The sequence below is a fragment of the Talpa occidentalis genome, unplaced genomic scaffold (assembly GCF_014898055.3).
Source record: "Talpa occidentalis isolate TD23 unplaced genomic scaffold, MPIMG_talOcc4v2.1 talOcc4.9, whole genome shotgun sequence".
NCBI classification, from domain to species: domain Eukaryota; kingdom Metazoa; phylum Chordata; class Mammalia; order Eulipotyphla; family Talpidae; genus Talpa; species Talpa occidentalis.
The window spans coordinates 77,293,835-77,349,710 of NW_023605305.1; the positions used below are offsets into that span (position 1 = coordinate 77,293,835).

The 55,876-nt window shown below is 50.5% G+C and overlaps 5 protein-coding genes across 14 annotated transcripts in view; 3 read left to right on the forward strand and 2 right to left on the reverse strand.

Annotated features, from left to right (window-relative positions):
- Window positions 1–1,540, reverse strand: part of FLAD1 (flavin adenine dinucleotide synthetase 1) — a 5,751-nt gene extending 4,211 nt beyond the window's left edge. The window contains exons 1-2 of one of the 5 annotated variants that reach the window (XM_037499943.2): window positions 1,480–1,540; window positions 805–1,029 (exon numbers count right to left, since the gene is read on the reverse strand). In XM_037499943.2, the coding sequence (XP_037355840.1) occupies window positions 805–885 (81 nt within the window). In that variant the 5' untranslated portion in view covers window positions 886–1,029; window positions 1,480–1,540. The other 4 variants (XM_037499941.2, XM_037499939.2, XM_037499940.2 and 1 more) reach the window with 4 other exon arrangements.
- A 3,555-nt stretch (window positions 1,541–5,095) lies between these two features.
- Window positions 5,096–9,627, reverse strand: CKS1B (CDC28 protein kinase regulatory subunit 1B). The gene is made up of 3 exons (XM_037498891.2): window positions 9,280–9,627; window positions 6,598–6,725; window positions 5,096–5,977 (listed from the first exon to the last, which is right to left on the reverse strand). Exons 1-3 carry the CDS (start codon window positions 9,336–9,338, stop codon window positions 5,925–5,927), a joined length of 240 nt encoding a protein of 79 aa, XP_037354788.1. The 5' UTR covers window positions 9,339–9,627; the 3' UTR covers window positions 5,096–5,924.
- SHC1 (SHC adaptor protein 1) lies at window positions 9,616–21,445 on the forward strand. 4 transcript variants are annotated; one of them, XM_037498889.2, is made up of 13 exons: window positions 9,616–9,836; window positions 14,334–14,501; window positions 15,186–15,256; window positions 15,758–15,821; window positions 15,980–16,099; window positions 16,366–16,419; window positions 16,592–16,643; window positions 16,814–16,940; window positions 18,036–18,234; window positions 18,322–18,391; window positions 18,469–18,597; window positions 18,756–18,994; window positions 19,766–21,444. In XM_037498889.2, exons 2-13 carry the CDS (start codon window positions 14,337–14,339, stop codon window positions 19,892–19,894), a joined length of 1,419 nt encoding a protein of 472 aa, XP_037354786.1. In that variant the 5' UTR covers window positions 9,616–9,836; window positions 14,334–14,336; the 3' UTR covers window positions 19,895–21,444. The 4 variants fall into 4 exon arrangements, with proteins under 4 accessions (XP_037354786.1, XP_037354787.1, XP_037354785.1 ...); XM_037498890.2 differs by lacking the exon at window positions 9,616–9,836 and adding an exon at window positions 10,629–10,976; XM_037498888.2 differs by lacking the exon at window positions 9,616–9,836 and having other exon boundaries at window positions 13,382–14,501; window positions 18,472–18,597; window positions 19,766–21,445.
- A 617-nt stretch (window positions 21,446–22,062) lies between these two features.
- Window positions 22,063–26,806, forward strand: PYGO2 (pygopus family PHD finger 2). Its single transcript, XM_037500183.2, has 3 exons — window positions 22,063–22,264; window positions 22,741–22,790; window positions 23,994–26,806. Exons 1-3 carry the CDS (start codon window positions 22,162–22,164, stop codon window positions 25,059–25,061), a joined length of 1,221 nt encoding a protein of 406 aa, XP_037356080.1. The 5' UTR covers window positions 22,063–22,161; the 3' UTR covers window positions 25,062–26,806.
- A 744-nt stretch (window positions 26,807–27,550) lies between these two features.
- On the forward strand, window positions 27,551–38,619 carry PBXIP1 (PBX homeobox interacting protein 1). Of its 3 annotated transcripts, none has more exons than XM_037499570.2 (11): window positions 27,551–27,613; window positions 29,898–29,984; window positions 32,062–32,182; window positions 32,416–32,480; window positions 32,575–32,734; window positions 34,010–34,261; window positions 34,359–34,382; window positions 34,656–34,738; window positions 34,833–34,964; window positions 35,919–37,141; window positions 37,618–38,619. In XM_037499570.2, the coding sequence occupies exons 2-11, from the start codon at window positions 29,934–29,936 to the stop codon at window positions 37,697–37,699; spliced, it is 2,193 nt and encodes a 730-aa protein (XP_037355467.1). In that variant the 5' UTR covers window positions 27,551–27,613; window positions 29,898–29,933; the 3' UTR covers window positions 37,700–38,619. The 3 variants fall into 3 exon arrangements, with proteins under 3 accessions (XP_037355467.1, XP_037355469.1, XP_054546931.1); XM_037499572.2 differs by having other exon boundaries at window positions 34,028–34,261; window positions 37,618–38,618; XM_054690956.1 differs by lacking the exon at window positions 34,359–34,382 and having other exon boundaries at window positions 37,618–38,618.
- The last annotated feature ends 17,257 nt before the right edge of the window (window positions 38,620–55,876 follow it).

Genomic DNA, 55,876 nt, shown 5'->3' on the forward strand with positions numbered 1-55,876 from the left:
GAGATTTATTACATAAGTACCAACCTCTTGGGGTTGTTGTGAGAACTAGTAAAGTCACACATGTGATAAAAAAGCACACTGCCAGGCCCTAATAAGCACTCAAAAAGAGAGGTCAATATTACTATGATAGGGCTTCCCCTCGTGGCACGGCGGTTAGTCAGTGCTATCAAGCCATCGCCAGCCACTGTAGCAACAGTTAGATCCCTGGTCAGGTAGCTGACCCACATGGTGCAGCAGACCTTTTCTGTCTGCTCTCCCGCTTCTCCCCTCAGCAGTGTATATCAGTAGATCCACCTGTTCTGCTCCCCACTCTGTCTCCAGTGAATCCTCTCACCCTCCACACATCTGGCCTACACCCCCCAGTTCTTGTATACATAAATAAAATAAATCTAAAAAAAATTTACTATGATGAACCCAATGCCTACCACGTCCTCTGGTAAGTCCTTCCTGGTCATGAAGAAGGATTTCTCTCTACTAGCACTTTCTTTCTATCTCACTTATCCATTCTGTTGAGTGCCTTGAGTCATTTTCCAAATAGATTGGAATGAACTCTTAAAGCAATATTCTCATCTATATCTCCTTTACAGCTAGACACTTTGTCATTTCTGTAAAGCCCCTCCTCCCCCTACCATACTGCTACGAGTTTTTCAACATAGTTGAAAAAATGAGAGTCATTCTCCTCTATTATATTGGACTCACTCCAGGACTATTTCTGGAAGGTGGCTCCCACCCTGGTCACCCTCCCTGAACAGAACTAGGACAAGAGAATGCCACACCCTCCTCCCTCCTCTGTCCCAGACACACCTTTAGGATCTCATCTCCAACAATGATGATGCCCGCCGTCACGCTGCGCCTTGGGAGAGGCTCAGAGGCCCTAGATGCCATGGTCCTGCTTTCTCTGCCCCTCTGCAAGGCCCTCCAGTAGCCACCTAGACCCCCAAATAGGGGGCGAAACCATTGAGATCCCGCCAGGTCTACAGGACGCTGGGGACCATAGCCTGGGAACAGGGGGTTCGGAATCCAAGGAACCTGAATTCAGAAAGGACAATGGGGAAGAGCAGGGGTGGATGTTTTTCCTAACCAAGCCCTTGACAAGCAACTCCTTTATCCCTGCCTCTTTAATAAATGTGTTCTCAAACACCAGCCCACGCCTTTTACAACGTCTTCATAGTTTGGCTCTAATCTCCTTAAAATCTCCAGCTCCCCCGTGCACCTACCACTTGAGTTATATTCTGTCGGCCAACCTCGGTTCCTCTAATGTCTACTCTACCTTGGGCATCTGCTCCTTTAAACGTCTCTTTGGGGCACCTGTCCCTTTAAATATCTCTTATCCAAGGTCTTGGCCCTTTTAAAGACGTTCCTTCCCTCCACCCCCGACCAGAATTCAGCGTCTTTATTTGCAGACTTCCTCACCCTTTCTATCCTGGAATCCTATCTTCCCACCACGCTTCAGGATACTGAGCTCTTCAAGATTCTCACCTGCCTCTTTCGCCCCTTCACCGAGTCTTTCCCTCTCCTTTCCTCATGTCCCGGGGCAGCTTCCGTACTTAGAGTCCCGCCTTAGAATTACACTTACCTCATATTAATTGGTCATCTTGGCTGTCGCTCAAACTCCCTCTAAGGCTCTATTGGAGTTGTCCACTGTCGCTCGAAAGCGTCAGCCAGAGGGCGGGAGCAGCGCTGGGTTGTTATTGGAGACAACCACGTGGCCACCCTTCACCCGGAAACGTGGGGGCCGGCCCTTAGCTCGCAGGGGCGGGGCTGCTCGCCCCTGGGTTGGATCGCGTGGGTCGGGGGCGCGGAAGGAGCGGTGTTTGAAGGTGTGCGTCTCCGCCGTCTTCAGCCTCTGCCGCTGGAAGTGACACTTGATTCTAATTTCCGTTCTGTATTAAATGCTTGTATGCGTTTGCTATCTGTTCTAGTTAAACATGACTCATACTTGGCTAAGGCTCGGGGCAGGGACTGGTGTCAGAAGGGATTTTAGATGGTAGCTATAAATTGAGGGAAAAACCGAGAATAACTGCAGCATCGCCTGTTAGGTAGGAAGATCTTTTAGGTGAGCATTGCGTGTTTGATTTTTCTCTACTATAAAAGATAGAGCTAATTACTTTGACAAAGTGTCTTGTCCCCTATGGTGCCTATTTTTGTATTATTTTTGTATTTTTAAAAAATATTTATTTATGCATACAACAACTGGGGTATAGGCCAGAGGCAGCGCGAGGCGGGGGGGGGGGGCGATTCACCGGAGACAGAATGGGGAGCAGAGCAGGCAGATCTACTGAAATACACTGCTGAGGGGAGCAGCGGGGGAGACAGGAGGGGTCTGCTGCGCCATGTGGGCAGCTCCCTAGCCAGGGATGGAACTCATACTGCAGTGGCTGCGGATAGCTTATTAGATTGCCTCTTAACCCATTGGGCCACCAGGAAGGCCCTATGGTGCTTATTTTATTTATTTTAAAAAATATTATTTGTTTATTTATGTATCTATCTATTTATTTATTTATACAAGCACTGGGTACAGTCAGAAGCGCGGGGTGAGAGAATTCATCAGAGCCAGAGCGGGGAGCAGAACAGGCAGAAGGACCGAGGTACACTGCTGAGGGGAGCAGCGGGCGGCAGGAGAGGTCTGTGCGCCATGTGGGACCCTCCTCCGGTGGCCGGGGAGCAGCCGGGGATCCAACCGGCACTGCAGAGGCTGTGGGCAGCTTCGCAACCCAGCGCTCAACCGCTGCGCCACCGGGGAGGCCCTGGTGCTTATTTTAAACATCACTTTCCTGATTAGTTTTGCACAAGTTAAGGGATAGACTAGAGAGCACTATGTATGCACTTTGGATTCTCACATCATCCTCGCTTACAAGGTTCCCTTTCAGTTGCCTTTGGTTCATACTAATCACCTGGGACCTTCTTCATATCCTCATTAAATCTAACCTATTCAGGACGTTTGTGTGGGTACTAAGATTTGCCTTTAATAAGCTCATGTCATGCTGATGTGATTTGTCTACTGTTTTCTGTAGTAAAGGTCCAACATTCTTCATTTGGAAGACTGCTGAACCACAGTGGGCTTCATTTTACTCCTAAAACGCCTTTAAGATGATAGATACAATGTCCGTCTTTTTTTTTTTTTTTTTTAAAAGATTTATTTTTATTTATTTATACAAGCACTGGGTACAGTCAGAAGCGCGGGAGGGTGAGAGAATTCACCAGAGCCAGAGCGGGGAGCAGAGCAGGCAGAAGGACCGAAGTACACTGCTGAGGGGAGCAGTGTGCGGCAGGAGAGGTCTGCGCGCCATGCGGGACCCTCCTCCGGTGGCCGAGGAGCAGCCGGGGTTTGAACTGGCGCTGCAGAGGCCGCGGGCAGCTTCGCAACCCAACGCTCAACCGCTGCGCCACCGGGGAGGCCCATGTCCGTCTTAAAGATAGGCAACAGGGGCCTCCCTGGTGGTGCAAGGTGTTAAGCACCACACTATGAAGCAATCCGAAGCCTCTGCAGCAGCAGTTCCATCCCTGGCCAGCCAGGGAGCAACCCACGTGACGCAGCAGACCTCTCCTGTCTCACCTGCTGCTCCCCTCAGCAGGGTATTTCAGTCAGTCTGCCTGTTCTGTTCCCCACTCTTTCTCTGGTGAATCGTCTCCCGCTCTGCATCTCTGGCCTGTACCCCAGCTCTTGCAAGTATACATAAATCTAAAAAAAAAAAAAAAAGATAGGCAACAGGCCCAGAAAGGTTGAAGGGATACCAAGCAACCACAAAACAAAGTGAATGGTAGAGCTAGGCTTCTAGATAATTTTTTTCCAGTGATAAGTCCTGTGTTTGTTGAAAGAACCTCAGCTCATAAAAAAAAAGGGGGGGGCAAAACAAAAGTTCCCTTTGCCTAATGAAATAAGCCATATGCTCTATTATTTTTTATTAGTAATGATATTTGACCCCCCCACCTGCACCCCAAATAAACCCAAAACATGTGCTATGGCAGTTTCAAAGTGGATTCTTAAGCTTGAGTGTGCACCAGGACCACCTGGATAACATTAAAATGTAGACAGAGGGCCTCCCCGGTGGCGCAGCGGTTGAGCGCTGGGTTGCGAAGCTGCCCACGGCCTCTGCGGCGCCAGTTCGATCCCCAGTTGCTCCCCGGCCACCGGAGGAGGGTCCCACATGGCGCGCAGACCTCTCCTGCCGCCTGCTGCTCCCCTCAGCAGTGTACTTCGGTCCTTCTGCCTGCTCTGCTCCCCGCTCTGGCTCTGGTGAATTCTCTCACCCTCCCGCGCTTCTGACTACCCAGTGCATGTATAAACACACACACACACAAAAAAAACAAACAAACAAGCAAATAAATATATGCCACTTTAAAAAAAAAAAAAAATGTAGACAGACCCACCCCTCAGCTTCAGACTCCATAGGGATAGGTGGAGCCCAAGAAATTATGAGTTTCCAGGTAATGCTGATGCTTCGGGTCCAGGGCCCACGCTTAAAGAACTACTGCTCTCAGAATAAATGCATGAAGACAGGGAGAAGAGGGGAGATTCAGTTCCCTCAATATTACTGTGTAGAGGGTATGCTACTCTCTCTCTTTTTTTTTTTAAAGATTTATTTATACAAGAACCGGGGAACAGGCCAGATGCGTGGGAGGGTGAGAGGACTCACCAGAGACAGAGTGGGGGAACAGAACAGGCAGACTGATGAAATACACTGCTGAGGGGAGCAGCGGGTGTGACAGGAGAGGTCTGCTGCGCCATGTGGGTGTCTCCCCGGCCAGCCGGGATCGAACTTGCACTGCAGAGGCTGAGGACAGCTCCACAGCGCTGCGTACAACCACCTGCACCACCAGGGATGCCCGGGTGTGCTACTCTTAAGAGTGTTCTCTCTAACAGCTACAGTTTACACCTGTTTTCTCAAAGGTTAATTGTGTAACTACCTGCGTAACAGTACTTTTATGTATAGCATAGTAAGTATAGTATAGTATAGTATAGTATAGTATAATATAGTATACTTCTAGACCACACCTCTGATCAGTTAAGTCAGCTTTTTTAGGAATAATTTAGACATTTGTACTTTCAAAGCTACCAGGTAATTCCAATGCTTAGGTTGAAGACTATTGAAAATATCTCCAACCAATGTGCACAGTGAACAGGTGTGCTTGAATCTTAGGCCGGGCAGGAAGTGGGGCACATCAGTAGTCTCCAGCTGACAATCTTTACTCTTTATCCTCAACACCCTTCAAATATCAAGACCATATTAAAGCACCACCTCTGACTATAGGAAATAGTTCATTTGTTTTGATGAGATGATGTTGTGCCTATATAACCTCTCTCTCAGGCTAATGGAGTAAAATGTATTTCAGTAGATGTCTGCTTTAAGTAGATTAAAAACCAATTACCTGACTATTGAAATATTACCCAAGTATTGCCTCATTATCAGTAGAAGCTGAGCGTCATTATCTAACCAAAGGGTATATAATTCGACCATGATATGGAATGTGATGCTCACTGGAGAGGGGGAAATCGTTACAATTAGAGCCTTTGATTATAAAAACTTCCTCTTTAATCAAGACTTTTAACATGGAAAAGATTTCTTGAATAAAATGGAATTTCCAACACATGAAACACAAATCACCATACTTACAACACCTGGCAGGAAAAAAACAAAATAGCAAGTTTACACAATCCCTGTAACGGCATGGTTTTGGTCTCAGATGCTTCCTCACCATGGCTTATGGGGTCACACTCAGCCGAGGCTGCAGTCCAGAACACTCATCTAGCTGGGTCATGGTGCTGTTGGCTCTGCTCAAGCAGTAAAGCATTCACCAGCACATTCAGTGTATTGAACATCCTTTAAATATTAAAGTGAGAAACAACAAGGCACAGTAATAATGTAAAGATGTTAGTGAGGACAGCTGTGTAAAGCTTGAGGCTGAAAAATGGCTCCCCAACTTCATTTCTTTGGCTTCTTGGGCAGAGGCCGCCGGAACAGCAAGATGTGTGGTTCTGAAAAAGTGAGTGAAATCTGAGAGGCAAACTCACACCATTCCATTCTATGTACAATCTATAGTGTATCCCACCTCCACCTCCCAGCTCTCACCCACTCAGATGTTTATAACTAAATCAAGATCTAAGCATATGCCCTTAGAATCAGACCCAGAAGTCTTTTGCTATGTTGGTACAGTCCCTGGGGGCCCTTTATTAGTTCTGCCTGGGAACTTGGTGTCTGGTGTCTTATCAAGAGATATATTTTCGTTGGCTTATTTGGAACACATCCAATAATTTGTTTTCTGATGGAGAATGAAGTAGGGGCAAAAACCACTACCAAAAAAAAAGGAACACTGACTGACCTATAGAACAAAGGAGGTTTCCCAGTGTGGGATAGAGGCAGTTGGGGATAAAGGCTAATTTATGTAAATCTTCACAAAAATATATGAAAAAGTACAAATTAATAGCTCAAGAACCAGCACTTAAAATTCCAGGCACTGTTGTATTCTTTTTTGCTCACTGCATTTCTTTAGATGATTGGTCATATGAGAAACCAGTAAACTACTACCACTTCCCCTTATTTTTTCATTCCCTCAGTGAAGCAGTCCTACACCGCTGCCTTCCACCATTGCACTGACCTGGTTCATGAATCATATAATGGACCCATCCCTGACTCTGCTGAACACCAAGATTCCTCCATTCAGATTCAGACATCAAATGGGTTTTAGGGACCAGCTTGGCTATGTCCTTGGGCAACATGACATGCCTGTAACAGAAACAGGAGAAGGTGGGAAATATGGGTCAGTACTGGATAGAGTCTGTTAGACAAGTGCCTGTATAAGAAGCTAGAGAAAAACCAGTTTCTGATGTCAAGAAGTTTATATAATCTTATTGTGGGATAGAGGCAGCTGGGAATAAAGGCTAAATTATGTAAATCCTCACAAAAATATATGAAAAAGTACAAATTAATAACTCAGGAACCAGCACTTAAATTCCAGGCACTATTGATACATTGCCTCGGTCTTCCTGGAGCTTAGTTTTCTAGTTGATTACCCTAAAACAACATAATGGAAGCCTCACAGCACACACAGTTAATAACTAAAGGATTGGTTAGGAAGGGAGAGAAGCAATTTTTTTTTTTTTTTTTATAGAGGCATGCTTTATTTATTTGTTTGCTGGTTTGTTTGTTTTTTTGTTTATACATGCACTGGGTACAGTCAGAAGCACGGGAGGGTGAGAGAATTCACCAGAGCCAGAGCGGGGAGCAGAGCAGGCAGAAGGACCGAAGTACACTGCTGAGGGGAGCAGCGGGCGGCAGGAGAGGTCTGCACGCCATGTGGGACCCTCCTCCGGTGGCCGGGGAGCAGCCAGGGATCGAACCGGCCGTGGGCAGCTTCGCAACCCAGCGCTCAACCGCTGCACCACCGGGGAGGCCCAGCAATTTTTTTTTTTTGAAGAGAAGTAATTTTGTGGAAGAGGGCCTATTATGAAGTACTATGTGGAAGAGCTACCACAAAGGATGAAATGTAAATGTGTTATCCTTTAAGACCTACTCTGGGGGCCTCCCTGGTGACGCAAGGGGTTAAGACCCAACCTATGAAGCTGTCCCCAGCCTCTCCAGCATAAGTTCGATCCCCCGCCAGGGAGCAACCCACATGGTGCAGCAGACCTCTCCTTACTTGCCCGCTGCTCCCCTCAGCAGTGTAATTTGGTCCATCTGCCTGTTCTTTTCCCCACTCTGTCTCTGGTGAATTCTCTCACCCCCCACACCTCTGGCCTGTACCCCAGCTCTTGTGTGCATAAATAAATAAATCTTAAAAAAAAAAAAAACCTATTCTGAATCTCATTTTCCTACCTCTGAAAGGCTGTACTGAGATTCCTTTGGGAAACTTCACGTTTTCCTAACCAAAGTTATGTCTCCTTTCATGGCAAAGAGATTACTCTGACTTGAATCAAGCTAACTCAGATAGACTTCATCAGGTACAAAGAAAATGTACTACGTGTAGCCCCACTCTGTGCCGGTAACAGGATTTTCCCAAAGAGGTTCTTGTCTAATTGTCTGAAAATAGACTACAATCCAACAAGCCCCTAACACACAGTTTGGTTTTAATACTTAGACAAAACAACCTTTCTTAAACCAAAATACCATTACCAAGACTTACACCTTCCAGGGAATGAAAGCAGTGACTTCTCTCTGTTCTCACAAAGATGTTATAAGCATATTGTTTTAGTTAGCTTAGTTCAGATGTAGAGGAAAACAGGTGGGGAAGAAAGTTAATTGGGTCCAAGCCTGGGGTCTTTTCTCAAGAGCCTGGCTTAAAGATGATTATATACTTATCAGCACACACTGAATTCTCTAGAGCCTTGCATCAGACTGGAGAAGAAACACAAGAAATCAAGTTTCCATTTTATTTTCTCCAACTGAAAAAACAAGATACAAACTTGGGAGTTGCTTTTATGTATTACAGTTGATACAGACTGGTGGAATGCCAGCATTTGTATAATTCTTTGTGTTTCTAATTTTCCAGTCTAGAATTATGGATTGAGGATTTATCGAATGCAAACTCAGAATTCCTTCCTTCACCATCCTGGGCAAGTCCTATGTGCCTATCTCTATTATGCTATTTACCACTTTCTTAAGTCTGTCATTATTTCCCACATATTGTCGGATTTGTTGAAAGCACAGACCATGGCTTATCCCCGTATTTTAGCAGAACACCTGAAACCTATGCACACTCTCTAATTGTTTCCTAACTAGGAACATATTAGGTTGATGTTAAGTCTCTTCTCAAAGTTCCTGGCTAATTTCACTCTACTCCAATTCTTCGAACCCACTTCCTAAAACAAGCCGGACACCACGCCTCTTTCCCACGAATTAATAAGCAACACAGGCTCTTAGAACTCTTCTCTCATTGAGAACGCGCAGAAAATTCCAGCTCCGCCACTGTCTTCTTTTCCCAGTAGGATCGACGGTTCTACGGTGCTGCTGTGACATAAGCAGTCTCAAGAAGGCAAGTCCAACTTGCTCAATAAAGTTGGGAGAATGATTTACCAGCCCGCTAGGGTGAAGGTGGGCGACACGCAAACACTGTAGCCACGCCTACCTACCCCTCCCCAGTTTTACTCCAAATTCACTTCTTTCGTCTTTTGCAATCACGGCCCACCCTTCGCGCGTGCGCCTTACGCCCTCCACGGCACACCCGGCCCGTTTATCCCGCGCGCATGCGCCGATTCTGTGGGTTCAGCCCTACTTAGTAACTCCTCGTGCCCTCACTTGTCAAAACTCGCGAACTCGTTATGACCCCCGCGCCGGCACTAACCGGTACTCGAACTCCTCGTCGTCGTACTTGTCCGAATAGTAAATTTGTTTGTGCGACATGATCACTCTGTCTTAGGACCGTCGACCGCTCACGGCCAACCTCCAAACAACTCCCAGAAGCACGCGCTCCCACCCTCTTTGGCCTCGCTTTCAAACACACCGCCCGCGTTTCCTATTGGTTCCTTTGGCTTAAGGCGGGACATCTTCTCCTTCAAGCCTTCTATTGGTTAAGATTTGCGAAAACTCGAGCTCTCATTGGAGGACAGGTCTTACATTTCTCAAGAAGAAGCGTAGATAAAAACTAGGCCTCTAATTGGCTAGCTCTGCTCCCCTGCGCTTTCTCGCGCTGCCACTGGCTGATTAGGAAAAGTGGGCTGGGGGAAGGAGGGACTGTGAGGTAGAGGGTCAGGGGTTAGTGAGGCCGGAAGTGAGTGCAATAAAGTTTCTCCAGGGAGGCTGGGCCCGAGGAGAAAGTTGGAGAGGCGACCAAAGGAGGCAGTAACGTGATCTGGAACCAAATCGGCCCGCGGTGCGGTGCGGAGACTCCATGAGGCCCTGGTGAGTTGGTCTTTTTTTTCCCTGAGGTGATCCACTCCTTCACCCCGGAACCCCTCTCCCGGGACCCTACTTCCGGTCCTCGCGTAAAAGTCCCGCCCCCTGAGACCCCTCTCCGGAAGTCCCACCTCCCAACTTCAGGGGCTCCCCGAACCCCCACTTGTTTTTTATTTATGGTCCTCGACCCCACCCTGTCGCCTAGCTTTCCTGGAAGTCCCACCCCCAGACACGCTTCCAGCCCTACTACTGGAAATCCTGTGTTAGTTCTTCCAGTGCTCCGAAAGCCCGCCTCCTCGCGACAACACTCCGCTAACTTTCGACTATGAAAAAGCCTGTGTCCCAGGCAGGGAAAGCCCTGCCCCTCAAAGATCTATTCGAATTTGTGAAGCCACGCCTCCACGGGCCCCGCCCCCATAGAAGCCCCGCCCCTTCCTTAATCCACGTCTGATTGTCCAGGAGCCTGGGCCACCTAGAAGCCTCTGACGCACGCGTTCTAGGGGACCACCCCCCCAACCCCCCGGGAGCTTTATCCCTCGCGGGCTCAGGTCTTCGCCTTGGAAATTCTGTCTTCAATCCCGTAAACTGCACCTGCTTACGTTATTCTATTCTTATTTCTCTTTTGGGTCCTGGGCCCAATTTTCCTTGCCTCTTATGCTTCAGGGGTTGGGAAGTCGAAGTCCCAGCTCTGGCCCTGAGGAATGAGAGATTAGAGGCAGCCCCTTTCTTCTCCTTTATCCTTTACCCCAGAAGAACTGGGATACAGGCCAGAGGTGGGGTGAGTGTGTGTGTGAGAGAGGATTCACCAGAGATAGAGTGGGGAACAGAACAGGCGGATTGACTGAAATACACTGCTGAGGGGAGCAGTGGGCGAGACAGGAGAGGTCTGGTGTGCCATGTGCGTCAGCCCTGCCGTGGTTGAAGATTGCTTCATAGTGCTGTAACTTAACCCCTTATGTCACCAGGGAGGGCCCCCCTTTATCCTTACTAAGGGAGGACTTACCAGAAGTGGGCTGGATTTGGGATTTGGCACGAAAGTGGGAGAAAGACTTGCTCATAGATTCCCAGCCGCACTCCCAGAGGTTACTTTTCCAGGACTGACTATACCCCAGAAACAACTGTCTCATACCTGCCCCTTGAGCGGTGGTAAGGCCATGGATTTGTTACTGTGTGACATGTGGGTGCCATGTGACCCACCGGAAAATGGTGTCTTGGAATGGGTAGTGCCTTTCTGTTGTTTCATTTTTTAATGGACTTTTCAGCCCCCAGCACTCCTCTGGCTCTTCCCCTCCCCCTAACCAGACTTTTCCTCTGGGCATTCCTCCTGCTTCCACTTGCCCAGCTTTCCCTTTTGGAAACATTCCTGAGGCTTTTACCATTTCCTGCTACTTCCCGCTGTTCTTGCCTCCTCCCTGCATGGCTGAGAAGCCACATGCAGCCTCCCCTCAACACCCCATCACCTGTAGGCAATGTCCTTTCTTTCTGTGCAGTTCTACTTCCTCTTGCTTCCAGCGTCCACACCTGTTGGCCATTCCCTGCCTCTGGATTCTGGAGGCTCCCACTGAAGGCCCATCTCTAAAGATGACATCTGGTGTGTGTCAGGGATGTGAGGCTGCTGCAAGAGCCTCTCATTCTTTGTGCCTGAGAGCTAAGGTCTTAGGAAGCAGTGATAGAATGCCTTATTTGTAGTGCTGTATGGAGGGAATGACAAAGCTCTCTTGGGATGAAGATTAAGAAGAGATGAAAGGGGCCTCCCCGGTGGCGCAGCAGTTGAGCGCTGGGTTGCGTAGCTGCCCGCGGCCTCTGCGGCGCCGGTTCGATCCCCGGCTGCTCCCCGGCCACCAGAGGAGGGTCCCACATGGCGCGCAGACCTCTCCTGCCGCCCGCTGCTCCCCTCAGCAGTGTACTTTGGTCCTTCTGCCTGCTCTGCTCCCCGCTCTGGCTCTGGTGAATTCTCTCACCCTCCCGCGCTTCTGACTGTACCCAGTGCTTGTACAAACAAACAAACAAATAAATAAATAAAATAAAATAAAAAAAATCTTAAAAAAAAAAAAAAAATTTAAAAAAAAAAATAAATAAAAAAAAAAAAAAAAGAAGAGATGAAAGAATGTTTTTAGTATAGTATGTAACAGGTTTTAAGTGCTGTTTTTTTTTTTTTAAAGATTTATTTATTTATTCATACAAGCACTGGGTGCAGTCAGAAGCGCGGGAGGGTGAGAGAATTCACCAGAGCCAGAGCAGAAAGCAGAACAGGCAGAATGACGGAGTACACTGCTGAGGGGAGCAGCGGGCGGCAGGAGAGGTCTGCGCACCATGTGGGACCCTCGCCCATGGTCTGGTGGGGGATCGAACTGGTGCTGCAGAGGATGCGGGCAGCTTCACAGCCCAGTGCTCAACAGCTGCACCACCAGGGGAGGCCCTTGTTTTTTTTTTAAAGATTTATTTTATTTATTTATGCATACAAGATTGGGGTGTAGGACAGAGGTGTATGGGGGGCATGGTGAGAGGATTCACCAGAGACAGAGTGGGGAGCAGAACAGGTAGACTGAAATACACTGCTGAGGGGAGCAGCAGGTGAGACAGGAGAGGTCTGCTGTGCCATGTGGGTTAGCTCCTAGCTCACTGGCTGCTGAGACTTAACCCCTTGCCATCACCAGGGAGGCCCCAAGTGCTTGTTGTTTGTTAATCATTGTAGTCATGGTTATTTGCGTCTCTTAATCTCTGAAGAGTAGGGTAAATCTAAGGATAGGGTAATTCCTAGGTGTGTGTGGGGATGTATGTATGTATTTTACAACTTCTTTGTGGTCACTTTCTTATATCTTCTATGGCTTTATCAAGGAGAACTGTGGCAGGAAGCTGTGGGTAGAAGGAATGGGTTTGGAACTGTACCCTATGTCCAGCCTCATTCCATCTTCTGGCACCCCTTTTTCCTGTACTTCACATGGATTTGTCTCCTACCTCCTCTAGTTTTTCATGGCCTGTATCCTTCACTTCTCTGGGAAAACTATTTCACTCTCCCCCCTCCTCTAGCCACATTCCACCCCTTGTGTGCTCTGTGGTGGCCACTGCACCCTCCCCAGTCACTCAGCAAGAGGAGGGGGTCTGAGCATACTTGGCAGAGCCAAAGAACTGATTTAGTATTAGCATCCTGACTCCATTTCTACCCCTGACAGCTTACTTTGCTAACTAGGCCCATGGACAGGGGGACAGACAGTGCTTGGCCATATCCATTGTTCCTTGGTGTGGCTGATGCCATGTGTAGAGATAAGGCTTCTGCAGCTTCAGCTTCTGCCTGAGGGCTCCCTGAGGCGCCACCCAGGTTGGACTGTATCCCCCTTACTTCACCAGCTTTTTCTTTGGCTTTTCTCTGCATCCACTGGGACCACTTCTTTTACCCATTTCTTTAGCTCTAGTCCACAGCTGTTGTAGCTGAGGATGCTAATGGCCCGGGCTCCCTGGGGCCACCACCCCACCGTTTGGTAGTGGGGGTGTGGTGGCTGGGCCGGAGAATGGGGGAATTTGAGTATTTAACTCAGACTGGAAGGGAAATGCAGAGCTCAGGGAGCCTCCTCCCTTTTCCATCCCCAGCTGCCTCTGTTTCCTCCCTTATTCCCCCCTACCCTCCTTCAGCTTCCTGCTCCCTTTGGCCTGCCCATATCCGGTTTGGATTGATCCAGTCCTTCTCTTATCACCCTCCTTTCCTTCCCATTTCTGTCCGTCCCTCCCACCCCCACTTTACTCCTTCCTGGATCACTAGCTGTTTATTTTGGGGTGGGGGGCATGGATTGGCTCCACCCCTGCTAGAGTTCTGTGTTGGGGCAGAGGGGGAGGCTCAGCCCCTCAGAGCCTGTGAGTCAGCACTGTCCTCACCATTGGTCTCTGCCTTTCGCTCCCCGCCCCTGGGGAGGAGCCAGGCAGCTCTAGTCCTGCCTGTTCTCCTCTCAGCCAGAGAAGAGGCTCCACGCTGGGCTGGGCAGGGATGGGTCCTGAAACTGTCTGGGCCTGAGCTGAGGGAGTGGGAACCACTTGTCCCGCTCCCTCCCCAGAACCCCTGAGATTCCTGGGCCTTGGCGGTCAGATTAGGCTAAGGGCCTGGGGATGCCCCCTGCCTGGCCCCCTTGCCCTCACGCTGGCAGGGGGGCCAGGCTGGGCAGCAACCTCCTTCTCACTCCAGCCATGGATCTCCTGCCCCCCAAGCCCAAGTACAACCCACTCCGGAATGAGTCTCTGTCTTCGCTGGAGGAGGGGGCTTCAGGGTCTACTCCACCGGAGGAGCTACCTTCCCCCTCAGCCTCATCCCTGGGGCCCATCCTACCACCTCTGCCTGGGGACGACAGTCCCACCACCTTGTGCTCCTTCTTCCCCCGGATGAGCAACCTGAAGCTAGCCAACCCTGCTGGGGGGCGCCCAGGCCCGAAAGGGGAGCCAGGAAGGGCAGCCGAGGATGGGGAGGGGATCCTGGGAGCAGCCATGCCGGACTCAGGCCCCCTGCCCCTCCTCCAGGACATGAACAAGCTGAGTGGAGGCGGCGGGCGCAGGACTCGGGTGGAAGGGGGCCAACTGGGGGGCGAGGAGTGGACCCGCCACGGGAGCTTTGTCAATAAGCCCACGCGGGGCTGGCTGCATCCCAACGACAAAGTCATGGGACCTGGGGTTTCCTACTTGGTTCGGGTGAGTGAACGTCTTCCCTCCTGCTCTCTCCCAGATCCCCTAGCGCCTCTGCTGCTCCAGAGATGCTGGGTTCTTCTCTCCTGCTCTTCCCCAGCAGCTCACTTGGTTTCAGCAGCTTGTTTCTTAAACCTTTCCTTGCCCCTGGGTCTGTGGCCCCTTCCTTTGGAGCTCTTCCTGGGGCCCTTCCCTCCTTGTGGCTCCCTGCCCCCACCCTGCCTTGCTTAGTAGCACAATGCCCAGCACAGCAGCCCTTAGGAAATGTGGGAATGAGTGACTCTTCACACACACACACACACACACACACACGCGCGCGCGCACGCGCACACACACACACACACACACGGGAATGAGTGACTCTTCACACACACACATGCACACACGCGCACATGCACACGCGCAGGCTCCCGCAAGTCTCCGTCTCCTGCCCCTTTCTGGGGATGTCACTTCATGCCACTCCATGCCTTTCAATCCCCTCTGCCTTCTCCCTAGTGCATGAGGTCCTCCTCCTTGCTTGCCCTTTCCTTCTCTCCTGTTCCCTATTGTACCTTGTGGGAGGTAGCACGGCAGTGGGGAGAGCTTTCTTCTTATTTCCCTTAGGGACCATGCAGGGGGAACTCCAGGGGCCCTTTGAGAAGGGGCTGTGGGAAGGCAGCTGACTGGTTACCCTTCCATTTGTCCCCACAGTACATGGGCTGTGTGGAGGTCCTGCAGTCAATGCGTGCCCTGGACTTCAACACCCGGACACAGGTCACCAGGTTAGTGGGGGGCGGAGGGTGGCAGCCCTGGCATTAATGAGTGGAGGCAGGGCAGCTGGATGGTGGTAGTGCTAGTGAGAGCTTATCTTTGGGTGGTGAAGGGGACTGAAAGAAAGTTTGGGGAGAAGGTCTAAGTCTGAATGAAAAGAAGCAGCTCTGACCTGGAGCCTCCTTACTTATCCAGCCTTGAGAGCTGTGGGGGAGGTGGCAGAGGCAGCTGGTGGCTAGAGCTTGAGTAGAAAATGGGGTAGATGGGAGGTTGCTGCTGCCTTTGGGAAGGGAATGGGACATTTGGTAGTTAGAAGGGGGTGGGGCCATACCCATTGAGGCTCTAACCCAATCAGCCAGGAAGCGGCCTCTCAGTGTCATCAAATATTAAAGGCCCTTAATTCAATCCACCATGACAAAGAGCATGGAGTACCCCGCGTGTCTGGCCTGGCCTTCCCCTCCCCCAGCTGAGTGGGAGGTAGGCTATGGGCCTGAATACTCCTCTTTCCTCAGGGAGGCCATCAGCCTGGTGTGTGAGGCTGTGCCGGGTGCTAAGGGGGCGACAAGGAGGAGAAAGGTACCCGGGGTCCATGGGGCCAGGGCTGCTGCTGGGAGATGTGGAGGAGCAGGGGGAAGGCAAGCCTGGGGCATGTGGGAAGAAGGCCAGAAGTCAGGAGTGTGGTGGGTGCCCAGTGTTGGGAACCCAGCTTCTGAGACCCTTGGGCTCTTCCCTAGCCCTGTAGCCGTCCACTCAGCTCCATTCTGGGGAGGAGTAACCTGAAATTTGCTGGAATGCCAATCACTCTCACTGTCTCCACCAGCAGCCTCAACCTCATGGCCGCAGACTGCAAACAGGTTGGTGGGGCTGGGCAGGGGGACCAGAAACACTGATGGGAGGGCCAAGTGGGCACAAGGTTGAGGACAATAAACTAGCAGAGAGGACTTGGGTGCAGCAGGACAGGAGGGAAGGAGGAAATCAGGAGGACATGGGGGACGAAGCCAAAAGGAGAAGACTGGGGCTCTGCTGCCCTGGGCTAGGGGTGGGGGGCACTCGGATGGCACCCTCAGGCTGCCCGACACATGTTTAATTCCCTCCCTTCTCTGACCCATTTCACCCTCAGATCATCGCCAACCACCACATGCAATCTATCTCCTTTGCGTCCGGCGGGGACCCGGTGAGTTGGGGAACAGAGCAGAGATAGTGGGAAGGGAGAGTAAGGGGCTAGAGGATTGGAAAGTCACTAGCTAGAGAAGTGGGTGTGCTAGGATTGAGGTGATATCTGAAAAGGTTAGGGGCAGGGCTATAAAATTGAGCTAATTAGCCTCTTCTGACTCTGTCCATCCCAGGACACAGCTGAGTATGTCGCCTATGTTGCCAAAGACCCGGTGAATCAGAGAGGTGAGGCGTGGTGGGGAGCACAGGGTGGGGCCGACTGTCTGTGAGGCAGGTGAGCCAGGACTCTGGGAGCTAAGCAGGGGCTCCTGCTGCGGAGGACGAGGGCCCCTGTTCACACCGCCCCCCAGCAAGCCCCACTCAGAGATCACTGACATCCTCTGCTGTGCCCCCAGCCTGCCACATCCTGGAGTGTCCCGAAGGGCTTGCCCAGGACGTCATCAGCACCATTGGCCAGGCCTTCGAGTTGCGTTTCAAACAATACCTCAGGAACCCGCCCAAGCTGGTCACCCCCCATGACAGGTGAGTGGCTGAGGAGAGTGTGAGCAGCTCTTGTGCCCTGGACAGGAATTGGGAAAGTAGCTCTGTTCTTCCCACACTTGAACTCAGAGAAGTTGAGGGAAGAAAATGACCTGTGTGCCCCTGCTTCCTGCTTCCTGCTATTCTTAAATTTCCTGTGACCATTACAAAGTTGTTTGAGGCCCTGCCTGTTTCAGAGCCCACTCTTCCTCTTGTTTGTGCGGGACCTATCGTTCTGGTCCCCCATTCCTCAGCTCTTCCCTGACTGGCTGCATTTCTTGTTCCTCGCCATCTCTTTTTTTTAGCCTATTCCACTTTTTTTCCTAGCCTATTCCAATTTCTCCATCCTTTGCTCTTCATTTTCCTGCCCCTGCAAGCCATCACGAACTTGGGTGAGGGAGGATGTCTTTCCTTAGATGCCTACTTTTCCCACCTCAGACCAGTAGGTACTGAGCATTTACAGGAGGTTCAGATATCCCAGAGCACCATCTTCCCAGTCACTTAGTGCTTTCCCTCTCTCTTAGGGTACAGTTTAGTGATGGAGGCCATCAACTTTAAAGTCAAATCTCAATTTACATGTCAGCTCCACCTCCTTTTTACTGTGAAATCTTGGGCCAGTCTTTTCATCTCTGACTCCCATCTATAAGATTGGGGAAGGGGGCCTCCCTGGTGGTGCAAAGGGTTAAGATGCAACCTATGAAGCAATCCGTAGCCACTGAAGCATGAGTTTGATCCCCGGCCAGGGAGCTACCTACATGGCACAGCAGACTTCTCCTGACTCACCCGCTGCTCCCCTTATCAGTGTATTTCAGTCAGTCTGCCTGTTCTGCTCCCCACTCTGTCTCTGGTGAATCCTCTCACCCCCAACCCACACCTCTGGCCTGTACCCCAGTTCTTGTATGCATAAATAAATAAATTAAAAAAAAAAAAAGATTGGGCAAAGAGTGGATACCTACCTGACAGGCTTGCCAGGATGAAGTGATTTGTGTATATAAAACACCAGCCTCAGCTTCGCCTGTAGGAAACCCCCAATACACGACCACTGTTCTGTGCCCCTCCCTCCCCCCACCTCTTTCCTCACTCTCTTGTCCCTCTCAGGATGGCTGGCTTTGATGGCTCAGCTTGGGATGAGGAGGAGGAAGAGCCACCTGACCACCAGTACTATAATGACTTCCCGGGGAAGGAACCCCCTCTTGGCGGGGTGGTGGACATGAGGCTTCGGGAAGGGACCCCCCTGGGGGCTGCTCGACCCACTCCGCCCAATGCCCAGACAGCCAACCACCTAGGAGCCACATTGGTAAGTTGTTGGGATGGAGGGAGGCTGGGCCCGGGTTGGTAATGTCTGGTTAGGGTTTCTGGTTTCACCTTGTTTTTGTCCCTGCAGCCTGTGGGGCAGCCTGTTGGAGGAGACCCAGAAGTTCGCAAACAGGTGCCACCTCCGCTACCCTGCCCAGGTATGAAGGGAACTGAAAAGGGGGAGTCCAGTCCAGGAAGCAGGCCTGGGGTCACTGTAAAGCTTCCCTTTCCTCAGCAGGCAGAGAGCTCTTTGATGACCCCTCCTATGTCAACGTCCAGAACCTAGACAAGGCCCGGCAAGCTGGGGCTGGGCCCGCCAATCCTGCCATCAATGGCAGTGCACCCCGAGACCTGTTTGACATGAGTGAGTGCTCCTCTCTCCTTCCTGCATCTGTCTTCCCCCTTGGCTTCTCTTGTCCTGCCTTCCTGTTCTTTCCTTGTTGGCCTCCCCTCCCTGAAGGCCTGGGTCTTGGGCATGTGTTGTGCCAGCTGCCTCTCCTAGCCCCCTCTCTGTACCCCTAGAGCCCTTTGAAGATGCCCTTCGGGTACCTCCACCTGCACAGTCGGTGGCCATGGCTGAGCAGCTCCGAGGTGAGCCCTGGTTCCATGGGAAGCTGAGCCGGCGAGAGGCGGAGGCCCTGCTGCAGCTCAATGGGGACTTCCTGGTGCGGGAAAGCACGACCACGCCCTGCCAGTACGTGCTCACCGGCTTGCAGAGTGGGCAGCCCAAGCACCTGCTCCTGGTGGACCCTGAGGGTGTGGTGAGTGTGGCAGGGTTTTGGGTAGGAGTGGCAGAGAGGAAGTGCAGCATCCCTCTTCCCTCATTGCTCACTAGATCTTCTCGCCAGGCACTGCCATTGAAGCCTTTCCTTCTCTGCATCCCTCTCCAGTGATGTGGGGTGCGTCTTACACCCCTGAGCCTGAGCTGTGTTCTCTTCAGTTCTATCTAGTCCTCAAATCCCCAGATCTTAATTTCCAGCAGAGCAAGAGGTGTTCAGAAGTGATGGCAGTGGAGGAAATGGTTTTGGAGAGAGGTGATGCTCAGTGTGAGTCAGATGCTTGAACAGAGGCTAGAAACTCCAAATCTCTCCTAGAGGAGCAACCTAGGCTCCCCAGCCCCTCTAGACACAGCACTCAGCACTGTGGCCTTTCTCCTCTGTACTGCCTCACTGTCTCTCATCACTTTGGGCTCTTCTCTGCAGCAGTCTCAGCTTCCCTTCCAAATCTTTTTTGCACTTTGTGACCCCCTCCGAGACATGCTGCCTCCTTCCAAGTCAAGGGAGTAGAGGTTCCTGAGCGTCATGATTTGTGGGGTGAATCCTCTGCTTTTTCCCAGCTCACTTACCTGCCCATCCCCATGGCGACTCTGACTTCTCAGAGTAGGGAAGCCTGGGTTAGGACAGATAGCCTTCTACTCTGATGTCTTTTCCTCCTTCTTCAACCCTTCTGAATGGTCCAGGTTTTTCGACCTTGGGGGCAGAGGTCTTATTTGACTCTTCACCTGAATGTCCCTCTCTCTTCTTACTTTCTAGGTTCGGACTAAGGATCATCGCTTTGAGAGTGTCAGTCACCTCATCAGCTACCACATGGACAATCACTTGCCCATCATCTCTGCGGGCAGCGAACTATGTCTACAGCAGCCTGTGGAGCGGAAACTGTGACCTCTCCCAGAAGATGCCCTTCCACCTCTCTGCCTGTTTCTCACTCAGGACCTCCCTGGGGTGGGGGGTGTTGTGGCGTGGTCTTGTGTAGTTGCTGGGGGAGTAGTGTGGACACAGTGTTTTCACCATCCAGCTGAGAGGGTTTGAATCAGGTGTCTGGGGTAGGAGTCTGCTTCTCCCCAAACCTCACCAAAGTATTAATGCAGAGAGTGGCCCCCTTCCCTGGGTCTTTCCTGTGCCAACATGATACCTCCTTCCCCCAGAAGGTGGGTGCTTAAGGCCTGGGCAGGGTGCCTTCTTGCAGTGGAAAATGTCCTGTGATGATAGACCCAGTGAACAGTTGTCCTTCCAGGGGAGGGGGAACGAATTATACCATGGGTCGACCCCTGGGCTCAGGGTACCCCAGACTCCTCTCAACAATCCTCCCTCCCAGTGTTTAAACTTTGTGCCTTTGACCATCTCCTAGGTCTGAAGATATTTTATGCAAAGAGTTCTCAGGCCCCTGAGGTCAAGGATCGGGGTGCTGATGCCTTCTTGGCTTCTGGGACCCTGTCCTCTCCTTGTTCAGCACCCCCTCCAGTTTAGGTTGGAAGAACAAAGGCAGGAGTGGCAGCTGTTCCTTCTCTCTAGGGATATGCAATCTTTAGAGACTGCCTTGGAGCCCCCCTTCCGGCCAGGGGGGAGATGGACCCCCTTTCTTGCTCAGTGCCTCCTGGCCGGGACCCCTCACCCAAGGGGTCTGTATATACATTTCATAAGCCCTACCCCTCCCACGTTGCATGCATGTTATACTCTACAGCCAAAGTGCAGCCCTTTGTAGCTCCATCCTGCCTCCCCCTGCTGGGGTGCTGGGGGGGGGTGTGTGTGTGTGACTACACTGGGGGCCTCCTGAACTGTTAATCCCCAGGTGGATTTTGTGGTGGCTGGAACGGGGCCTTGAGACTCTGCAGCAGTAGACAATCCCCAGATACCATCAGTAGATTTGGAATTGCATTTATTGTTTTATATGTGTATGTTTTAGGGCTATAGATTGACTTTCCTAATTTGTTTTCCATGGCTTATTCTTGAGCACAAAATGGTAATAGTTGATTTCATTTATACATCACCTTTTTGATTTTTCAAAGCCATTTTACAACTCCTGGCATTTTCCTCACTCCAGCCTTTGAGGCAGTTGGGTCTGGCAGCATTATCTTCTACAAGAGACCTGAGGTCAAGAGAAGCTGATTATGAGCTAGGCTAGAAAACCTTGGGCCTGATGTTGGGGAGACAATTTTGCTGAATGCTTGTTAGTTTCACTCGGGGGAAGCAAGAGACCTGCAGTTGCTGAATACTTTGTTTGGGGCAAGACCTGTGCTAGGTCTGAGGTGGCCACAGCGACAGAGGAGCCGGCCCTACTCTGTCCTTAGGCCGTATGGATAAGGGAGAGTTGACTGTCTTAATCCTTGTCTGCCCTTTTTTTTTTTTTGTTTCAATGTTTTCACGGGTCTCACTTATACCAAAGGGAAATAATCTTCATTAAAGTTCATATTTCTTCTACCTCGGCCTCTTAGTCCTGGTCGCTGCCTATTGTTCCCCGCGGGCCCTCCGTCTAGGGCGGCCGGACGCACCTGGCCTCGCTCAGGTCTGGTTCGGGCGGGCGGCAGCGGGGGGGGGCGGGGGGGAGCCAGCTGGGGCATTGGCGGGGGCCGCGAGGCCGGGTGGGGCGCTCGGGCCATCTTCCTGTTGGGATGACCGTATCTACAGAGGGGGCCGGGCGGGGCCCAGGCCCAGCCGTCCGCTACCGAACCCCTGGCTCCCGGCCTCGCGGGCGCGCGCCCCATTCCGCGCGCGCCCCTCCACGTCTGTCCCTGGGTGGGGATGGTACGGTCCGGGGTCGGGGCTCCCGCCGCCCTACGAGGGCTGGTACCAGCAGCTCTCCCGCACGAAGGGCCTTCTGCCCCAGCGCGGGGCGGCGGTCCGGCTCGCCCCGCACCCCTCGCGGGGCCAGGGCGGCTGCGACCCCTCCAGTCCTCGCTCCCCTCCGCGTCGCGCTCAGTGGAGCGGCCGGGCCGAGTTCCGGTTCCGGTCGCTGCCGCCCCGGGCGGGCTGGCGGGCGCTGAGGCTGGCGCGAGCGCGCTGTTGGTGCTCGGCTCGGCACCTCCCTCTCGCCGCACCCTGGGGCTGCTGCAGCGCGGGGGCCTGCGCCGCCCCCGATCCCCCTGCCTGGCGATGGTGCAACCCGAGGGAGCGCCCGTCCCCCGCCGCCGCTGACCCGGGTCCTCCACTCCATGGCCGCTTCGGCGCCGCCCCCACCGGACAAGCTGGAGGGAGGTGGCGGCCCCGCACCGCCCCCTGCGCCGCCCAGCACCGGGAGGAAGCAGGGCAAGGCCGGTGAGCGCACTGCGAGGGCTGGGGGCCGGAGAGGCCCAGCACTGGGGGACCTCGGAGAGACGGTTGGCGGGTGGGGCGAGCGGGCGGGGATCCTTAGGCTGAGGGGCCTGTTGGGAGGTTGGGAGGTTCAGGTGAAAAGGATGGCGGGGTGAAGCCCCCCCAGGGGTCGGGGGCAGGTGTCACAGGTTGAGGACGCTAGGGTTTGCAGGCACCTGGGGTTCTGGAGTCGCTTGGGAGCCTGAGGGTGTCAGGAGAAGTGTGTCTCTCGTTTAAAGGAAGAGGTAGCTGCACTTTGGTCGTGCACTTTGTCACCTTACAACTTCGTTAGTATTCGTTAAGCAACTGCATGTTGAAGTTAGAAGTAAGCAAATGCATATTGAAGTTAGAAGAATGCCTTAGAGACCATGGCTGGGAGAAAGGCAGTTGGGGAATCCTCAGGGAAATCTGTCTGTGTCTGCCTTTTGCTGCTCTTCCAGGTCTGCAAATGAAGAGCCCAGAAAAGAAGCGAAGGAAGTCAAATACTCAGGTGAGTGGTGGTGGTAGTGGTGGTGGCGGGATTCCTAGCAGCCCCTGGGTGCTCCCCACTCTTGCCACCCCATGAGATGCTGGGAGGAGAGGAAGCTAATTGTCTGCAAGGCTCTGTTTCTGGTCTTTGCCTTCAGCCTCACAACTAATTGTGGGATGGGGAGGAGGGGATGAGAGGACTTCACCAAAAATCTTGTTCCCTTTCCCCCCTAGTTTATTTTGGACTTTGATGAACGATCTTATCAGTCAAATTTATAATCTTCCTTATTTTTCTTCCCTGGGTGCCTCATAATGATAACACTGATCATTTAGTCTTTTCTGAGTGCCAGGGATTGTGCTAAAGTGCTTTAAGGGTGTCGGGAGATAGGTGTTGTCCCTGTTTTACTGCTGAGAAAACAGGTGTAAAATCAACAAAATCTCTACTGTGGGGGTTTGAGGTTATTCATTGTTACTGTAGTTCTGCCTATTTTCAAAATGCTGCAGAATTAGTGCACTCTGCTGGTTCTCTGAATTTTTTTTTTTTTTTAAGTTTATTTATTCATGGGCCTCCCCGGTGGCTGCTGGGTTGCGAAGCTGCCTGCAGCCTCTGCAGCGCCAGTTCGATTCCTGGCTGCTGGGCAAGGGTCCCACATGGCGCGCAGACCTCTTCTGCCGCCCGCTGCTCCCCTCAGCAGTGTACTTCGTCAGTCTGCCTGCTCTGCTCTCCCCTCTGGCTTGGTGAATTCTTTTACCCTTCTGTGCTTCTGACTGTACCCAGTGCTTGTATAAATAAATAAATAAATCTTTTTTTTAAAAAAAGATCATGTATACAAGAATGTGGTACAGGCCAGATGTGTGGGAGGGTGAGAGGATTCACTAGAGACAGAGTGGGGAGCAGAACAGGCAGATTGACTGAAATACACTGCTGAGGGGAGCAGCGGGCGAGACAGGAGAGGTCTGCTGTGCCATATAGGATTCTCTCCCGTCTGCTGGGATTGAACCGGTGCTGCAGAGGCTGTGCACAGCTTCACAGCGCTGCGCTCAACCGCCTGCGCCACCAGGGGAGGCCCTCTCCATCTTCTTTATTGCTTTCTAAAGGCCATCTGGATTTAGTTCTGAGCCAGCCAGTACCAGCCTCTAAAATGTGTGTTATGTCTCTGGTGCTCTCTTGGGTTAGCTCTGCTCCCCCTCCATGATCCATTTTCTCTCATCTGTCCCTCACTAGGGCCCTGCGTACTCACATCTGACGGAGTTTGCACCACCCCCAACTCCCATGGTGGATCACCTGGTAGCATCCAATCCTTTTGAGGATGACTTCGGAGCACCTAAGGTGGGGGGCGCAACCCCTCCATTTCTTGGCAGTCCTGTACCCTTTGGAGGCTTCCGTGTACAAGGGGGCATGGCAGGCCAGGTACCCCCAGGCTATGGCACTGGGGGTGGCGGGGGCCCCCAGCCTCTTCGTCGGCAACCCCCTCCTTTCCCTCCTAACCCTATGGGCCCTGCTTTCAACATGCCCCCCCAGGGTCCTGGCTACCCACCACCAGGCAACATGAACTTTCCCAGCCAACCCTTTAACCAGCCTCTGGGTCAAAACTTTAGTCCTCCTGGTGGGCAGATGATGCCTGGCCCGGTGGGGGGATTTGGCCCCATAATTTCACCCACCATGGGACAACCTCCCAGAGGGGAGCTGGGCCCACCTACTCTCCCCCAACGCTTTGCTCAGCCAGGGGCGCCTTTTGGACCTTCTCCTCTCCAGAGACCTGGGCAGGGGCTCCCCAGCCTGCCCCCCAACACCAGTCCCTTCCCTGGTCCTGACCCTGGCTTCCCTGGACCTGGTGGTGAGGATGGAGGGAAGCCCTTGAATCCACCTGCGCCCACTGCTTTTCCCCAGGAGCCCCACTCAGGCTCCCCGGCTGCTGCTGTTAATGGGAATCAGCCCAGTTTTCCTCCGAACAGCAGTGGGCGGGGTGGGGGCACTCCAGATGGCAATAGCCTGGCGCCTCCTGGCAAAGCAGGTGGGGGCTCAGGGCCCCAGCCCCCACCAGGCCTGGTGTACCCATGTGGTGCCTGTCGGAGTGAGGTGAACGATGACCAGGACGCCATTCTGTGCGAGGCCTCTTGCCAGAAGTGGTTCCACCGCGAGTGCACGGGCATGACCGAGAGCGCCTACGGACTGCTGACCACCGAGGCTTCTGCCGTCTGGGCCTGCGACCTGTGCCTCAAGACCAAGGAGATCCAGTCCGTCTATATCCGAGAGGGCATGGGGCAGCTGGTGGCTGCTAACGATGGGTGATACTGGGGAAGTGGCCCAGGGAAGTGCACATGTCCCTCCCTGCTCTTCCAGGGTGATTGTTTCCATGTCTGGCTCTTGGTCCTTGTTTCCACTGGCTTCCCATCCCCATGGGGATAGAAACATGAGGACTCTTGGGGACAAAAGGAGGTGGGCAGGCAGAAGAGCCTGGATTGCTCACTTTTCTGGAAACTTACCTGTTGAGATCTCCAGAGATCCAGGAAACCAAAGTCCTGCCGAGTAGAGCCATTTTTTTTGTGGCTCTCTGGAGGCCTAGGGGGCATGACTGCAAATGAAAGAGGCTGGAGGAAGATGTGGCTAGCCAGAGGTGTCTCCTCTGCAGATGCCCAATGCCCCACTACCTGTGCCTAAAGCTCCTACCTAGCCCCACAGCTCCAGCCTTAGTTTTTGGAGTCAAGTGTTAAAATTTCTAGTCGAAGGAGTTGGGGTCTCTTCCCATCCTTCCAGTAGCCCTTCCTGGGCTCTGGGAGACTGCTTTAGGGAATAATTGGGGATATTTCCCTTTGCCAATGTTCTCCTTGCCTCCTCCAAGACCTACCTAACTCTCCCCTCTCAGAGAACCAAATAGCTTGAAGCAGGAGAGTTCTTGGCTATGGCAGTTTCTTGGTGATTTGGGGCTTCAAGACAGTAGGTAAAAGGTGCTGTCAGGACATATCTCCCTCATACCAAAGTCACTGGTCTGTTCTCAGCCTCTCTTGTGCTTGTCTCCCGATGACCATGTTTTTGCCAAAAATTGGGATATGTGGTCTGACAGACCAGAATCTTTGAAGATTGGCCTGTGGTGGAAGCCTGGACTCTGGCTGTGTTACCTGCCCCCATCTTTCCCATCTGTTGCACATTATTCTCAGCACTGGTCTTCAACTTTTGGTGCACCCTTATTCCCCTGCCTCTCTGGCTTGATGGGAGGAAAGCTTGAGAAAGGGCAAAGCCCTTATACCTCGTTTTTTCTCCTGATAAAAGGATCCCAGTGAGGTCCTGTCACAGGCTGGGGGCGGGGAGGGGTGGGGTGGGCCCCTGGTACTAACACGCAATCTCAATCCAGAGCAGGAGACTCTGCTCCTCTGTGCTGTTACGTACTCTCGGTCTGGTGATCTAGCATTTCTTCCTCAGCCAGTGCCCAGGCATTTTATTTTTATGCACTGTCTGCCAGAGATAGGCCTGACGAGGAGCCTCTGGTATGGAGGCTGCTGTCTGCTCATGCACACATTCCTCAGTGGGGTGGGGGACCTTGCCAGGCTGGTGGTCTGAGAGGAGCTGGTGGTCCCCTGCCCCCACCTCCCCAGACCCTGTGTGAGGAGAAGATAGGTGTACTGCAGAACTCCTTTACCTGCCCAGGTGGAGCCAGCAGCCCTGAGGCCATGTGAAAGAAAGGAGTGGGCCTTGGGGTTTCTCTAACAGGGCCCCACAGAAAAATAGCATAGCGGAGACAGCACTGCCCCGCTCAACCTTGTGTTGTGTTTGTGGTTTTGTTTGCCCTTCTTTTATCTGTTGCTATTATTGTGTGTTTCCCCCTCCAAGTTTTGTAAAATGGCTGATGGGGAAGTGTCCGCTCAATCCCTCTCTACTACTTTTTGGAAGAAAACAAGGGCCACAGAAAGGTGGTGTGGGGGGGTCTTTTTGTACGGTTGGATTAATAAAATTACTTGAAAATACAAACAAGGACTCCTTGCTCTTCATATACATAACATTTGGAATGAACCTGTCACCCTGGGAAGATACTTGGGCTTGCTGGTGGTGGGAATATGTATACACCCCCAGGATCTGTAAGTGGAAGGGCAGATTTAGAGTAGATTCTGAAGGGAGCCGCTGAGCCCTGGGAGTCACTGTGCTCCAGCTACCCTGTGTCCCAGCTGTAAGAAAGTTTTCTTACCTGCCAAGTGGGAGCTTTGGCTCCAAGGCCTCAGGGAGACAAGTTGCCAGAGTGGTTATGGGTTTAGCAGTGGCCCCCTCCCCTGTTGGGTGGAGGTTGGTTTGGGTTAGGGGTCTCAGCAGCCCCTAGGGTGGGGAGGGCCTGCCCCTTTAGTTGACTTCCTCTCAGACGCCGTGCAGAGCCCCTGTGCCCTTTCTTTTTAAAGTGACAGTGGCATCTACAACTGCGCTGGGGTGGGGTGGAGAGTGGCACACAATTTGCCACTCGTCCTCCCCTCCCCCCTTCTGCAGCTGTCTCTGTCTGTCCAAGGGCCGACCTGGTCCCTTGTCCCCGTCTCTGGAGATTCCACTCTTGGCCTTCAGTTTCAGGTTTTCTCTCTAAAACCTGCAGACGTTGGGAAAGGAGGGCAGGTCACCCAAAATTCGGTTTGCTGGAACCCTAGCCTCCCAGGGGGAGGTAAGCCGGGGCTGGGGCTTGAGGAGGTCCCCTCGCCCTCCCGGGCGCTCAATGTCAGCTCTTATTGGCCAAAAGTTTCCGCCCCCTCAGGAAACTTGACTTTTCATTGGCCAATATCCGGTCACATGACCCTCCTTCTTTTCTTGGGCTGCTGACCAGCGGAGGCAGCAACAAGTTCAGCTGAAGACTGAAGCGAGAGCTGGGTCAGGTAATGCTCTAGCTGGGAGAGGGCCCGGAGCTCCCGCGTGAGAGGGAGGATGAAGGAGAGGAAGGCTCGAACTCGCGGGGTTGGGCTCCAGCCGGAATCTACAGACCTGCAGGCCACTGTCGGGTCCGGGGAAGGGGCGCCCCGCGAAAGGCGGCCTTCTCCAAAGGCCAAAACAGGAACTTGCTGTGGGTCCCCAGCCAAGGTCTTGGGGCCCTAGGTCCTGCAGCTTTTAAACGTTTGGGGGAGCAACTGTTAGAGGAGTTGAAATGAGCGAGATGAGGCTTCCTAGCTTTGTACATAGTGGGAGAGCTCCCTCTTTGGCTGTCTTTTAGAAATAGCAGAAGTCCCTGCCAATCCTTAAAGGATGTTTTTGTTGAATCCTGCCAGAGTGAAAAGAGAGGGGGTAGTGGGGAGGGGGTGGAGGTGCGTTTTCTTTCAAGAGGTCGATGAGAAGGAGGAGATCTGAAAACACAGCGTGGGGTAAAGGGTGGAGATAAGACAGTAGAAGGAACTTCCTAATAAGGCAGCAAGATGCTGGCTTGGGAGAACTGGGATATCTTTTTGTAATCTTGGATGACCCCAGCCAAGAGAGAGGGATCAGGGCTTGGGACCTGCGGGGATTCCAGACTGTCTCCTGTTTGGGTCTCAGAAGTGTTTGTCTTGTTGACCCAAATACCGTTGCTGGGTTTCCATGGAGACAGTGGGTCTGACATCACCCTGGTTGCCATGGTGCCTGGTGCTGGAGGACCTGAGCAGGCTGTACACAGCCAGGGATAAACAGGGACTTCAGCTCAAGCTGCCACCACTTCCTTCCTGCCACCACCTGTTAACAGTCACACGCAGCAACTGGGGATGGAGGGATGATGACAACGTGGGGGAGGGGACTGAGAACAGATGGGCAGTGCATCACGATGGCTCTATGGATGCCTCTTCTAGCCACCAGGGGTGTCCCTGTTGTACTTGGTGTGGAAAGTCACTGCAGCCAGCCTACTGTCTCCCTGTGGAATGTGGGCCTGAGTCTGGGGGCATGGCATTTGGAAAGACACCAGGGGATGTCCTTCATCTGTTTAGGGCTTGGATCTTGATTGGCAAGGGCCACAGGAGGTTATTAGGGCTCTGTGCAGGCCTCCTACCAACCAAACAGAAGGAGGCAGCGTGGTGGCTTCCCGGGGTAGGGCTGCTACATTTGTTCCCTTTAGAGTTTCCATATCAATGCCTTTTCCACACGATCACCCAAGAGCTGTCTCTCCCTCCACTTTAAGCCAGATCTCAAGTGACCCGCCTAAGGAAGCTGTCTTGGCCTTGAAATGAAGGGGCAAGTGCCTCTCTTTCTACCTTGCTGTCAGGATTTGGAAGCTGAGTGACTTCCCAGGTCACCCTGCCAGGCCAGAGCAGATTAGCGGGGGCCAGGACCACTGCTGGGATTTATGTGCTGGATTTACAGACTGTAAAGTGATTTTTATTCATGCTTTGAAAACTGCTTTATACACGATAGTTGCCAGAAGTCTTTTTCCCTAGTCACCTCCAAGTTTCCTAGATGAAACGCCTGAGACCACTGAGAGGGGAAATGGATTTAGAATGGAGAATGTGAGTGAGCAGGAGATCTAAGGGTTTATTCAGAAGACCTGTCTAAGCTGTGTCGGTGGATCCCTACACTGGCTAGACATGAGACTCATGGGTAGGTTTTAAAGAGCATCCATGCCACAGCTGGGCCCCGAAGGGTCCACTGCACAGCCAGTGTTTAGAATGCTGACCTGGACTGTCACCGAGGCCTTACAGCTGGGGGGATGGCTGTTGCATCTTCTCTTCCATGCCTGGAGGAAAGAGGTGGACATTGTGGGAGGGCACTGCATGGGATGGTGAAGGGAGAGCTGCGTTGTTTTCCTCACTCTTTCTAGCTGTTGATCTTTGGCAAGTCAAATCAGCCAACCTTCCAGAGCTTTATTTTCCCTGGCTATAACATGACAGAGTGAGAGTTGGACTGGATTTTTCCCAAATCCTTTTAAGTCCTACACTTCTTTGACCTTTCAAGGTCAGTTCTGTTTCCCAAGGCCCTGTTGGTCCCTGGGAGAGGCAAGTTTCTTTTTGGCGGTTGGCAGCTTGTGATTTGCAAGGCCAATACTGCCCAAAATAGTTGAAGTGTTAGGGTCAATAGGACTGGAACCAGGCTGGTTCTGGGGGCTGCTGCTGATCTCTTAAAGCCTTGGAACATAGCCAAGGCTGCTCTCTGCATCCTGCCTCTCCTGGGGGAGTGGGAGCCTTACAAGAGCTTTTTTCTCTGCAGGTGGTAGCCACAGCAGCCACAGTGACCTCGGCAACCATGGCCTCCTGCCCAGACTCGGACAATAGCTGGGTGCTTGCCGGCTCTGAGGTAGGAAAAGTGGGCCTGGGAAACACATGTGAAGGCTGGGCTGCTTTTTTGGGTCTGTCCCTTCCTCGGTACTGATGATGACCTGCATTGCCTGCTGGCTGTGGAAGAACTCTAGCAGCAGAGCATGAGGCCCTTGGAGTCAGGTGTTTGGGTTTGGGTCATACCTTGAAAGAAGTACCACTGGGATAAGCAGTGGGAATTAGGGAAGACTTTCTGGTAGGGCATGAGAAAAAGTCCTGAGGCTACAATTGAAAAATCATTTTTGGGGCCTACCTGGTGGCACAGGCGGTTGAGTGCCACACTGTGAAGCTGTCTGCAGCCTCTGCAGCACGGGTTTGATCTCGGCCAGCCGGCGAGAATCCCACATGGTGAGGCAGACCTCTCCTGTCTCGCCCGCTGCTCCCCTCAGCAGTGTATTTCTTCAATCTGTCTGTTCTGTTTCCTGCTCTGTCTCCGGTGAATCCTTTCACTTTCTCGCGCATCTGGCCTGTACCCCTGTTCTTGTATAAATAAATAAATCTTTAAAAAAATACAAAAATAAAATTAAAAAAAAAAAGAAAAATCATTTTTGGGGAGACAGACAGGAGATCCATTAGAGATATGTGTCAGAACCCCTAGAAGAGGCCTAGAAGGGACTGGCCCATGCATTCAGGTCTCATCCTGATGGGAAATTACTGAAGGGCTTTGCTGGAGGGAGTCAGGATAATCGTTGCCTTGGGCAGAAGCCCCTTTGGACTGAATGAAATAGGGTGTAGATTTCAAAGATCTTGCCCGGCAGGTGGCAGTTACTGGGACAGGAGCCAGTGGGCTTCTGTGCCCCTGAGCCACTGACTAAGTAGAAGGGAGCCAGCAGGATGGGGGATGAGTGTCTGGAGAAAGTTTTTCATGGGATCCCAGTCCAGTGACTTGTATATTAGAATTGCCAGGAGGAGGGAGACCAGGAATTGGGTAAGAGTGCCCTTGAGGAACTCAGTTGAAGAACTCAGAGGGAGCTGACTTCAGGGATGACACTGGAGCAGGAAACAGGCCTGGGGCTCGCTGGCAGAGAAGGGACACCATGTTATCAGACAGAGCCCATCCCTCCTCTTGGTGTACCTTTCCCTAGGCATTTTACCTCTCTGTCTTCCCCTGTGAAGGGGGTTTGTGATTCTTGCCTTGTAGGGGTGACCATGAGAAAAAAGTCATTTGAAAATTGCAAAGGAACATACTGGGGCCAAGAATTATTTGAGTAGGGGTGGTGAGAGCCATGGCTGGGGAGAGCAGCCTGCGCCTGCCAAGGGGAGTGTGCAGAAATGCGAGATCAGGGAGGACACCAGGCTGAGGGCACTGTAGCAGGCAGACTGACTGTGGCCGGGGCACTGGGCTTCTTTGAGCAGCCCCTGGGAGGGGTGTGTGGGGGAGTGTGAAGCTGGGAAGATGTAAGTAAAGGGGGTGGCTGGCCGGCAGGACCGCTGCAGAAAGCCTTTGGGGACCATGGCCTGAACCCTGTGCATCCAGGGCCCTTTGCTTTTTTTTTTTTTTTGCCATCCACCCAGCACACAACCAGTAACCAGTCATTTGTGAGGAAGAAGGGAGAGACGTGCTGGTGATCCTGGAGGCCAGGGGGACCCAGACTCTGGGCTCCCCGGAGGGGCCAGTGCCAGGTTTTCTGGGGCCCGGCCTTGATCCAGTGGTGCTGCTTCCTTTAACAAAAACCTGGCCTCTGAAAGTTACTTGTGGCAGCGAGTGGGCTTAAGGAAAGGCCAAGCACTACTCAGGGCTGTGATGCTGACCCATGAGCTTCATGCCCCCACCCCACATACCCATCTCCCCCCCTTTGGATCCGTTCACTACTGAATGTGTCTTTTTTTTTTTAACTTCTACATTATGTATTTATTTATTTATTCATTAATTCATTCATTCATTTTATGGGGGTGTGGTATGACTCTGTTTTTTGGAATGTATCATATTTTGTGAGGTCTTGGTTGGGCTCACTGAGCAGTGTGGCTGGCCCCAGGGTCTCCAGCCGAATACCCCCTGCTCCTGGTTTCATCTTGCCGACTCTCCTCTGGACTGCTATTTGTGTGCCCTCCCCCAGAACCTGCCTGTGGAGACCCTGGGTCCAGAATCCAGGATGGACCCAGAATCTGAGAAAGGGCCCCCTTGCAGCCCCTCTAAGAAGGATGATGAAGAGTTAGCTGGGGCCTTAGTTGGAGAAGGTAACGGTTCTGCTGGTGTGGGGTGTCACTACCTCTTCTCCAACTCCTGGGGTTTCCCACTTTCCTTAAGGGAAGTCTTATTTCCACAGTTAATCGTAGTTTAAAACTTTCTTTCCTTATTCCATCCTGGCTTTTTCCTGCCTCTGCCCACCTGGTCGGGGCCTGTGGGAGCCAGAGGGCTGTGTGGGAGGTTCAGTAGGGGGTGTTTTCCTGGGCCTTTTTCCCCACCACAGAGACCATCTTGCAGACTGACAGCTCACAGACAGGCCCCATTCCACTGGAGGAGAGTGGGGCCAAGGTAAGGCCCTGCCCTGCGGAAGGGGGAGCAGTGTGGGGGAGGGAGGGGATTTTAGAGGGGAGCCAGGAGCTGCTAACAGCTGTGTCTGTGTCAGGGTATCCTGGAAAGTGATGGCTGTGCTATGGAACCCCCTCACCCTGGAGACACAGTGGCCCAGGGAGACTTGGAGGAGACCCATGTGGCGGCAGACTTGGACACACAGGATCTAGAGGACCACAGCCACCCGCGGAGCCGGCCCTCATCCCCCAAAGCAGGTAAGTATCCTCCTTGTCTCCCTCTGTCACTATCCTTCTAGAAGGAATGGTAGTAGGCGCAGTGATCTCACCTCTGTGAGTCCTTACCACCACCAAGGAGGACAGTAAGGTTTAGAGAGGTTAAGTGACTTGACTAAAGTCACATAACTGGTAAGTGGCAGGGCCCAGGTCTGGTCGACATCCCTCTCTGTCTTGGGGCCTTGTCTTCTCTTCTCCCTAGATTTAAACTCATTCTCCGAGTCCGTTTGAGGGGCAGTCTGGATCCAGGGGAAGGGGGTGGTTGTCACGGCCTGTGTAAGAGGCAGACTAGGCTGAGCGAAGATGCAAATCAGACCTCTGAGGAGTGCAAAAGAAGGCATAATGAAGGTGCCTCCAAAGGGGTGGGTGTGGTTCAGTCAGGGGATATGTTGAGGGGAAGGGATAGTCAGGGACGATTGGCGAGGGGTTCACATTGGAGGTGACATTGAGTGGGGCCTTGAAGAAAGAGCAGGCTTTTGGTAGTAGGGTAGGAGGAAGAGAACATTCCAGGCCGAGACCATAGGATCAGCAAAGGGACAGGTGCTACCTGTCCTGTGCTAAGGAGGCCACATCCAAGGCTGGTGGCAGAGGAGTGTATGACTCTCCCCACTGAAGGGTGATGGGGTGGAGGCAGAGATGGGGGCCTGGGACCACTCAGGAGGCAGCTGCAATGGTCAGAGCAAACTGATGAAGACCTGAACTGAGGCGGACATGGGGGGCATGGTGTGGGGATGCTGACATGTTAAACTCCGGCTGTGAGTGAAGAGGGAGGCTGGATGGTAGCAGTGGTGCCTTTCCCTGATTTGGGGGCACCAGCAAAGAACCAGATGCAGGGCGGTGTGTTGAATGTTGAGTCCCTGGGGGACATCCACATGGGAGTGGCTGGTAGGGAGGCTAGGTCAGGAGTTACATATCAGGGACTCTGCTCAGGGGGGCTCTTAGGTGTGGGTGAGATGGTGGGTGACACGAGCAGAACTAGAAGTGGTGCCAGGAACACATACCACTGCCTTCACCATCAGGAGGCTCCCGAGCAAGACCAGGGTGGGGCAGGAACTGGGAGGGTACAGTAGTGGTAGGAGCTTGAGGCACTCTAAGAAGAAGGAGATGAAAACTGTGGTTTGTAGCCTGGGCAGGGGTGGTCATGGACCCCAGGCAGTCGGGGCAGGTTCTCCATGTGCCCCTCTGCGCTCAGGGCGGTGGCCTGTGTGTGCCTTTCTCTCTCCCGATGTCCCATCTCTCTGTCACCTCACTGCCCAGTCCTCATCCCTTCTCCAGAGTGGATCAGGGCGGACGTCCAGTGCTCTAGCAGTGAGGATGACACTGACGTGGATGTGGAGGGTCTACGCAGACGGCGGGGCCGGGAGCCCAGTGCTCCTCAGCCCAGGGCATCCCTGGATGTGGAGGACCAGACCGGGAATGAGGGTGCGGATGGAGAACTGGGAATCTCCCTCAACATGTGCCTCCTTGGGGCCCTGGTTCTGCTGGGCCTGGGGATGCTCCTCTTTTCTGGTGAGTGCTTCCTCCCCTGCGGGGACCCTCCTGCCATGTTTTTAACCCCACCACCTCTTCTGAAGGGCTCATCCGACTCCTCTGCCTTCTTCCTCAGGTGGCCTCTCAGAGTCTGAGGGTGGTGAGTGGGGAGAACCCTGCTTGCATGTCTACCCCTCCCAGCCCTGAGGAGGGTGTTGACTGCTGGCTGGGTCAGGAGGAAGAATGCTGGGAGCTGTGGCTTTATTGCTTCATTATTGGCCTTGTCAGCTGCTCAGGGTGACCCTTGGCCCTTTACCTGGCTGGACTTCTCAGCCATTGGGTGGGTCCAGGGCAGGGCGTGACTTTGTGGACAGCAGGGGGAGGAGTGGGCTCTGTGTTCCTTGGGATGGTTGTATGACTCTGCTTTCCTCAGGGCCCATGGAGGAAGTGGAACTGCAGGTCTTTCCAGATACAGGGGCAGATGCTGAGATGCCGGGTGCCGAGGGGGATGGGCAGGTACCTGTGACTATTTCCAGAGTGAGGGTATCCTCGGGGGAGGGAGATTCAGGGCTGTGGGGCAGGGTGGGGTAACTGATGCCTTTGCCCTCAGGATAGGCTAAGGCAGCAGCTGCAGGCCTCCGCACCCCCTGACGGTGTCCCCAGCCTGCAGAACATGGCCCTTCTTCTGGACAAGCTGGCCAAGGAGAACCAGGACATCCGGCTGCTGCAGGCCCAGCTGCAGGTGGGCACGAGCATGAGGGGCTTTCTAGGCCAGCCTTCCTTGTGTCAGATATCTGTTCCAGTGTCTTCCCATGAAAGAAGTTCTTCACACATAGTTTTTTTTTTAAAAGATTTATTTATTTATGCATATAAGAACTGGGGTATAGACCAGAGGTGTAGGGGGTGAGAGGATTCACCAGAGAAAGTGGGGAGCAGAACAGGAAGATCTACTGAAATACACTGCTGAGGGGAGCAGCAGGCGAGACCGGAGAGGTCTGCTGCGCCACGTGGGTCACCTCCCTGGCTGGCCAGAGATCAAACTTGTGCTGCAGTGGCTGGCGATAGCTTGATAGCACTGTGTCTTTAACCCCTGCGCCACCAGGGAGGCCCTACACATACAGTTCTATCTTTTCCGCTTTCCATTAAAGTCAGGTCACCTTAGTTGTTCTCTATCTACTTTTCATACTGATCCCTATTCGTGACAGCCGGTTCTCTCATCTCCTTAATATCCCTCGTGCTAAGGTTTAGGCCAGGGCTGGCATACCTGCTTCATGTGGCATGCCACCAGTCAGCTTGGAGCAGTATGTGGAAAGGATTTGGAGAACTCGCCAAGGCTCAATGGGAAAGGAGTGCTGTGATCAATTAATGTCTGTTCCGGGTATGGGAGGATCAATTAATGTCTGTTCCAGGTTTTGTGACAACAAGACCCACATATTGATTATCCTTAGATGAACTTAAGAATGTGCTTATGTAAAGATGTGGAAACTGAAACTTGTGATGGAATTTGGGAACCCCAGAGCGTGATGCAGGGTATGGATGGGGAGGAAAACAGAACCAAATCCTGAGTGTTCCAGACCATAAAAAGGGCCTGGACCATCTGCTGACTTTTATGGAATGGAACTGGGATAGGAGGCACTGAGTGTGTACTCACAAGGACACCCTCTTGTGGTCTCCTTCATCTCTACCCTCATTCCAGGCCCAGAAGGAAGAGCTTCAGAGCCTGATGCACCAGCCCAAAGGCCTAGAAGAGGAAAATGCTCGGCTCCGAGGGGCCCTCCAGCAGGGCGAGGCCTCCCAGCAGGCTCTGGAGTCAGAGCTGCAGCAGCTGCGGGCCCGACTCCAGGGGCTGGAGGCTGGCTGTGTCCGGGGCACAGATGGGGTGTGCCTCAACTGGGGCACAGGCCCACAGGGGGGCCAGGTCAGCAAGGAGCAACACCCCAGGGGACAGCAGCCAGGCCCTGACTTCGTGGAGCAGAAGGAACGACTAGAGGCTGAGGCCCAAACATTAAGGCAGGAGCTGGAGAGGCAGCGGCGGCTGCTAGGGTCTGTGCAGAAGGACCTAGTGCAGAGTTTGAAGCGTGCGGGCCGAGGGGACCTGGCTCATGCTGGCCTGGCTGAGCTGGGCCACAGATTGGCCCGGAAGCTGGAGGGCCTGCAAAGCTGGGACCAGGGCATCCTGACCAATGCTTCAGAAGCCTGGCATCAGGAGTCCCGCTTCCAGAGTCCCAGAGAGCGTAGTGGAAAGGACAAGAGGCGGGAAGAGCAGGGGGACCGGAAGGTTGAGCATTGGAAGTACAAGAAAGAGGAATCTGGTGGGGAAAGAACGAAGAGCTGGGGGGGTGAGGATAGGGAGCTGGCAGGGAGGTGGAAGGAGGGCAAGCCAAGAGTAGAAGAGTGGGGCAGCAAGAAGGATGGCAAGCGACAAGTCCCCCAGGCGCCCCCCAGGAAAAATGGGAGCCCCCACTTCTCTGGGGAAAGGCAGAAGCAGCCTTGGTGGAAGGAAGGGTCTAAAGATAGGCACGACACCCTGCCACCCTGGGCAGAGCTGTCGAGGCACAAGTACCGGGCACCCCAGGGCTGCTCAGGTGTGCATGAATGTGCACGGCAGGAGGGCCTGGCCTTATTTGGCATGGAGCTAGCCCCAGTGCGGCAACAGGAGTTGGCCTCTCTACTGAGGACATACCTGGCACGGCTGCCCTGGGCAGGGCAGCTGACCGAGGAGCTCCCCCTCTCTCCTGCTTACTTTGGTGAGGATGGCATTTTTCGCCATGACCGCCTTCGTTTCCGGGACTTTGTGGATGCCTTGGAGGACAGCCTGGAGGAGGTGGCTGTGAGACAGACAGGTGATGACGATGAAGTGGATGACTTTGAGGAGTTTATCTTTAGCCACTTCTTTGGAGACAAAGCATTGAAGAAGAGGTGGGTAGCAGTGGGGGAGCTTTGGAAGTATGTCCTGGGTGGGCCAGAGGAGGAGCTGGTGGGGGGTGGGAGGGGGCGCGTAGCAAGGGCCTTGTGAAGTAGCAAGGGCCCTGGATGGCTTTACTGTGAGGTCTTATTTCCATTTTAGCTGGACATCCCCCACCTCCCCCTCCACACATCCCCTCTCCCCCCAGGGCAAGTGCCTTTGTGGACTGAGGGGAATTTTCCTCCAGAGTTGTCTTTCTGCCTCCGCCTGCATGGCCGATGGGGCAGGGGTTGCTCTCTACCTTTCTGCTTTCCCAACTGCAGCCTTCATCCCAGGAGACAAGATCTGGGCCCCATGGGATTGGGGATGACTGCTTGTGTTGGTTGCCTTAGGAGGAACAGGGTGCGCTCTCCTAAAGGGAGAGTGCCCCATTTTTCATGTGGCATTGTCCTCTAAAGGCCTTCTCCTGTCCCCCACTTGTCTCTCACAGGTCAGGAAAGAAGGATAAACACTTGTGGAGCCCCAGAGTGGTGGGGCCCAGGGAGGAGCACAGCCAGCACCACCGGGGCTAAGGCCTTGTGTTGTCTAATGCCTGGGGGCTGGCCTCCCAGTTAAACTGCCCTCTTCTTGGGATGGTTCGTGTCTTTGGCTTGCCCACACAGAGGAGATCACCCAGCCTTGCACTGAAGCTACTTGCGCTAGAAAAAGGTCACAGCCAGACCAGCCTAGCTGTCTGTGCAAATGTATGCAAATGCTCAGGGCCTTGGGCGCCGGACCTAGGCTGCCAGACTTGTGCCCTTGTGAAGGGGGGAGGGGAGGGGAGCCTGGAGGGTTTGGTGTGTGGTGGAGGGCTGGTGTTCTGAGTCTGAAGCCAAAGAGTTTTCATCCTCTAGTGTGTGTTTGTGTATGTACCCCCAGAGTGGGCCCCTTGGCTCCACAGCTGCCTGTACCCCTGGGACTTGGCTAGAGTCCTGGCTGGAGGCCCAGCCTGAGGGCTTTCCCTGGGGTTTTGTTGGACTTGGCAGCCACTGTCCCCAGGGGTGATGTTCCCTTTTTACCTCTGCTTCTCACAAGGCCTCACCTCCTGTGTGAACTGTAGACTTAGACCCCTGTACAGTGCTGTTGGGGTTGTGACACTGAATGGGGGTGTCACTTAGGTGGTTTCTAAGCACAGGGACGCCCCACACCCACCACCGTCCTAGGCACTGCTACTTACCTCCTCCCACATTCATGCTCCCAACAAACCCCAGGTCCTCTGCACTGGAACTCCCCATTTTGCTCATAGCTGCCTTGGCTACACCCCTGGGAGAGTAGATTTTGGAGTCTGACTCTTGGGCTCCAATCCAGGCTGTGTGATCTGGAACAAGTTAATCTCTGGGAACCTTGGGTTTCTTAGTTTCAGAAAAGGGATTGACAGGTTGGGTGGGGGTGTGGGGGGGAAATGAAATAAAACTGAAAAAAAATGTGTCCTGTATTTGTCACGCAAAAGTTAATTCACACCCTTGAGGGCATGGAGTGGGAGGACTCAGGTTTCTGGCTTGGGGCGGTGAGGGAGCCGCTAGGTGGCACCCTGGCTCCACATTTGCTCTCGATCTCGCCTCCCCCACTTCTTGGTGCCCCCAAACCTCTCACCCCACCGATCTGGTGCCTGCTCTGCTGACATGCTCTCCCTAGCAGGCCCACGTTCTGCAGTCTGTTTAGGAAGCCCTTCCTGACCGGGTTTCACAGCCCTGGAAATCCCCCAGCCAGTGAAAGGGCAGAACAGCCGGGTGGCTTCAGGCTGAGTGACACGAGTGATTTTAGTGAAGGGGGTAGGGCTGGCAGCCTCCGGGAGAGGGCTGTGATTGATTTCTGAATTCTGTAATAAGTGCTCATGTACGACTTGCCACTAAGGATCCAGGCACTGTTAAAGGTTGTTGAGAGTATTAGCTCATTTAATTCAGGGGTGGGGTGGGGTGATGCAGGGTGAGCCCGCAGTGGATGAAACAAGGACCACTCATTCAACAAACATCTGTAAAGTCTACCACATACCGGAAACGGTAAGGCCCTTGAAATACAGTGGTGCCTGAAGGAGCTTAGATCCAGTGGAGCCTGTTTTCTGCAGCAGGAGAGACTGTAGTTAGACCTAAGGAAGAAATTCCTCCAGGCAGAGTGATGGGGTGGGGCTATGGGAATCTTCTATTTCTGGAGAGGGGTTGGGAGGAGCAAGTACAGGTTGGTGCCTGTGCTGCCAGGAGTTGGTGGTAGACTTGTTCCCTAGGCAAGAAGGTAGGCAGCATTCAAGGCCTGGGAGTGGGGAGCTGGCTTCAGAGAGGGGACACAAATTGGCCTCCCTAGGTTCCCAGAGAGTGTGGGCTGCTGGGTGCCTCTCGGTTTCATTTCTGGGGCCCATTTCCTTCGTTTGCATAACGAACTCTCTGGGAGGCTGGGAAGTTCCCCCCACGCCCCCTCTTCTTTACCCACTCAGGAAGTAGACATGCTGAGTTGGAGGTTTCTGAAACTGCCGATTCAGGGAGAAAAAGACCCTGGAACCCAGGGGGTAAGTTGAGGAAGGCAGGGTGCAGGATCATTGGCCACCCCTGCCAAGGGGTGCCCTTGGCAGGTGAGTCTCGTCCATCAGAGGTCACCAGGCCCCTCCAACACACACATGCACCCACAGCAGTGTGGGTAGAGAGGGGGACCCTAGAATGCAGCCTTGGTCACCGCCAGTGTGTAGAGACGAGCAAGGGAGCTGGAGCTGAGGGACATTCTCCCTCCTCACAGGGATTGGGAGCTGCTATCCACTGGGTGGGGGCCTGCTTGGGTCTAGTCTGGACCCTTCTATTGATAGTTGAAGCCCTTGGTATTTCCAACACCTGCCTTTTCTGTTGTTGCCTCTGGGGCTCCCCTTGCTAAGAGCTCAGCTCTAGGGTAGCTTGGGGGAACTGCTTGGAGATGGGGGTGGCCCTTTTGGGTCTCTCTTGCTCAAATGGAAAAATTCTCAGTCTCCAAATTTCCCAGCTGTCCCCAATCTGCTTTAGTCCCTCCTGTCCTTACAAACCGCTGCCCCCCACCCCCATTCTTTAGCTTCACATTTTTTCCCAGGTTTTGCTCTGCCCTTTCCACATGGCCCGCATCTCAGCCTTTTCTCACCAATGCCCCTTTAATTATTACCTGCCCCAAGATCTCCCCCAGCTTTCCCTGCCTCCCCAGGTCCTCCAGGCCTTCCATGCCTGCCATTTTGGGCCGACGGGCTGGGGTGGTAACCAGCGTGGTGGAAGGAGATCTTCAGGCCTCATAAGCTCCTTGAGGGTCAGAGGCATGTGTTCCTTTTGTGATCTGCTTCCAGCCCCCTCTGCTGGCCTAAGGACAGATGCTAGCCTGCTGGCTGTTGCCATGCTCCCAACAAACCCCAGGTCCTCTGCACTGGAACTCCCCATTTTGCTGGAAACCTAGGGCCGTTCAAATGCAGGGACATCTCAACCTGTCTTGTTCTGGGCCAGATGCTCCAGTTCCCTTCACACTTCACGTGTTCACAGTGGGTCTAGTAGGGCAATGGGGGGAAGGGACTGTTACCCTAAACCCACAGAACAGGTCTCTCCCCACCCGCTTCACCACTCAGCTGCCTGGGCCATAGAAGTCACTTGTCACGAATCTCGTGGAGTTGTCTGGGTTCCCGATCCTTCTCCTGATAGGCCTTTTCTTCCTTTCCTTAAGGTTGCGGCCCATTTTGTTGGTGGAAGCCCCAGGCTTCCAGTGTGTTGTTGCCTCTGCAGAACAAAAGCAGTTCCCTTCCCACTCACCTGTTCTTCATCTGGGCCTGATGGCGGCCTAGCCCAGGTCCCTTCTGATTAGAGCTTTGGGCAAGCTGTGGGATCAAAAACCAGTTTGAGGTATCCACCAGTGTCCACCTGTGGGCCTTGGGCAAGGTGCCCCCCCTCCCTTTGGGCTCAGCCTTCTTGTCATTAAGGGGAGACTGTAATACCTGCCTCATAAGTCGTCATGAGGAAGGCAAGTCACTATAAGATAAATGCAAAGACTTATCAAGCTGTAGAATACTGTCAAAAAAGGAGTTATTTTCATTTTACTTAACCTGTAAGGGGGAAGCTAGAGCCTCTGGGGGCCACTGATCTGGAAGTAGAGGGCTTTGATTCCCAGACCTCGTAGCTGAGCTGGCAGGGAGAAGACGCTGAGGAGCGTTCAAGTGCCAATACTGCAAGGCCCCCATCCTTGCTCCGGAGGCTAACTGGACTCACTGAACACAAAGCCGATTAAATAAATTCTAATTTATTGATTTGTCATTTGTTTACAAAACTGTGGAATTGGAGTACAGCTGCACACCAGCACTTGCACACGCGGCAGTCACCCTCCGGTAGAGCTCCCGTGCCACCATCTTGCCCCCACTGTCCCCTCCCTGCTCATATTTCTCACCACCATATTTCTCAGAGTCTAGAGTTATTTTTGTTGTGTTTGTTTTCTTTAGTTATTTATATTTCACAAGCAAGTGAAACCATCATGTAATGGTCTTTCACTCTCGGAATGACTTCACTTATCATCGCCTCAAGCTGCATCTCTATTGTTCCAAAAGGCATGATTTCAGTTTTTGTTTTTGAGAGCTGAATAGTATTCTATTGAGTATATAGATTTTCCTTTTTCTTTTTTTTAGAGTATGGAACACTTTAGGCTCCAGCAGATCACTCTCTGCCCCCTCCCCGCACCCCCCCACCCCCCATGGTCCTGTCCCATCATCCTGTCCTGTGTGCGTGTTCCTACCCTCCTGATTCCCATCCAGGGCCAGGCCCCTTTGGGGAAATTTTTACTGGACACTTACCTTTACTGAGCCTGAGTGGAGACACCCAGCAGAAAGGACTCCAGGGAGGGAGTCCCTGAAAACTTTTCCAAATCTAAGGGACAGGTCATCAGGCTGGAGCAGGACAGGTGGAGACCTGAAGCCACATGCTGTGGAGAAGAAAGGTGTGAGCAGGCTTCCTTTGGAAGGTCAGTTCCTCAGGGTTCAAGCAGACCCTCCTAAGTAAGTGTTTTTCTGGAATTTCACCTTGGGCCCTCATTGAGGCAGATTTGTGGGGGGAACCAGAGCAGAAACTGTAGCGTGGGGCCTGCAAAGAAAAGGGCCACCCCTTGTAACTACTCTGACTTCTCAAAGGTTTTCTATATTTTTTGTATCACTGAGAAGTAGGCATTGAAGAAGGTAAGATCTTAAATGTCTGTTAACAGAGATAGAAACTTTACAGATGAAGACATTTTACAAATGAAGAAATGAGAGGTGATGTGACTTGCTTAAGGTTACCTCATAGCTGGATAGTGACAGTGGGTGAGGACCAGCTCCTAGGTAGCCCGTAATACACTGTTGGGCATTGGAAATGTGACTGAGGATTATCACCCATATCTGCACTCCCATATGTGTGTCACTTTTGCCTGTTCTGCCTCGTGGGGCCTGTACATCCCCCACACCAACTACCTGGGCACCTGGCCCTGTGGCTTGTGGGTAGGAGAGGCCAGCCCTGGAAGCATCCTTCATGAGCATCAGTTCTACTTCTTTTATTGTTCTGAGGTGGAAACTGAGGCCTAGAGAAGAAAATGTCTCAGATCATGGAGAATACTAGGGACAGAGTGGACCAGAACCCAGGGCTGCTGATCCCTGCCTAAGATTCCCCCTGTTTGTCCTTTCCCCATTTCTCATCTCTCTGGCTCTTCAAACTTGAAATTTAGGCTCTGAGGCCTGATCTGGAGGAGTTGCTTGCTATATGACAGGTTCCTCATCCTGTGCCTGGGCAGTGACTTCACTCAATGTTCCTCAGCAGAGATGCTGGCACTGGCCACAGGGGGGCAGCAGCAGAAGGGGACAGGAAGCTGTGACTAGGCTGGGAAGGAGGGGTCTCCAGGACCTGCCCTGGAACCAGATTGACTGAATAGGGGGATGGGAGGTCTTAGGTTGAAGGTACCCACAAACGTTCCCTTCTAGCTTACATGTGAAGTCCTGACCTCCCAACTCCCTCAAAGAACCCCATTCACTTGTCCATTCATTTGTTCACAAATCAGTGGGGAGCCTCACCCAGAGACTGGGCCTGGGTTGGTACCTCGTGATATGCTGTCTAGCTGCTTAGCGAAGCACAGTGCTTAGTGAAGACAGGGAAGGGGACACTCAGAATAGGGAGTGTCACTGAGACCCTTTCCAAAGTCCAAGGGACAGGTGACTGGGCTGGGGCCAGACCGGCAGAAAGCTGGAGCCACGAGCTGTGGAAAGGAAGTGTTGGCCAGCCCCGTTTGGAAGGTCATTCACCCATAGAGCAAATGGACCTGCCATAAGTGTTCAAAAAGGCCCTGGCCAGGCAAATGGCAGCTTCTGCACTGCAGGAACCTGGCTCAACCACTTACAGCTCTGACCTTGAGGTGAGTCTTTTAACCTTTGAAAATAAACATCAACCTTCATTGCTAAGATTGTTAAAGGACAATAAAATGAAATTAATAAAGCACTCATTAATAATACTAAAGTTGAGTTGGTACCCCAACTCAGACTTTACATTCACTACAGAGCAATTGCACAGAGATGCAGAAATGTTTCTCTAAATCATGAATCTTTGTTTGAAAAAAACCTTTCCAATTCTCTCATATTCCAGATTTAGATATAGCCACCATCCTTGGGTACACTGATTTTGGGGGGCCTGTTTCTTTTGAAAATGTGAGGATCCTTGCTTTGCCCACATTATGGATGTGAAAAAAAAAGTGAGAAGTTGAAAGTACATACAGCCTGGTAAACACTGAATGATGGAGACATGCATTTATCTAGGTCGATATTAATGTATAGATTGCCCAAACTTTATCCTGGCAGCACAGTGCTCATTGAACTGTGTGTTAATTTCCTCAGCCATAAAATGAAGGTCAGACATCTACCTCACAATGATGCAATTAATTTGTAGGTCAAGGATTGCCCAGGAGAATATAACTTTCCAAATTGGTCTGCTGGAGTGGGCACACTGTCCAGGGAGAGGTTGGATGCCACTCCAGCACCATCATCCAGGGAGCAGCCGCTCACCTCCAAGGACATTCTTTCTTTTTTTCTTCTTTTTTTAAAGTTTTATTTATTTATTTATACGTACAAGAGTCAGGGTGTAGGCCAGAGGTGTGGGAGGGTGAGAGGATTCACCAGAGACAGAGTGGGGAGCAGAACAGGAAGATCTACTGAAATACACTGCTGTCCATGGCCTGTGATGGAACTCCTGTTGCAGTAGTTGCGGATTGCTTCATAGTGCTGACGTTTAACCCCTTGTACCACCAGGGAGGCCCTGGGGACATTATTTCTTTTTTTGTCTTTCTTTTTTTTAAAAAGATTAATTTTTTTTATTTATTTATACATGCACTGGGTATAGTCAGAAGCGCAGGAGGGTGAGAGAATTCACCAGAGCCAGAGCGGGGAGCAGAGCAGGCAGAAGGACCGAAGTACACTGCTGAGGGGAGCAGCGGGCAGCAGGAGAGGTCTGCGCGCCATGTGGGACCCTCCTCCAGTGGCCGGGGAGCAGCCGGGGATCGAACTGGCGCTGCAGAGGCTGTGGGCAGCTTCGCAACCCAGCGCTCAACTGCTGCACCACCAGGGAGGCCCAGGGACATTATTTCTTAAAGCTTGAGAACAATGTCAGAATTGGTCAGTGCCCTATTTTTCTCTTAAAGAATTTGCGGGGGGAGTGCTTCATGAGAGGCGTAGGATCCAAAGTCTCTGACTCTTCATCTATTTGTTTGGGAATTTTGGGCCCTTATCTCTGGAATGGGGTGCCAGGGTAACATATGAATTATAATTGATTTGACAAATGCTTGGGCAAATCTCTTAATTATAATGAGCCTCAGTTTTTTCCATCTTTAAATAGGGATAATAGTGTTTAATGGTTGAGCAAATGTCTGACACATAGTAAATGTTTAATAAATATTGTCTCTTAGCTATCTGGGGGAGAGAAGTGAATAAAATTGGTAACCATGTTGTAAGATGCTATGATGTGGGTGAGTGCAAGTGTATCAGGAGCATAGGAAATAGATATTTGAGTTAGGTGGGGGGCGGGCCAGGGAGGGCTTGATGGAGGAGGAAGACACTAAGCATTGAAGTACAAGTAGGAGTTTGTTAAAAAAAAAATAGGAAGGAAGGGTGTTCCAGGCAAAGGGAGCACTCCTCCATGACAGCTTATCTCAAGCAAGTGTTTGTTTTATGTCAATTTTTCTTCTCTGAATTTGGGGTGTAGTCTCTTATGCTCCATTTTTTTTTTAAAGATTTATTTATTTATTTATACAAGCACTGGGTACAGTCAGAAACGCAGGAGGGTGAGAGAATTCACCCGAGCCAGAGCGGGGAGCAGAGCAGGCAGAAAGACCGAAGTACACTGCTGAGGGGAGCAGCGGGCGAGGCAGGAGAGGTCTGCGCGCCATGTGGGACCCTCCTCCAGTGGCCGGGGAGCAGCCGGGGATCGAACCGGCACCGCAGAGGCTGCGGGCAGCTTCGCAACCCAGCGCTCAACCGCTGGGCCACCCGGGGAGGCCCTATGCTCCATTTTTTAAAAAAAGATTTATTTATTCATGCATACAAGAACCAGGGCACAGGCCAGATGTGTGGGAGGGTCAGAGGACTCACCAGAGACAGAGAGGGGGACAGAACAGGCAGATAGACTGAAGCACACTGTTGAGGGGAGTAGTGGGCGAGACAGGAGAGGTCTGCTGCACCATGTGGGTATCTCCCCAGCCGGCTGGGATCTAACTGGCGCTGCAGAGGCTGCGACAGCCTCACAGCACCGCGCTCAACCGCCTGTGTCATCAGGGAGGCCCTCATGCTCCATTTTTAAGCTATCTCCTAATTACCTGTCTCCCATGAGAATGGATGCTCCCTAGAATAGGCTCTGTTTGGCTTACTCTCATGTTTTTTGTAGACATCTAGTATTTGTTGAATAAATGCATGGTCGAATGCTTGTATTTCTCTCTCATAAGTTTTCCCAAAATTTAGACTCCCCTCAGTTATCCTTCTCTGTTTTCCTTCCTGTAACCCCCACACTATTCTATCCTTCACCTGCCAGTTCCCATGGCCCTCAGACATGTAAGGACTGCTTCGCAAGTCACACTTACAGGCACCAGCAGAGGGGAGCACTTGGGTTAGTGGGACAGCAACCATGGAGGATGAACTGGAAGCAAAAGCACGCTGTCGAAGCAGAGGCAGCTGTGGCATTGCTGAGCAGGGAGGCATCTGGTTATACAAGGGACAGGCTTGCTTTTCAGGGGCAAAACTTGGTACTTCTGGTTCAGGACTTCCTTGCCGTGGGCAGGAATAGAGGAGCATTGACAAAGCCTAGAACCTTCCTCTTCTAGGTTCTGTAGAGTTGTAGGAGCTGGTTCCCTGAAGGCCCAAACTTTTTGGCTGTGTCAGTGAGCAGGCTTCCGTCAAAAAACTTGTACTTGAGTTCCATACTGTCCTTTATGTCATTAAGGCAAACCTCTCTTCAGATGATTTGCTTCTTTAGTCAGGGGGTGACTCTCAGGAAAAATTGTGGTCTTGTGTTCTCAGGGCCCCTCTCTGTTGTGTGAGGCAGCACTGTCTTCCTCAAGCATCATCATCTGGGCCCTTGAAGGTAGTGATGTCTGCATTCTTGGCTTCCAATCTCAGTCCCCAAGAACTCTGGCCACTCCCTTCCCGAGCTCTCTCTGATCCTGTCAGACAATCCTATTCTCCCCTGCCCTGTAGCATCCCAGTCTCAGGCCAGTCATTCTACCTTGAAAATAGTGCTTTACATTTGTGTGACTTACAGAGGCTTTCCACACGTTACCTTATGCGCTGTTCCCTTTGATTGTGGTTGGAGGGAAGAGCAGATATTACATAATACAAAGAATTTCAGGGGCTAGTGATGGGCCTGGGAGGCAAGCACTGCTCCGGGCACTATTTGAGTGACATGGGGGGCAAGGTGGCTGTGTATTTGCAGGCTGAATACCCTCTGGTGATGACAAGGCCCAGGGGTGTGCAGGGGAGCTGGTGTCTGAGGAGGAAAGAGCCTTTGGACATCTGAGGTCATGGCAAAGAGTGTTCAGCATGTTAGATGGCTGACCATGTAGACAGTAAAGTCTCTGGGAATGATGACAGGAAGTGAATGGGAAAGAAGGCTGGAGGCCAGTGGCTAATCCTCAGTAAAGGAGAATGACCACCAGAGTTGGTGGTTGTCAACCCTGAGGAGGAGGGTTGCTCAGTCAGGTGGTGTGAGCCTTAGAGAAGCCAGAATTCCCCAAGAGGCAGGGGAGTATGGCGGGCAAGTTGAAATGGGCAGCTCTGAGATCTGAGGGCTGGGTGAGAATAGGAAACTTCTACTTGAGGAGAGTAGGGTTCAGGTGAGGCGGGGAACAGGAGGAAACTTTAGAGAGGCTAGGATGTGGGGAAGTTTTCTGGTCATCAATTGGGAATTCCTGAGTGCTCCATTCCAACTGGGAGAGGGAGAGCAGGAATATGGTTTGGGTCTGGTGAGGGAAGGGACACTGGGAGGAAGTTCTGACTCTTTCTTAGCAGTGGCTGAAGAAACAGCAGTGTGAATGCAATTAATTCCTTTCATCTCTGCTGGCAGAGTGGCACTTGGGCTTTCAGTGAAGTCCCAAAAAAATGCTTCTTGAAGGTGAGCTGGAAAAACCAATTGTGTGTTGAGTTATAAATTCTAAAATGTCAAAATGTCAAGAATAAAAATTTTCATATTTGGATAATACTTTAGGTTCTTTGGGCCTCCCTGGTGGTGCAAGGGGTTAAGTCTCAGCATTATCAAGCTATCTGCAATCACTGCAGCACGAGTTCCATCCCCAGCCAGGAAGCTACATGGTGCAGCAGACCTCTCCTGTCTTGCCTGCTGCTCCCCTCAGCAGTGTATTTCAGTCATCCCTCCTGTTCTGCTTCCCACTCTGTCACTGGTGAATCCTTTCACCCTCCTGTACCTCTGGCCTACACTCCAGTTCTTGTATGCATAACTAAATAAAAATAAATCTTAAAAAATACTTTAGGTTTATAAAATACATAGAAGGAAATATAGGCGAAACACTACGTGATATGCACATTAAAGACATCTTTACAGACACATCACCCAAAGCAGTGATAGTGAAGGCGAAGATAAACAGCTGGGACTACATCAAATTAAAGAGCTTCTGCACAGCAAAAGAGACAATAACAAAAACAAAGAGAAACCCCACCGACTGGGAGAACATTTTTGCACACAACACTAATGATAAAGGACTGATCACAAAAATCTGCAAAGAGCTGATGAGACTCAACAGCAACAAAGAAAATAATCCAGTCAAAAAAAATGGGCAGAAGAGCTAAAAAGAAACTTCTCTGAAGAGGAAATGCAAATGGCCAACAGGCATATGAAAAAATGTTCAACATCACTTGTCATCAGGGAAATGCAAATCAAAACTACCATGAGATACCATCTTACACCAGTGAGAATGGCACATATTAAAAAAACTAGCAACAACAAATGTTGGTGAGGTTGTAGAGAAAAAGGAACTCTTCTGCACTGTTGGTGGGAGTGCAAACTGGTCCAACCACTATGGAGAGCTGTGTGGAGATTTCTGGACCTACTAAACATAGAGCTTCCATATGATCCAGCAATTCCACTCCTAGGTATTTACCCAAAGGACACAGAAACATCAATTCCAAAGAGCACCTGCACCCCTATGTTTATAGCAGCACTATTTACAATAGCTAAGCTTTGGAAACAACCCAAATGCCCAAAAATAGATGACTGGATCAAGAAGATGTGGTACATATACACCATGGAATATTACTCAGCATTCAAAATAGATAAACATGCAATTTGCAGCAACATGGATGGCGCTGGAAGGGATCATGCTCAGCGAAATAAGCCAGAAAGAAAAAGAAAAATACCGGATGGTCTCACTCATAGCAGGAATCTAGAAAACTTAAATAAGGGACCAGGAAAATGAATAACTATAAGAAGTGAAAATCAAAATCAACAAACAACTATGAACCAGAGACACTCAATGGGGGTTGAGGGGCGGGGAGGGGAGGAATTGGGGTCAAAATAAGGGGGTTGCAATTGTATGGGGAATATAAAAATAAAATTTATTAAAAAAAATAAAAACAAAATAAAAACAAAAACATAAAAAATACTTTAGGTTTTACAAAGTTCTTTTATTATACTTTATCATTTATTTTCCTAATTTCCTTCTCATTGCAACCCTGTAAGGGGGGCATTATCAATGATGAACTCTAGAGTGACTTACTGAAAGTTAGTTCCTGCCAAGCGTCAAAGCTGAGATTAAAACTGCCTTCTGTTTTGGCAAGATGATGGCAGAGTGATGACACCTGGCTTGCTGCCTCCAGATCCTCACAATTAAATTGCAGCAGGAAAAAGTCAACAAATCCCTGAAAAATAAACAGATGATTATAGTTCACAGCAGGAGCAACGGTATGGCAGAAAGGGGTAGGAAAAACTTTAATTGCACTGTGTTCACAGCAATACCAGGACAGTACAACCTTTTAGAGGGTGGGGTGTCTGCTGTACAGTTGTTGACTCAGGCACATACCCACATAGAGGGCTTTGGAGACCTAGCCCTGTGCTGGATAAGGGATTACACAGAGATGGTTTCCAGGACAGAGAGTGCACTGTTGGAGAACTATGGAAGCAGAGGTGCAGAGTGACAATTTGAACCCAAAAGTCCCCAAAGTTGGTGTCTGAATCTGCAGGGAAAACCAGTTTGGATCAATGTGTGTCCTCATAGAGGAGGCTACAACTTGCAGCCTAAGGCTGGGATAATCAAAACACTGGGGATACCCCTCCTACCCCAGAACTAAACTTGAGACCACAACTGAATAATGCCACTATCCAGAGCATCTGTTAACAAGAAGAGCAAACAAGGCTTCCCCGGTGGCTCAGCGGTTGAGCGCCTGGTTGCAAAGCTGCCTGCAGCCTCTGCAGCACCAGTTTGATCCCAGGCCTCCAGGTGAGGGTCCCACATGGTGTGCAAACCTCTCCTGCTGCCCGCTGCTCCCTTCAGCAGTGTACTTCATCAGTCTGCCTGCTCTGCTCTCCCCTCTGGCTCTGGTGAATTCTCTCACCCTCCCACGCTTCTGACTGTACCCAGTGCTTGTATGAATAAATAAATAAATTGTTAAAAAAAAATTAGGGCCTCCCTGGTGACACAAGGGGTTAAGATGCAACCTATGAAGCTGTCTGCAGCCACTGCAGCACGAGTTTGGATCCCTGGCCAAGGAGCTACCCACATGGCACGGCAGACCTCTCCTGCCTCGCCTGCTGCTCCCCTCAGCAGTATATTTCGGTCACTCTGCCTGTTCTGTTCCCCCCTCTGTCTCTGTGAATCCTCTCACCCCCTGCACCTCTGGCCTGTACCCAAGTTCTTGCACGCATAAATAAATAAATCTAAAAAAAAAAAAAGAAGAGCAAACACCCCAGAATAAGGCTCAGTATTTGAAAAGAAAAAAGAACAACTCCAGGCTCGTGACACTGTCCCAACTAAAATCCATGCCCAGGACTGCAATCAGTGCTCAAACATAGCCTAGAGGTAGAAACTGACACGAGACATTTAGACCAAGGAGCTGGCTGAGAGGAGGGTGTCATTGTGGAGCCCCATCACACAACTTTGGTACCTAGAGCACAGTAAGAAGCTTGAATCCCTGACACTCACTTAGGTGATACTTTAGTGCCCTACTGCCCAAGTTCCTTTCTACCTGGTACCTTAGAGGTACCAATTTTCAGATCACTTCAAAGGTTCAAAGATAATATTCTATAAACCTACCCCTATTATCATCCACAAAAACTAAAAATGAAGAGACAGAAGGACATATTATAAATACAAGAGCAAAAACCCTGAGAGAAGTTTTGATCCAAGAGAAGTGCAGAATATGCTACAAGAAGAGTTGGCGCTAACAGTTATAACAATGCTCATGAAATAAACCAAAAACAATAAACAAGCAAACAAACATGAAATCAAAACAAAATACAAAACAACAACAAAAAATCCAATGGATGACATAAAACAGAAACTGAATAAAGACTGCGAAACCATGAGAGAGTTACAACCAGAACTAATGTATCTAAAACATACTATAACCAGGGGCCTCCCTGGTGGCGCAAGGGGTTAAGCACTGCATTATGAAGCAATCCGCAGCCTCTGCAGCATGAGTTACATCCCTGGTTGGCCAGGGAGAAACCCACATGGCGAGGCAGACCTCTCCTGTCTCGCCCGCTGCTCCTCACAGCAGTGTATTTCAGTCAGTCTGCCTGTTCTCTTCCCCACCCTGTCTCTGGTGGATCCTCTCACCCCCCACATCTCTGGCCTGTACCCCAGCTCTTGTATGCATAAATAAATAAATCTTTAAAAAATACTATAACCAAATTAAAAAACATAATAGAGGGTCTAATAGTAAGCAAATGCAAGCAATGAAATTACTGAGTTCAAAAGCACAATGTCAGAGCACATACAAATGGAACAACAAAAGGAAAAAGAAAAATGAAAATAGTGTAAAAGCCCTTTGGGATCACCTAAAGAGAAATAACATCCATATCATGGGGGTCTTAGAAAGAGAAGAGAAAGAGAATGGCATATAACATTTATTTAAAGAAATAATTGCTTAAAAACGTAATCCAGGAAATGAAGCAGACTTTGTGATCCAAGAGGCCCAAAGTGTTCCCAACAAAATAATAGCAGACACACACACCAAAACACATTATATTAAAACTGCTGAAAGCCAGTAGCTCTCCTGCCTGCCTGTGAGCCAGTAGCTCTCTGCCTGCCTGTGACTATGTAGAAATTTCTTTTCACAAAACTTTTCCCTTTGCAAAGCATCAGCAGCAGCTCTCTCTCCTCCCAAGATTGACCATCTGTCTCTATGCAGGTGTCTCTCTTTTTAATTCCTCCTTTTTCTAATAAATCTGTCCTTTTAAAATGTAAAAATAAAATAAAATAAAAATGTCAAAAGCCAGTAACAAAAACAGAATACTAAGAATACCAAGAGGAAAAAGAAAAAGGGTATATCATAAGGGAATATCAACTAGACTATCAATAGACTTTTCAGTAAAAACACTACAATCAAGAAGGGGATGCCCCCAGCACCAGGAGGAGGGAGAGAGCAGAGGCTGAGGGCACAGGCCGGACTGCCGCCCTGCTGGCCTGAAAGCACTTACCAGCCCCCACCTTTCTGGGGATGGAGCCCTCCTCCAGACTATCTTAAGGGAAGGAAAAGCCAGACTTCGGTTTTGTTTTTGGGGGGAATTATTGTTTTCCTTTTTCTTTTTTTGTTTCTTTTGGAATTTTGTTTGTTGGCAAATTCTGTGTGATTTTTCATAAAAAAAGAAAAGAAAAGAAAAAGTTATAATTGGAAAAGCAAAAAAAAAAAAAAAAAAAAAAAGAAGGGGATGGCAGGAGATATTTAAAGCACTTAGAGAAAAAAATTCCAGCTTAGAATCCTTTACAAGATTAACATTCAAGAGAGAAGGGAAGGTAAAGAGCTTTACTGAGCAGAAAAACCGAAAAGAATTCAAGCATACATGAATGATGTGTTAAAGGAATTATTATAAAGAAACAGATATCAAACAGATATCAACAAATATCATGGGAACAGACATTTAACTTATAAAAACTGGAGGAGGAGGAGGAGGAGAGAAACAGTGTGGCCCATCAGAATGAATTTGGGACTAGACTGTCTAATGGGTCACACAAATAGCCCATCATATATTAACCTCAGCAGGACCTTCAAGTGACTATCAAGTAACACATAAGATAATAGAAATAGGGGCCTCCCTTGAGGCATAAGGGGTTAAGACGTGGCCTATGAAGCTATCTGCAGCCTCTGCAGCATGAATTCAAACCCCGGCCAGGGAGCTACCCACATGGCAATGCAGACCTTTCCTGACTTGCCCGCTGCTCCCCTCAGAGTGTATTTCAGTCGATCTTTCTGTTCTATTCCCCACTCTCTCTCAGGTGAATCCTCTCACCCCCATACCTCTGGCCTGAACCCCAGTTCTTGTATGCATAAATAAATAAATCTTTAAAAAAATAGAAATAGAACATAAATGAAACATAGAAGGAAGATTAAAAAAAAAAAAGACAAGCTAAAACCAAACAAAACAGCAGCAAACACTTACACCTCAATAATCACCTTAAACGTAAATGACTTGAATTCAGTAGTCAAAAAGCATAGAGTGGCTAAATGGATTTCAAAACAAAGTTCATCCTTCTACTGCTTATAAGAAACCCATCTTTCCAACAAAGACAAGCAGAGACTTAGAGTTAAAGATGGAAGATGGTCAGATAAGCAAATGGTAATAAAAAAAAAAAAACAACAGGAATAGCTACACTTACATCAGATAAAAAAAGACTTCAAACTAAAAAAGGTAATATGAAATGGATGAACATTACATTATGATTAAGTGCCTAATACAACAAACATAAATGGTACTCACATAAGCACTAAATGACAGCACATAGATACACAAGATAATCACTAACAGAGCTCAAGAGAGATATTGACACCACAATAATACTGCACTTACAACTATGGATATATCAACAAGACAGAATAATTAAGGAAATAATAGCTTTAACCAGGAGCTAGACCAAATAGGTTTACAGAACACTCTGCCCCAAAACTACTGCATATGCATTTTTCTCAAGCACACATGAAGCATTTTCAAGAATAGAACATATGTTGAGACACAAGTCAATTGTTTTTTTTTTTTTTTTTAATAAATTTTATTGTTATATTCCCCATACAATTGCAGCCCCCCCATTCTGACCCCAATCCCTCCCCTCCCACCCCCGCCCCCCTAAAAGTGTCTCTGGTTCATAGTTTTTTGTTGATTTTGATTTTCACTTTCTTATAGTTATTCATTTTCCTGGTCCCTTATTTAAGTTTTCTAGATTCCTGCTATGAGTGAGACCATCCGGTATTTTTCTTTTTCTTTTTGGCTTATTTCGCTGAGCATGATCCCTTCCAGCGCCATCCATGTTGCTGCAAATTGCATGTGTTTATCTTTTTTGAATGCTGAGTAATATTCCATGGTATATATGTACCACATCTTCTTGATCCAGTCATCTACTTTTGGGCATTTGGGTTGTTTCCAAAGCTTAGCTATTGTAAACAGTGCAGCTATAAACATAGGGGTGCAGGTGTTCTTTGGAATTGATGTTTCTGTGTCCTTTGGGTAAATACCTAGGAGTGGAATTGCTGGATCATATGGAAGCTCTATGTTTAGTAGGTCCAGAAATCTCCATACAGCTTTCCACAGTGGTTGGACCAGTTTGCACTCCCACCAACAGTGCAGAAGAGTTCCTTTTTCTCCACACCCTCGCCAACATTTGTTGTTGCTAGTTTTTTTAATATGTGCCATTCTCACTGGTGTAAGATGGTATCTCATGGTAGTTTTGATTTGCATTTCCCTGATGACAAGTGATGTTGAACATTTTTTCATATGCCTGTTGGCCATTTGCATTTCCTCTTCAGAGAAGTTTCTTTTAAGCTCTTCTGCCCATTTTTTGACTGGATTATTTTCTTTGTTGTTGTTGAGTCTCATCAGCTCTTTGCAGATTTTTGTGATCAGTCCTTTATCATTAGTGTTGGGTGCAAAAATGTTCTCCCAGTTGGTGGGGTTTCTCTTTGTTTTTGTTATTGTCTCTTTTGCTGTGCAAAAGCTCTTTAATTTGATGTAGTCCCAGCTGTTTATCTTTGCCTTCACTATCACTGCTTTGGGTGATGTGTCTGTAAAGATGTCTTTGATGTGCAAATCACGTAGTGTTTCGCCTATATTTCCTTCTATATATTTTATGGTTTCAGGTCTTATGTCTAGTTCTTTAATCCATTTTGAGTTGATTTTTGTGTATGGTGTGAGGTGGTGGTCAAGCTTCATTCTTTTGCATGTAGCGACCCAGTTTTCCCAGCACCATTTATTGAACAAACTTTCTTTGCTCCAATGCATATTCTTTGCTCCTTTGTCAAAGATTAGTTGACCATAAATCTGTGGGTTTATTTCTGGATTTTCTATTCGATTCCATTGGTCTGTATGTCTGTTCTTGTTCCAATACCATGCAGTTTTGATGATTATGGCTTTGTAGTATAGTTTGAAGTCTGGGAGTCTGATGCCTCCATTCCCTTCTTTTTTTTTCAGGAGAGCTTGACACAAGTCAATTGTTAATGAAACTATAAAGATTAAAATTTTACCAACTACTCTCTCTGACCATATGCCAAAAATCTAGAAGTCAATGATAAAAAATGTAGGAAAAACTATAAAAACATGGAGATAAAATAATATGCTAGTTAATAGTAATTGGCTAAAGAGGAAATTAAAATAGAAATAAAATACCTTGAGAATAACAAAAATGAGGATACAAGTTAGCAAAATCTATGAGATGCAACAAAAGTGGTCTTAAGCAGGGTTATAATTGCAATGCAAGTCCACAATAAGAAGCAAGGAAACTCCCAAACAAACAACCTAATACTACACCTAAAAGCAACCTGAAAAAGAGGAACAAATAAGACCCAAAGTCAGTAGAAGGAAAGGAATAATAAAAACATGAGTAAATAAACAAAATAGAGATAAAAAAGACTATATAAAAGATTAATGAAACCAAGAGTTGGTCCTTCAAAAAAACAAAATAGAGAAACATCTAGCTAGACTGACAAAGAAGAGAACAAACAGTACACAGAATCAGAAATGAAAGAGAAGAAATTATCACAGCACAGAAATACGAAGGATGGTGAGATGAAAGTATATGCC

Bases quoted from the DNA above. Each gene is read 5' to 3' on its own strand.
- CKS1B (XM_037498891.2), bottom strand. From the start codon at position 9,338: ATGTCGCACAAACAAATTTACTATTCGGACAAGTACGACGACGAGGAG. The intron at 6,726-9,279 runs GTTAGTGCCGGC...TTTCTGTTACAG, and splicing joins GACGAGGAGTTCGAGTACCG to GCATGTCATGTTGCCCAAGG. The intron at 5,978-6,597 runs GTCAGTGCAATG...TCACTTTTTCAG, and splicing joins TTATATGATTCATGAACCAG to AACCACACATCTTGCTGTTC.
- SHC1 (XM_037498887.2), top strand. From the start codon at position 13,929: ATGCCCCCTGCCTGGCCCCCTTGCCCTCACGCTGGCAGGGGGGCCAGG. The intron at 16,100-16,365 runs GTTGGTGGGGCT...TTTCACCCTCAG, and splicing joins TGGCCGCAGACTGCAAACAG to ATCATCGCCAACCACCACAT. The intron at 16,420-16,591 runs GTGAGTTGGGGA...TGTCCATCCCAG, and splicing joins TTGCGTCCGGCGGGGACCCG to GACACAGCTGAGTATGTCGC.
- PYGO2 (XM_037500183.2), top strand. From the start codon at position 22,162: ATGGCCGCTTCGGCGCCGCCCCCACCGGACAAGCTGGAGGGAGGTGGC. The intron at 22,265-22,740 runs GTGAGCGCACTG...CTGCTCTTCCAG, and splicing joins GAGGAAGCAGGGCAAGGCCG to GTCTGCAAATGAAGAGCCCA. The intron at 22,791-23,993 runs GTGAGTGGTGGT...GTCCCTCACTAG, and splicing joins GAAGGAAGTCAAATACTCAG to GGCCCTGCGTACTCACATCT.
- PBXIP1 (XM_037499570.2), top strand. From the start codon at position 29,934: ATGGCCTCCTGCCCAGACTCGGACAATAGCTGGGTGCTTGCCGGCTCT. The intron at 34,262-34,358 runs GTGAGTGCTTCC...CTTCTTCCTCAG, and splicing joins GGGGATGCTCCTCTTTTCTG to GTGGCCTCTCAGAGTCTGAG. The intron at 37,142-37,617 runs GTGGGTAGCAGT...TGTCTCTCACAG, and splicing joins GACAAAGCATTGAAGAAGAG to GTCAGGAAAGAAGGATAAAC.